At 40.3% G+C, this 72,089-nt stretch overlaps 1 protein-coding gene across 1 annotated transcript; it reads left to right on the forward strand.

Annotated features, from left to right (window-relative positions):
• The first annotated feature begins 46,680 nt into the window (after positions 1 to 46,680).
• LOC111895182 (beta-D-xylosidase 1) lies at positions 46,681 to 52,851 on the forward strand. The gene is made up of 7 exons (XM_023891282.3): positions 46,681 to 47,180; positions 48,969 to 49,247; positions 50,592 to 50,761; positions 50,837 to 50,934; positions 51,016 to 51,360; positions 51,448 to 51,861; positions 51,987 to 52,851. Exons 1-7 carry the CDS (start codon positions 46,752 to 46,754, stop codon positions 52,586 to 52,588), a joined length of 2,337 nt encoding a protein of 778 aa, XP_023747050.1. The 5' UTR covers positions 46,681 to 46,751; the 3' UTR covers positions 52,589 to 52,851.
• The last annotated feature ends 19,238 nt before the right edge of the window (positions 52,852 to 72,089 follow it).

Consider the following 72,089-nt stretch of genomic DNA (forward strand, 5'->3'; position numbering starts at 1 on the left):
TCGGACACCCCAGATATGTCTGACAGCATGATTATGATATACATTATTATGTGATAGTAGTAGGGGTGAAATAGTCCTCGTGACAAGGTGAGATAGACCATAGGGTAGGCAGGCACCCCAGGATGGCGTGACACGGGTAGGTCTGCACCCCAGAATGGCTTGACATGGGTAGGTCAGCACCCCATAATGGCTTGACATGGATAGGTCGGGCACCCTAGAACTGCCCGACAGTATGTATGGTTCTATGGTATGCGGTATGATGGGGGAACTCACTAAGCTTCGTGTTTACCGTTTTTAGTTTTGTTTTCAGATACCTCTTCATCTAAGAGGAAGGAGCCAACAATGTAGCAGCGCATCGCACACATATGATTTCCTCTTTAAGAACCCTGGGATTGTACTCTGACATTTTACTACTTGATGTATACTTTTTGAGAATTTTGATTTGTGACTTGATGTTTTTAAATGATAGCAATGATGTTTTCCGTAAACTATTTTTATAAGTGATGTAATTAAACAAAAAAAATTGGGTCTTAATTTTGGGATGTTACATTTGAGCCTTGATGCAAGAGATGATTCGAAGGTTTGTGCCAGGTTTGTCACCATAGATAACAAGGGTTTCATTATTCGGTTAGTTAAGTCAGACTACCCTTTCATAAGACATGATATCAACATGGTGAGGGCTTAACCAATCCATGTCAATGATCATATCAAAGCTTCCTATTGTAACAGGCATTAGGTTGATTTAGAAGGAGTGATTGTTTAGGTTTAGGGTGCATCTTATGTATATGTCTTTGGTGCTTTGAGTTTTTCCAATTGCCATTTCTACTATGAATATTTCATTGAGTGATTGAGGTTTTTGTTTGAGTGTGTATCTAAACTTGTGGCTCATAAAACTCCACTTCGCACCGCTATCGAAAAGTATGCATGCATATGAGTTATTAAGGAGAAACGTACCGGTAATCATAGTGAGGTCCTTCATCACTTCCTCATGCCCCATTTTCAAAACCTTTCCCACGGCTCCGACATTCTTGCTCTTTACTTTTGGGCACTCCGTTTTGAATTGCCCCATCTCCTCACAACCGTAGCACACCTAACTTGCTCCAGTATTAGTGGCTTGGGTGCTCTGTTGAGCCGGCACTTTACAGAAACGAGCGGTATGCCCCTTCCTGTTACAGTTGTTACAGTGCATCTCCCAGAAATCTCCATTGTGATGGAAGTTGCAATTGTTTCATTTAGGAAGGTTCCCAACATATTGTTTAATCGGTGCTAACGCAGTAGGGACAGTGGTAGCATGGACTGCCACATTTTGTTGTCTTTTGACAGGCTCTTGAGTCGGTTGGCCCTTTTTCTTGTTATCTCCCCTTTTTGGTTGATCAGGTGTGGGTGTCATAATGCCTTGGCGGACTCTATGGTCGACAAGACTTTGTGCCAAACGTTTGGCACTGGCGTAGGTGATTGGGTTATCAGATACAACTATTCCTTGAATCTGGGGGGAAAGTCCCCCATTAGTAACGTCTGCCTTTTTCAATTCTGAGGTGACCATCTCGGGGCACAAAACTGCCAAGTCATTAAATCTGGTAGTATAGGCAGTCACATCAGAGCCAATCATTGTATGGTTCCACAGCTCTTGCTCAAATTTTTGAATTTCACCTCTCGGTCAGTATTCCTCCAGCATCATGACCTTCAGATGTTCCCAACTCATAGAGTTAGCCACGGCGAGAGTCAAGGTTTTAACATGGCTATTCCACCAGGATAAGGCTGAGTCTGCAAAAGTACAAGCTGCGTACATGACTTTACATTCATCTAGGCATGAACAAACATCAAACACATATTCAGTTTTCTTAAACCATCTCGTTAAGGTGATGACACCGTCGTCTCCATGAAAAGTCTTGGGCTTGCAGTTCATAAAATCCTTGCAGGAGCATACTCGTTGGTGTCCTTGGCTTTCGCCATGATTGGAACTATTTGCACCATTCCTATTTCCGTTTTCATTTCCACTTCTGTTTTCGTTTATGCCATTAGCGCTAATTTGTGCCATGGCGGTTGCCACCGTGGTTGCCACAACGGCTTGGAACATAGTGGGGTCCACCTGTGAAGTTGGTGTTGGTGGAGCTGTTGGTGTTCCGCTGACATGTCAGTTACTTCTGCATGGTGGCATTCTTCTACCATAGGTATTAGAGATAGAATGATGGTAAGCCGTCGCTAATAGTTATAAATTAGGTATTTATCGAAAAAAAGTAATTACTATAATAAGTAAACAATTTCATAACAAATTGAACTTAATAGTAATATCCAATGAAATAAAATTCAAACAATTGCATTGATAATGTTTCATAGTAGTGTTGGATTAGGTGTCTAAGTCCATAACTATTTTGGTATGTACTTGACCTGATTGTGAGCATAGTCCTTTTGAGTTGCCTTCACCATAGCAACTGATATGATAAATTGAGGAGAAAGAGGATTAATTATGATTTATTAATATATTATATGGATAATATATTAAAAGAGAAATCATATTGTTTAATTAATAGTAGTCAATAATTAATAAGAATTAATTTTGTGGCAAAAAGAGATTAATTAAATTAAGGGGAATGATATTGCAATGATATGATAGTTGCAATTGGGCTATGGATTCCTAATGGAAAGGGGATTGGACGAAATCTATGGGAAGCCCATATGGATTTCGTCCAAGGGCTATCTAGAGGGCCTCCATGGGTTGCTTAAGGCCTAAGCAAAGAATTAGGGTTTCACCTGAAACCTTAGCAGCCCAGACAAGTATATAAACACCCCTAAGGCTCCCAAAAACGTGGCTAACACTTCTAAGAGAACCCTAGACGTTTTTGGAGCCTCCTCCTCCTTCTCCTAAGTCATCTTGTTGCTCATGGTGTTTGTGACTCCATTAGAGGTGCAACATTTGAGGCACTAAGCTTCAAAGGTCAAGATCAAGAGGAATTGAGATTGTTATTACTACATAACAATCAAGGTAATTTCTATACCCTTTTATTATGATAATATCGAATATTATATACTAGATCTAGGGTTTATGAGCTTTGGATGATTATTGCATGTTCATTAGACAAACTAGATCCAAAACTTTAGGGTTTACGTGTACACCATAGGATTGATGTAGTGCTCATAACCCATCAGTAGTATTAGAGCCTAGGTTGTTTGTTTGATGTATTTGATGCTCATATAATCATTCTTGGCCTAAAAGTCGAATTTTTTGTCCTCTGCCTCACTGACTCGGCGAGTTAGTGGATGAACTCGGCAAGTCTAGGGGTCAGACATAGGAAATTTCAGGATGTTTACTGATTTGGCTGTGGGATAATTACCATAAACATTTTTTATTGATAAAATCTGATTTTTATTGTTTTGGTATGATTATCCTAACCCAAATAGAAGATAAGTGTCATTTAATAAGATATTTATTGTCTTATATGATAAACTTTAATTATTTGTGTTGTTTGATGTGCATTATCTTGCCTTGAAATATAATTATGGCAAATTTAGATAATCAGTAATTATTTGTAATTTGATCTATATGGTTTTGAAAAGTTTCAAAATTTGTCCTCAAGTTTTGGAATTTAACATTTAATTAAAAGGTATTAATTTTGAATATATTAAATTCTAAACCCTAGTTTTTTTTTTTTTGAAAAGTTCAATTTACACCCTCATGGTTATATTAAACTAATTAAGTGTATAATTAAAAGAGAGTTAATAAATCCATAATGATATGGTTTATATTTAATTAAATTAAAACACCTAGCATTTTGAAGTGTAAAATACACCCTTAAACTATATAAAATTAAAAGTCTAATATTATATATGTATAAGTAAAGAGTCAGTCTTACCGTTAGTAGGCCTGTAATGCGTGTTTAAGGAAGCGGCCTATAAAATGACCGTCATTGGGTATCCACTCTTACCCACCGCACTCTTGACTAGTGGAGGGTCGTTAGCCGAACGGGTAGGATAGGACGCAACCTTCAATTATAAGTATAATGAAGTACGAAGTAACTAAACACTTTTTTTAATTCCCAAATCTTAGTTTCTTTAGGAAAAAATGTGGAGTTGGAGCTATTCCATGAAATTACACTTTGTACCCTTGCTAAGACGTTAGTAGAGCGTGTGTGGTTAACCGACACACTAATTGGGCTCTAAGAAAAGGTGGCAAAGGGTGACTCGATGTTTGTCACAAATCGATGGAGCGTGTGTGGTTAACCAGCACGTTGATTAGGTGACTGTAACATTAGGGGCACCATGTATATTTGCATGGTTATCCACAACTTTTTTGTGATCCTCGGCATCCCAGTCACAAACTCGAAGGACACACTCGATATTTAAACATGCCATTGAAAAGTTCAATGAATCTCAAAAGATCTAGGAGTTTCAATTCATTTAAACCTACCTTCAAATGTTCTGCAATTTGGATTACAACATCCCTCTTCTAAATTGTAGAATATTGTGTTGTGTCCTAGCCTTGATATTTCATTTGGGTGTTATATCAAGGATTCCAAATCAACTAACTTGAATTTACTCCCGTTTTGTAGATGTCAAAATCTATCAACTATGGTCTTCCTGAATCCGTTGGAAAAAGTTTTCTACTTGAAGATGGTGTTCAACGATTTGATATTGGAAATGAAAATCATACTTCACTTCCTCCACCTCCTCCAATAATTCTCCCTGACCCACGTGCTCAAAGACTTGAAAAGTTCAAGGTCACTCAAGCCCTGTTGGCAAACAAACACGAACATGGAAAGTTTGTATGTGCTCATGTCTTGGATATGAAGTTGCATATTGATAGATTAGGAATGTTGAGTGTCAATGTCTCATGGAAGTTGGTTGTTGACTTGGTTCTTCAGCCATTTCCCGAATCATGTAGTAAGTTCATTGGAGAATACTATATGATGGACGACGACATGACCCTTAGTGATTTTACTTATTTGCTTATTGATGCTGAATCAGCGATGATTTGGCACACTGGTCAAGCAAATTTGTCTGGAAAATCAATGTCCCATCCTTCTATGGGAAATGGCAACATTGGAAGTCCAGAAAAGTTTTCTCTATGCAAGAGACAGGTTGAGTCTAAGATAGTCCCGTGTACCATTCCAGAAGAATCCATATGTTTATACTGCCAAAAGAGGGGGAATTGGTTACGAAGCTTCCCTAACTACCTGAGAGATCTAAGAGATGGGAGACTCAAGATGTATGACTCTGCTTCAGGTAAAATCCACTATCTAACTCTAGTAAGTTTTCTGTTTTTTGATGCTTAATACATGATGTGATAAGATTACATTTTGATGTTTTGTAGGATCGAATAAAAGAGAGGAAGCTTAAAGGAAGAAGTGAGTTGAGTCTAATCGCGAAGAAATGGATTTCAATCGCATGATTCGATGAATGGATTTTAAGCCACTGCTTAGAGTTATGATAGATTGCTTAGGAATATGTAATAGCGTAGTTTTCATTTGAATTTGCATTGTAAGGACAAGTTTTTCCGCACCTTTTTATAAATAAAATAAATTTTGAGTTTTTTCTTAATTATATATCTTTGCAATGTTATTTATGAAAATTGATGCTTGTGTGTTTCTATTGTAAGCAATATTAAGTGGATGTGATTCTTAGTTATGTTATTTATGGTAGTGTCATAATTTTTCTAAGTAAGGAAAGATTCCCATCACCTAAGTCTCAATCGGACAGAAGCATGGAATTCATATGATTTGAATCATGTGATGTATGGAAATCTTGGTACTTAGGGCATCTCCAACCCACCCTCAAACTCCATTTCTTCCCCCATTTCTTTCCTCATTCTTCTCCAAAAATGGGGTGAAGTTTGGTTGTCATTTTTAGTCCCTCTCATTTTTATTTTATACATTTCTAGTTTATTTTATCTACTAGTTATAATTTAAATGCAATATTTAATATTTATAATATCATGTAATATACTAATTATATTAATTAATCATAAATATAGAGTTTAATTAGTAGAGGGGTGTATTTGACAACATATATAAGTTATAAAAATGGAATATTCTAGGAATATACTTCTTGGGGTAAAAAATGGGGTAGAAAATGGAGTATGGTTGGAGTCTTGGAGATGGAACACTATTTACTCCATTTATAGGGGAAATGGAGATAGGTTGGAGATGGTCTTAGGAAATTATGACTAATTCCTTGATCACACAAGTATGTGAGTCAAGTGAATGACAAAAGGACTAGAACAGAATGTTGTGCACTGGTCAAGTCCACCACAAACAACAATAAGACTATTCGTCATGATTTACTAAAAGTCTAGTAAATATGGTTATGCTTACAAGATTAACTATAATTCTGAATTATTGAAAAGTTTCAATAATAGCAGAACGAATAAGATGAATCAATTAGGCAGAAAGATAAAAGTTTCTCCAATCTGAAAAGATGGGAGAGTACTTTAGTATCATGTTTTATGATCGTCTTATTGATTGTGAAACCATATCACAATTGATCCTCTAGGTAAACCTTAGTGCACTGGTATGGCTAAGAAGAGGAATCGGAAATTTTTGAAATGGTTAAATCAATAGGTGAATCATACTTCGTTCCAAAATCAAGTCTTAGAGTCATACTCTAGGATTGTGACTTGAGTGACACATCTTAAGAAGTTCTAACACACTTACAAAATTTAAAGCAAAAAAATTGTTTTTCTTACTCTTGCATGTTTGAAATTGGTAAGTTGTGATGTCTTGGATAAGACAAAGACCAACTAAGACCAATTGTGTGTAGTGGTTTGTCTTGATAAGAATCTGCACTAACTCTTGAATATTTGTTTGTCAAGAAATGTTTCTTGACAAGAGAATCTTATATGTCAAGAGGCCAGTGGGAGTCTAAATGATCTTGAAAAAGGTACATGAACTAATCAAGAGCAAACCTATTAGACACTAACGCACGACTTGAGGTTTGTAACCTATCGTGTTGACAAAATTTTATTTATATGCCATTCCAATAAAGTTACTTATACATATGAGTTCTACGAGTTCTCAATTGACTGCATAAGGGCAAGCACCTTGTTCAATGAAAGTACGGTGACTATTATAGGTGAGCTGCTAAATAACATGAAAGCAATGGTGGGACCCTTGATGGCAAGAAATTAAGAATGAAAAAGTTTTGTCCATAAGAGTTTGGATTTGACACAAACATTATCTATGATTATGGTTATGACAAGTTCACATGGATAAGAGCACATACACCTTAAAATCTAAGTGTCATAAGGTTTCTCTCCTTCATGAAAATGATTAGGAGGAAACTCTTTCACTAGGAAGATTTTAAGGAGTTAGTTGTTGTGTAAATTGCATTCTCAAATTCGATTATGATAACGACATCCCTCTTCATATTTCGAATTGTGAGATTTGGCAATTAGTTTAAACATTTAAGACATATTGCTATAAGTGTTGAAATAGTTTAGACACACATATGAGCTATCTAAGGAAAGGTGTATGAGGTTGAGAAGCTTAGATAAAGGATTATCGAAGCATATCGTATTAGCAATATGAACTTTGGAAGTCAATAAGTATTGATTTCTAAAAGTCCAAATGTTTTTTGAATACGTGTCAAAGCTAGTGGGAGCATAAATGTTATATTGGTATGGATGTAATTATCATGTTAGTGGGAGCATGATTAAGTGTTTCTTGTTAGCAATATTAATTATAGAAAACAAAAGTTTCACTTTGCAAAGCTGCAGGGGTTGAAAAGTTGTTTTGCTATAATTAAGGGAGAGAATATTATACTTCGTTTCCAAATATAAAAGCTTGGATCGAGAAATTTTAATTAAATTTAGTCAAAAGACATATATGAATGTTATGTTGAAAAGGTTTAACATAAAGATATTCTATATATGGCAGTATTATAGCAAGAAACTGGTAAAGTATCACGTTTTTTCACTGTGAATCGTGTCCCATACGCTTTGGGTATAGGATTGACTAAAATATTCGACCATTTTAAAATTTTCCAAATGCCTAGGGCATTAAGAGGGAAAAGGGACTAGAACTAGATTGACTAAAATAATTAAACAACTGTCAAGTACAATCTAAGGTTCGCCAAGGATTGGTCACTTGTAGGCAGTTGGAAGTATAGTAATGAATGGACCATATCAACATTATTATGAATAGATAAGACTCTATTCACAATAAGTTGTCATATGGAAAATATGGAAATGTTTCCATATTGGGAGTTGGACGTTAAGAATTTATGTCTAGATTAGAAACTTTTATGCAAGAAGGATGTTCAAAGGAATGTACTTTGAATGTGGTACTTCACATCTATGGAATTGTCTTGTAACAATCCCCAATAGAGCACTTAGTAATTTCATTAGGAAAGTCTTGGTGACTTTTGTGCAATAAGATTACAAAGGATAATTGCATAAAATGTTAAAATCTAACATATTCTAGTAGTGGCGAGAATTTTGTGTTCTTACACTAATGGTAAAAGTTAGGGATTGTGAGATGAGCACCATTGGAAATGTTTTCAATTGATCTATTTCACAAAGTATGGACCATGGGTAAACAGAGTGTGCATGTTTGGTGCATGGGACAACTGCTGTTATGATTCAAGTAATAAGTTGATTATCCGAAACATTATACAATGAATAATGTGTAATCAATATTGTGACTAAATAAAATGAGTTTTATTTATACTCATAAGTTTGGAGCCATATTGGATTCGATTATTATTGTGTTTCACTTTGCATGTTTTGACTTCCCAAATAATAAGATTATTCAAACCATCTACAGTCACTCATACTTTGGGAGTAGGTATGAAAGAATATTGTCATGAATTGGCTTGTAGATTGTCTAAAGTGTATTAGACATAGCAAAGGTTTGTTGCAACATTCATGAGTGCTTATGAATATCATTTGAGTATTGGATTAAACCCATGCTCACTTGGATCGCTTCATAGATTTTATCACGAGTGATTGGTGAGATGATAACAACTTATATTCTTGAAACTGAGACGTGTGAGTTGTATTCTGCAAGTCGGTTGCACATTGATAATATGTAAACGCACCAGTAACTTGGTGTTATAAACCATATTGTTGTGTGTGATTTGATGAGTAAGTACAAGCGAGCATTTGAGTCGAAGTTTATCCGTTCCTTTTACCCAAAGAGGGATAAAATCGATATATGTGGGCCCCTAGATGATTTAGTGATGACACCCTAAGCGCTTGGCCAGGCCGAGACTAAGTTGACATGTTCAATTGTAGTCGGTTGTCAGTCGTCATAAATCGGAAATCAGGAAACAACACATGAATAGAGAATATGATTAAAATCCATGTCTCAGTTCATACGATAGCTAGAATAGAGGAATATATGATCCTTTATCTAAGTGTGTTCAAGTCTTTACTTGACACCGAGCACCCAACCGGGACCTTCGTCGGATCCACTTACATCAGGTGAGTTCATACCCCTAAATGAACCTTTTAAATGTTTTTACATGTTTTATAGGGGGAATACAAGTTAAACATGCCAGTTATCATATCAATGACATGTGTTTGATAACCCGTATGCATAAGGATTTACCACATTGTTAACTGTTTTTACCGAGTTTGATACTGTAAATGGTTTTCTAAAATGTTTTTACTTGTTCAAATATTTACTTATATTGTTTTTATCAAGTCTCATTTAAAGCTTGTTTATGAAAGGTTTCCAAATGATTTCTAAAGGTTTTCAAACTTATTTTACAAAAGAATACCCAGTTGTGATTTCAAATATTTACTTATATTGTTTTGGCACTTTGGACCTCTTAAGGTCCAAATCTATGAACCATTTCGCCTTGGGACATCACATACTCCAGATTCAAACTAAAAGAGGCATAAAGAAAACCCTAGATTCCATTAGAATCATTATAAACACGAGAATGGCACAGATTGTTACCTCCAACAACTTCCTCTGATCAAATCGAAGTGGATCCAAGCTCCTCAACCCGCTTAACTTATTCTACCTCCTTCCTTCTTGCTAAACACACAAGAAATGGTGAATTATCCTTCCACTTGCACCACAAACGATCTCTCTGCTCTCAAGAGTTTCTCAGGGGTGTAGTGGCCGCAAATGGAGAACATAAAGGCCTTTAAATAGGGCACAGACCCTGAGAATTTAGGTTTCAATCTACAGCGCGGACTCGTTGAATCCACCCTTTCCGACTCGTCAAGTCCGTTTATTAATCCAGTTAGCACACGAGATCCTACTCGACGAGTCTAAGTTGCAACTCGTGGAGTCCCTCTCTCTTTTACTCAAAAAAAAATGATCTAACATAATACCTGGAAATCTGGATGTTACAATTCTCTACCATTAGAATCAGACTTCTCCCTCAAAGTCTTGCTTCGCAAAAAACTCTGGATGCTGCTCCCGCATCTCCAACTCCGGCTCCCAATTCAGCTCGGACCCTCTACGATGTTGCCACTGGACCTGAACCAGGGACACCTCCTTGTTCCACAGAACCTTGATCTTCCGATCCCGGATCGCGATTGGTCTCTCAGCATAATTCAGGGTCGCATCCACCTGAATATCCTCCAGCGCCAACACCGCTGACTCGTCGGCTATACACTTCCTCAACTGAGACACGTGGAAGGTATCATGAATCTGGCTCAACTCCGCAGGTAGCTCCAATCGATATGCTACCCTGCCTACCCTCGCGGTCACCCTGAACGGCCCAATGTATCGGGGCCCCAGCTTGCCTCTCTTCCTGAATCGAATCACTCCCTTCCAAGGAGATACCTTCAGGAGTATGAAGTCTCCCACCTGGAACTCAAGCTCGGATCATCGCCTATCCGCATAACTCTTCCGGCGACTCTAAGCTGTCAACTACCTCTGGCTGACCTATTGTATCTGCTCTATCGTCTGTAGCACTAACTCTGTGCTACCCAACACTCGCTGCCCGACTTCTCCCCATCAGATGGGAGTCCGACACCTCCTCCCATACAACAACTCAAAGGGGGGGGGGGCATACTGATGCTCGAATGGTGACTGTTGTTATAAGAAAACTCAGCCAATGGCAGATACATGTCCCAACTTCCTCCGAAGTCCAACACACATGCCCTAAGCATGTCCTCGAGCGTCTGAATCGTTCGTTCGCTCTGGCCGTCCGTCTGTGGGTGATATGCAATACTAAAATGCAGCCTCATTCCCAACTCCTCATGGAATTTCTTCTAGAACCTGGAAGTGAAACGCACATCTCGATCTGATACAATTGAGATCGGTACTCCATGCCGCGATACCACCTCTCTCACATACAACTCTGCCAGCCCCTCAGCAGAAGAGCTCTCAATGATAGCAAGGAAATGAGCGCTCTTCGTCAGCCGGTTAACTATCACCCAAATTGCATCGACACCCCTCATAGTCCTTGGAAATTTGGAGATAAAATCCATGGAAATCTATTCCCACTTCCACTAGGGAACCTCAAGTGGCTGCAACTTGCCATGCGGACGCTGGTGCTCAACCTTAACCCCGCGACAGGTCAAGCACCTTTCAACCAACCATTCAACATTCCTCTTCATACAGGGCCACCAATAATCTTTCTTCGTATCCAAATACATCTTAGTGGCCTCGGGATGGATCAAGAACCTCGATCGGTGCTCCTCCTCCATCAAGGTGGTACGTGCCCCGCCTGCATACGACACCCAAATCCAACCCTGAAAGGTCATAAGCCCGCGGCTATCGGTAACGAACTCAGGTACCTGTCCAATCACCCGCTCTCTCTTGCGGTTCTCTAGTCTCACAGCCTCTGCCTGGGCCTCCCGAATGTTGTCCAACACCGGAGTCATCACTGTCAACCGCATACAAATGTATCGAATCAGGAGACCTCCGTCCTACGGCTCAGGGCATCAGCTACAACATTAGTTTTTTCTTGGTGGTACAGGATCTCACAATCATAATCCTTTACCATGTCCAACCATCTCCTATGGCGCATATCCAGGTTGGGCTGATCCATCAAATACTTCAAGCTCTTATGGTCTGTGTATATGGTACACCAAACCTCATACAAATAGTGACGCCAGATCTTGAGGGCGAACACCACTTCCCACAACTCCAGATCGTGGGTGGGATACCTCGTCTCATGAGGCTTTAGCTGCCTCGATACATACGCTATCATATGCCCCCTCTTCATAAGTACTGCACCCAACCCTAATATTGATGCGTTACAATACACCACAAAATCCTCCATCCCTTCCGGGAGGGCTAACACCGGAGCCTCGCATAGTCTCTGGCGAAGTGTCTCAAACGAGGACTGCTGCTTCGGACCCCACGAAAAAGCAATACCCTTCCGGGTCAACCTGGTGAGAGGCACATCGATCTCTGAGAAATCCTTGATAAATCTCCGATAGTAGCCGTCCAATCCTAGAAAACTCCTGATCTCGGTGGGAGATCTCGGCACCTGCCACCTCATAACCGCCTCAATCTTGGCCGGATCGACCAAAATTCCATTTGGATGACGAGATGCCCCAAGAACTAGACCTCCCGTAACCAGAACTCGCGCTTCGAGAATTTGGCATAAAGCCTCTCCGACCTCAATACTCCGAGAATCTCTCTCGGATGCTCCTCATGCTGCTCTCTAGATCTCGAATACACTAAAATATCATCAATGAACACGATCACCGAACGATCCAACATCGGCCTTCACACCCTGTTCATGAGATCTATGAGCGTCGCTGGTGCATTGATGAGCCCGAAAGGCATCACCACGAACTCGTAATGCCTATAACGAGTTCTGAATGCCTTCTTCTGGATATCTTTGTCCCGCACTCTCATATGATGATACCCACACCTCAAGTCTATCTTGGAGAACCAAGATGCTCCCTGCAATTGATTGAACAAATCGCTGATCCTCGGTTGTGGGTAACGGTTCTTGACCGTCAACTTGTTCAGCTCCTGGTAATCAATGCACATCTGGTGTGAACCATCCTTTTTCTTGACAAAAAGGATCGGCGCTCCCCAAGGGGAACTACTCGGTCTAATAAACCCATTCCCCAGCAGCACCTGAAGCTGCGAGGATAACTCCTGCATCTCTGGCGGTGCAAGGCGATAGGCGCTGCCCCCGGAACCAAATCGATGCAGAACTCTACCTGCCTCTCGGGAGGCACAACCGGAAACTACTTAGCAAAAACATCCACGAACTCGCGCACTATCGGAACATCATCAATCGAACGTGGCCTCCCAGCGGCCACTCGTGTGTCCATCACATAGGCTACAAACCCGCTGCAGCCCTGCTGTAAACTTTGTCTCGCTCTGGAAACCAAACAAAACGTTGACCCACATCAGGTACCCTTGCCGTACACCATAAGTACTCCCCCACTAGGGTCTCGTACTGTCACCAACTGTAACTCATAGTCTATAACAACCCCAAATCGGCTCAACCAATCCATGCCTACTATGACACACACGTCCCCCATTGCAATCGGGCACAGATCTATCGGGATCTCAACATCGAAGATCTCGATTACACATCCTTGAATCACATCCCTAGCATAAACCGCTCGCTCGTTAGCTATAGAAACTCGCAGAGGTCGACTCAACACCTCTCGTCGGATACTGATGTGCTGACTAAACGCTAAGGAAACAAATGACCGACTCGCACCCGTGTCAAATAACACCAAAGCAGGTACAAAATTCATAAGAAAAGTACCTACGCATATCGTAATATAAGCACAACACCTCAAACTCAGCATAATTAAGTGAAAGAATACATACCAGCCACAACATCGGGCGCTGCGCGGACCTCCTCCGCTGTCAACTGGAAGGCTCTCCTGTGAGCCTTTGGTGCCTCGGCCTTCACCAGCCGAACCTCAGTAGCTCGCACGGCGGCAGGGGCAGATCCCAGCGGCGCTCCCTGTACTGTCCCCCGCAGCTGAGGACACTCAGCCTTCCGATGACCCGTTTGGTTGCAATGAAAGTAAACCATGAATCCCTTAGGGAAATCCTTGGCTATATGCCCCTCCTTGCCACATTTGTAGCAAGCACCCAATCGACAAGCCTCGTCGTGTCCCTTGCCGCACTTCCCGCAAGTGCGGCCCTTCTGGCCTCCAGATCTCGAATCGATGGGCTTTGCCCGCTTGGCGGCCGGCTGAGACTGTGCCAGCCACCGAACTATCCCCTGAGACTTGGCCTCCTCCCTGGCCTAAGTCTCCAACTCAATCTCCCTCTACCGGGCATTTTCCTGGAGCTCAACAAATGTCCGGTAAGTCGAGTTCGACATGAACTCCCGAATATCCATCCTCAAAATGCCCAAACATCGGCTCATGCATGCCTGCTCGGTAGACACCTATTCAGGGCAGAACATCGCCCTCTCATGAAACTTCCTGGTAACCACAGTAACAGAATCAGTGCCTTTCTTGAAGGACAAGAACTCCTGAGCCAGGCATTCCCTCTCCACCGGGGGAACATACTCGTCTCTGAACATGGTGGTGAACCTCTCCCAGGTCACCTCTGAAATCTCTGCAAGAGTGAAGCTCGTCGTCACGAACTTCCACCAGTCCTTCGCTTCCAAGCGACGCTGGTTCAGCGCGAACCGTACCCTCAGATGTTCCGGACATGAACACATGTAGAAGAATCTCTCAATATCAGAAATCCATATCATCACAGCGATCGGATCGTGCGTCCCATCAAACTCTGGTGGCTTCGTGTTTCTGAACTCTCGAAACAACAACGAGTCACCTCCCTGAGGCCTGGCAGCAGCCACAGCTGCAGTAGCTGCAGCAGCTGCAGCCTTAGTCACCGCTGCGTATCGCTCATCAAAAGTCTCGATCAATATGGTCTTGATAGACCCAAACATCTCCAGAATCTCGGCTCGAATCGCCGCTGCCACCTCATTGTGGATCATCTGACGGAACTCCTCGTCATTCATGCCGCTCGTCTCAGGTCTGTGGCGTGTCCCAACCATGATGTCTCTAAAATACAACATAATAATATCAGAGACTCACTCGAGCATACTCGCACTCGATAAGTCAACCCTACTTGTTCCCTATTACCCTAAGGATTCTTACTTGGAGTGCGCACTGCTCTGGTGTCTTCAGTAGTACAGGCCCTATACTACCGTCCACACCGCATTAGTATTCACCCTAATTCCTCCTCCTTGGATCCCAGATCGCAAGTGCTCTGCATCTCGCTAGCATAGGCTACCCCTCGGTAAACCTCTCATAGCTCCTCACTGCTACCTACTCGCTCTGAAGCTATAACAACTCAAATTTTTCAAACGAATTTTTCATTTTTAAAACATAAATAATTCCATTTAAAACAAGGCATAAGTAGTTAAGTATTCTATCAAATACATATATATTCAAAATCCCAAGATCCTAAAAACCATCTTCAGTGTGTATCGATCACGCCGGCGCCTTCCCACGGTCCTCACTAGTACCTGAAATACATGCACAACAACTATAAGCATAAATGCTTAGTGAGTTCCCCAATATAGAACTTACGCACATACGCCTTTCCAGGCCCGACCTTCCGGTCCATGTGTCTCAGGGGACTTCCGTCCCTGCTGGGTAAACCTTCCGGCCTTACCCACGCCGACCTTCCGGTCCATCACACATCATATCGCCTTCCGGCCCATAACATAATGCCTTCCGGCCCATAACATGCATAGCACATATAACAAATAACTTACCACATATAGCATACATATCACATATCATATCCGACCTTCCGGTCACACAGTCAAACCCTTCCGGGTACAGTATAGTGAGAAGACTCACCTCGTAAATGCTGAAAGCTAGCAACTCCTGAAATCACTCGTGCACAAACCAACGAGCTACAACCCTCCTATAACATTACATAACTCATTAGCACTCATATCATCTAAGTGTGACTATCCCTAAGAAGTCAGACTTAGGTCAACTCTGGTCAACGGTCAACTGTCAACTCGACCGGACTCGGCGAGTACCATGGCGACTCGGCGAGTCTAGTTGCCTTCACCAATTCCTGCATGATCCCTCTCTACTCGTCGAGTATCCCTCTTGACTCGACGAGGTCCTCGTGGAAGAATCGCGGGGCCACCCCGACTCTACTCGTCGAGCCTGAAGAACAAACTCGGCGAGTCCCAGTGAATCTTCAAGCTACTCGCCGAGTCTGATCATCCGACTCGGCGAGTCTACGCCATGCAGTCGAGTAACTGCTTCCTGAGATAGGTCTCGTCCCGAAATACACATGCATGGGACCTTCTGGACCTCTAAAGGTCCTACTACAAGATTATAGTCGGGGGTAACAAGGCACTACTTCATCAAATCACTAAATGGGTTCTATAAACCCTAATTTCATAAATACATCAATATAGCAGAGCATACACGAATTCTTACCTGGATGATGTATTCTCTGTATTCCCAATCCTCAGAATGTGACCCCTTGCTGCTCTTTTGGCCAATCCTTCCTCTTCCTTGCACCACCACTCTTCTATAACCAACAATGGCCTAAGATCCTTGCTCCAGCTGCACTAAATCGATTTAGGGTTCTTCTCAGAAGGCTAAAACGAACAATGACGGCCAATGGGTCCCTTTTATACGTCCCAAACCTGAACGGTTAGGGTTTCCGCTAAACAGCGTCGACTCGCCGAGTCCATACCTGGACTCGTCGAGTCCAGTCGCGATCCCGCGACCAAGTCTGCGATCCTACTCGGCGAGTCTAGGCTCCAACTCGCCGAGTCCCCTCTTAAACCACCCAAAAACATAATTTAATAATACCTGAGATTTCGGGCTGTTACAACTCTCCCCCACTTGGATTAGACTTCGCCCTCGAAGTCTCATCCTGAAAATAGTTCCGGATGTTGCTCCCGCATCTCACGTTCCGGCTCCCAAGTCATTTCCGATCCCTTACGGTGTTGCCATTGAACCAACACCAGAGGTAACTCCTTGTTCCTCAGAACCTTGATCTTCCGATCCCTGATAGCCACTGGTCTCTCCGCGTAATTCAGGCTCGCATCCACCTGAATATCCTCCAATGGAACCACTGCCGACTCATCGGCTATGCACTTCCTCAGCTGCGACACATGAAAAGTGTCATGGATCTGACCCAACTCTGCTGGCAATTCCAACCGATAGGCTACCCGGCCTATCCTTGCAATCACACGAAATGGTCCAATATACCGGGGCCCCAATTTGCCCCTCTTCCTGAATCAAATCACTCCTTTCCAAGGAGAGACCTTCAAGAGAACGAAGTCGCCGACTTGAAATTCAAGCTCGGATCGGCGCCTGTCTGCATAACTCTTCTGTCGGCTCTGGGCAGCCAATAACCTTTGTCTCACTTGCTGAATCTGCTCTGTCGTCTGGAGTATGACCTCCGTGCTGCCCATCACTCTCTGTCCTACCTCTCCCCAGCAAATGGGGGTTCGACACCTCCTACCGTACAACAGCTCAAAAGGTGGCATACCAATGCTCGAATGATGGCTGTTGTTGTAGGAAAACTCTGCCAATGGTAAATACGCATCCCAACTACCCCCGAAGTCTAACACACACGCTCGGAGCATGTCCTCCAGCGTCTGAATTGTCCGCTCGCTCTGACCGTCTGTCTGGGGATGGTATGCGGTACTAAAATGCAATTTAGTACCCAGCTCCTCATGGAATTTCTTCCAGAATCTGGAAGTAAAGCGCACATCACGGTCTGACACAATCGAGATCGGCACCCCGTGCCGAGATACCACCTCTCTCACGTATATCTCCGCCAATTTCTCCGCCGAAGAACTCTCACTGATGGCAAGGAAGTGTGCACTCTTTGTCAACCTATCCACGATCACCCAAATTGCGTCAACTCCCCTAGCAGTCCTCGGCAATTTGGTGATAAAATCCATAGTAATCTGTTCCCACTTCCACTCGGGGACCTCCAATGGCTGTAACTTGCCATGCGGTCTCTGGTGCTCAGCCTTAACCCTACGGCAGGTCAAGCACCTCTCAACGAACCATGCCACGTCCCTCTTCATACAGGGCCACCAATATTCCTTCCTTAAATCCAAATACATCTTTGTAGCACCGGGATGGATCGAGAATTTCGATCTATGAGCCTCTTCCATCAACGTAATACGCGTACCGCCCACGAACGGTACCCAAATCCGACCCTAAAACGTCATAAGGCCTCGACTATCCTTGACAAACTCTGAGATTAACCCCACAACCCGCTCTTTCTTCTGCATTTCTGGTCGCACAGCCTCTGCCTGGGCCCCACGAATAGCGCCCAATACTGGAGTCATCACAGTCAGTCTCAAGCATACATCTCGCAATGGAGTGCTCTCCGCCCTGCGGCTCAATGCATCGGCTACCACATTAGCCTTGCCTGGGTGGTACAGGATCTCACAATCATAATCCTTGACCACATCCAACCACCTCCTCTGACGCATATTTAGGTTGGGTTGATCCATCAAATACTTCAAACTTTTATGGTCCGTGTATATCGTACATCGAACCCCATACAAGTAGTGACGCCAAATTTTGAGAGCGAACACTACTGCCCCCAACTCTAAATCATGCGTGGGATATCTCGTCTCATGAGGCTTCAGCTGCCTTGACGCATAAGCTATCACATGACCCCTCTGCATCAACACTGCACCCAATCCCGAAATTGATGCGTCGCAATATACCACGAAATCTTCCATCCCTTCTGGGAGAGCTAATACCGGGGCTTCGCACAATCTCTGGCGAAGTGTCTCAAAGGAGGTCTGCTGCTCGGGCCCCCATGAGAATGTAACACCCTTCCGGGTCAATCTGGTGAGTGGTACTGCGATCTTGGAGAAATCCTTGATAAATCTCCGATAATACCCTGCCAACCCAAGGAAACTTCTGATCTCAAAGGGTGACTTCGGCACCTCCCAACTCATCACCGCCTCAACCTTGGCCGGATCGACCAATATCCCTTTCTGATTAACCACATGTCCTAGAAACTGGACCTCCCGCAACCAGAAGTCACATTTGGAGAACTTTGCATAAAGCTTCTCCGACCTCAATACCTCCAGGACCTCCCTCAAATGCTCCTCATGCTGCTCTCTAGATTTCGAATACACCAGAATGTCGTCGATAAATACGATCACTGACCGATCCAACATCGGCCTGCATACCCTGTTCATGAGATCCATGAACACAGCCGGGGCATTGGTGAGTCCAAAAGGCATCACCACAAACTCATAATGCCCATAACGCGTCCTAAACGCTGTCTTCTGGACGTCTTCATCCCGTACTCTCACCTGATGGTATCCTGACCTCAGATCGATCTTGGAAAACCAAGATGCTCCCTGCAACTGATCGAATAAATCATCGATCCTCGGCAACGGGTAACGGTTCTTGACCGTTAGCTTGTTCAACTCCCGGTAATCAATGCACATCCGGTGTGAACCATCCTTCTTTTTGACGAACAGAATAGGTGCTCCCCATGGCGAGCTGCTCGGCCGAATGAATCCCTTCCCCAGCAACTCTTGGAGTTGCGAGGACAACTCTTGCATCTCTAGAGGTGCAAGACGATAGGGCACTTTGGCAATAGGCGCTGCCCCCGGAACCAGATCGATACTAAACTCTACTTGCCTCACAGGCGGTACTCCCGGCAACTCCTCGGGAAAGACATCTGAAAACTCGCGCACCACCGGAACTTCCTCAACTAACTTCGGTTTCTCGGAAACCTCCCGCGTATCCATCACATACGCCACGAAACCCTTACAGCCCTGCCGTAGACACTGCCTCGCCCTAGCGGCCGAACAAAAGCTGATCCCGAACGGGTACCCTCGCCGTATACCGAAAGAACTCCCCCTCTAGGGTCTCGTATAGTCACCAACTGACGCTCACAGTCGATGACAGCGCCGAACCGGCTCAGCCAGTCCATGCCCACGATGACACAGACATCCCCCATCGCGATAGGAATCAGATCAATCAGGAATCCAACCCCGAAAATCTCTATTACACATCCCTGAAGAACCTCCGTAGCACAAATCACCTTCTCGTCAGCTATAGAGACTCTCAAAGGTCGACTCAACGACTCACGACTAACGCCAATATGCTGACTAAAGGCCAAGGACACAAAGGACCTACTCGCACCCGAGTCAAATAACACTAAGGCAGGCACAGAGTTCACAAGGAAAGTACCTACGCGCATAATAACATAAGCATAACATATCGACATTAAAATAATTACATGAATTACAACATACCTGCCACAACATCGGGCGCAGCGCGGACCTCTTCCGCAGTCAGCTGAAAGGCTCTTCCCCGAGCCCTCGGGGCCTCGGCCTTCACCGGTCGAGTCGCAGTAACTCCGGCAGCAGGGGCAGATCCCTGAAGAAGCTGAGGGCACTCGGCCTTCCTATGGCCAGTCTGGTTGCAATGAAAGCAAACCGTAAATCCCTTGGGGCACTCCCTAGCAATGTGCCCCTCCTTGCCACACTTGTAGCAAGCACCAGATCGACATACTCCATCATGACTCTTGCCGCACTTCCCGCAAGTGCGACCCTTCGAACCTCCTGTCCTCGAATCAGCGGACTTGGTCCGCTTGGCTGCCGGCTGGAACTGAGCTGGTCGCCGATCCACCCGCTGAGACTCGGCCTCCTCCCTAGCCTGGGTCTCCAACTCGATCTCGCGCTTCCTGGCATTCGCCTGAAGCTCAGCAAAAGTATGGTAAGTGGAGTTTGACACAAACTCCCGAATATCCCTCCTCAAGACACCCAAGTATCGGCTCATCCGAGCCTGCTCTGAGGACACCAGCTCAGGGCAAAACATCGCCCTCTCATGAAACTTCCGTGTAATCACCGCAACAGAATCGGTACCCTGCTTGAGGGTTAAGAACTCCTGCACCAATCGTTCCCTCTCCACCGGGGGAACGTACTCATCCCTGAACATGGCAGTAAACCCCTCCCATGTCACCGCTGTAGTCTCTGCCAAAGTGAAATTCGCTGTCACGAACTTCCACCAGTCCTTCGCTCCCAGACGGAGCTGGTTCAAAGCGAACCGTACCCTCAGGTGCTCCGGGCATGAACAAGTATAGAAGCACCCCTCTATATCCGCGATCCACCTCATCGCAGCAATCGGATCCTGCGTCCCATCGAACTCTGGTGGCTTCGTGTTGCTGAACTCTCGGAACAGCAATGAGTCGCCCCCCTGTGGCCTAGCAGCGGCCACAGCTGCGGTAGCTGCAGCGGTTGCAGCCTCAGTCAATGCGGCGTACCGCTCGTCGAACGTCTCCATCAGGGTGGTCTTGATAGACCCAAACATCTTCGGGATCTCGGCCCGGATCGCCGCCGCCACCTCCTCATGAATCATTTGACGAATATCCTCGTCACTCACACCGCTCGTACTCGCTCCGTGGCGTGGTCTAACCATGATGTCTCTGAAATACAACATAAAACTATCAGAGACTCCATCAAGTGTAATTGCACTTGATAACGCAACCCTACCCCGTCCCCGATATCCAGGGGTTCTTACTTGGGTCTCCCACTGACCCGGTGTCCTCGGTAGTACGGGCCCAATACTACCAAGCACACCACATCAATGTTCATCCCAAGTCCTCCTCCCCAAACTCCGGATAGTGAGTACTCTACTTTCGATATGCACTATCTACCCGCATACTAGCAAAGCATCTCATATAAGCAAACTTCCCTAGACTAAGGCATCACAAATCAGGCCACTCTAGTCCTATCATGAATACCTAGTCTTCTAGCATGCATAACAATTCACATCATATAATATTGTAAGGTATTTTGGGGATCTTTACCGTTCGGGCGCTGACTGATCGTACACACTGCTTCTTTCTTGCTTACCACAAAACCATTTACAAAAGTTTATGCCTTTATTTGAAAAGTTTCCTCAAATCCTCGGTTTGAGTTCAGTTACCCCCGAAGGTGCACCCGAATCCCTCAAACCAAGGCTCTGATACCAATTATAACAACTCAAATTTTTCAAACGAATTTTTCATTTTTAAAACATAAATAATTCCATTTAAAACAAGGCATAAGTAGTTAAGTATTCTATCAAATACATATATATTCAAAATCCCAAGATCCTAAAAACCATCTTCAGTGTGTATCGATCACGCCGGCGCCTTCCCACGGTCCTCACTAGTACCTGAAATACATGCACAACAACTGTAAGCATGAATGCTTAGTGAGTTCCCCAATATACAACTTACGCACATACGCCTTTCCAGGCCCGACCTTCCGGTCCATGTGTCTCAGGGGACTTCCGTCCCTGCTGGGTAAACCTTCCGGCCTTACCCACGCCGACCTTCCGGTCCATCACACATCATATCGCCTTCCGGCCCATAACATAATGCCTTCCGGCCCATAATATAATCGCCTTCCGGCCCATAACATGCATAGCACATATAACAAATAACTTACCACATATAGCATACATATCACATATCATATCCGACCTTCCGGTCACACAGTCAAACCCTTCCGGGTACAGTATAGTGAGAAGACTCACCTCGTAAATGCTGAAAGCTAGCAACTCCTGAAATCACTCGTGCACAAACCAACGAGCTACAACCCTCCTATAACATTACATAACTCATTAGCACTCATATCATCTAAGTGTGACTATCCCTAAGAAGTCAGACTTAGGTCAACTCTGGTCAACGGTCAACTGTCAACTCGACCGGACTCGGCGAGTACCATGGCGACTCGGCGAGTCTAGTTGCCTTCACCAATTCCTGCATGATCCCTCTCTACTCGTCGAGTATCCCTCTTGACTCGACGAGGTCCTCGTGGAAGAATCGCGGGGCCACCCCGACTCTACTCGTCGAGCCTGAAGAACAAACTCGGCGAGTCCCAGTGAATCTTCAAGCTACTCGCCGAGTCTGATCATCCGACTCGGCGAGTCTACGCCATGCAGTCGAGTAACTGCTTCCTGAGATAGGTCTCGTCCCGAAATACACATGCATGGGACCTTCTGGACCTCTAAAGGTCCTACTACAAGATTATAGTCGGGGGTAACAAGGCACTACTTCATCAAATCACTAAATGGGTTCTATAAACCCTAATTTCATAAATACATCAATATAGCAGAGCATACACGAATTCTTACCTGGATGATGTATTCTCTGTATTCCCAATCCTCAGAATGTGACCCCTTGCTGCTCTTTTGGCCAATCCTTCCTCTTCCTTGCACCACCACTCTTCTATAACCAACAATGGCCTAAGATCCTTGCTCCAGCTGCACTAAATCGATTTAGGGTTCTTCTCAGAAGGCTAAAACGAACAATGACGGCCAATGGGTCCCTTTTATACGTCCCAAACCTGAACGGTTAGGGTTTCCGCTAAACAGCGTCGACTCGCCGAGTCCATACCTGGACTCGTCGAGTCCAGTCGCGATCCCGCGACCAAGTCTGCGATCCTACTCGGCGAGTCTAGGCTCCAACTCGCCGAGTCCCCTCTTAAACCACCCAAAAACATAATTTAATAATACCTGAGATTTCGGGCTGTTACAGAAGCATCTCATAGCAATATAAATCCTAGGCTAAGGCATCATAAATCAGGCCACTCTAGTCCTAATATGATTACCTAGCCTACTCTATCATACATAGCATATCAATTAATATCTCAAAACACATAATGTAAGGGTATTTTAGGAAATCACCGTTCGGGCGTTGGCTGATCGTACACACTGCTCCATTCTGCCTTTCTCAAAATCTTTTACTCTCTTAGAAAAATTGTTTATTTTATGAAAAACTTTCTCAAATCCTTAGTTTGAGTTCAGATACACCCGAAGATGCAATCGAATCCCTCAAACCAAGGCTTTGATACCAACTTGTAACGACGTGAATTTTCAAAACAATTTTTCGTTTTTAAATTATATTTTTAATCATCGAAACAATATCAAACAAACTGTATCCAATGTCATCATAACAAACAAATCCCAGAATCTCAAAACATAATCTCTATGAGTGTGTACGGATCATGTCGGCGCCTTCCCGTGATCCTCGCTAGTACCTGAAACACATAACACAGCAACTGTAAGCATAAATGCTTAGTGAGTTCCCCAAAATACCACATACAGCACATACACCTTTCTAGGCCATAACCCTGTAGGATCTTCTGTTCTAAGTGTCTCAGGGGACTTTTGTCCCGAATCCCGGTAGACCTTCCGGTCCTACCCTTATCGACCTTCCGGTCCATACTATCTTGACCTTTCGGTCCTTATCATACATAACATACATAACACATACATATCACATAACAAGATATAGCACATACATCTCATAGCATACAAGACCTTCCGGTCACACATAGGTACCCTTCCAGGTACAGTATAGTGAGAAGACTTACCTCAATGAAGTCGGAAAAACTCTCGTGCTCAACGTCCCGACCTAGCCTCCTCCTATCATTTAAATAACATTCCCGGTCAATATTCTCTCATAGTCTCATCTCTAAAGATTGGGTAGAAGGCCATTCTACCCCTTCCTGAACTTTCTTGAATCACTCTTGACCAGAACCCTAAGGTCAACAAAAGTCAACGGTCAAACTTTAACCCGACTCGTCGAGTGCACATGGGCGACTCAACGAGTCCATGAGGGTCCTCTGAATCCTTCTATCCTCTCATGGCACGTCGTGTTGGGTTTTGAGCATTCTAACACTTCCTAAGTGTACATGCAACGCTAATAACCTTGGATCTAGTTTGTCTAATTATCATGCAAAGATGATTTCCAAGGCTATGATCCCATCTAGCATACACGGGGAACAATTTTAACTTGAATAATAGATAGAACTACATACTTTGTTGTTGTAAGTGTTCCTTGAAACCTTGTGAGCCTAGCACCTCAAGTGTGATGCCTCAAATGCTTCACACAACACCAAATGCAAAGAATAAACTTGAGAGAATACTCTAACACATGCAAAATCGGCCAAGCCCTCTTGTTTCTTAGTGTAGCCGATTTTGGGGAGAGTTACATTGCTTATATAGTGTGTTACATTAGGTAAACCCTAATGTTCCATGACTCTTCATTTCTTGATCCATGGGTTAACTCCATGGAGCATCCATGGAGCATCCTATGGGTGGAACCCAACTTGACAATCCATGGAGCCTCTTAGCCCACTATATAAGATATGGAATATTTACATAATCTACCCATATATCTAATTAGTTATCTTTTGATCACTTAATTAATTCTAAATTAATTCTTGATCAAAACTAATTAAATAATATTAGTAATATATTAGAACTTATAATATATTAATAAACCATATGTGTTATTTCTCTCATTTAGTTTATTCAATTGCATGGTGCCATGCAACCCAAATGGACCATGCCGGGTCGGGTCAAGTATTTACCAGAAATAGTTATGGACTTAGACACCTTATCCAATAGTCTCTCACTTGGATAAGTCTAATAACTATAACTGCAATACTTCAGGAACCGATCGGCAATCGTAGCTCTTTCAAGATGTCTCAGAACTCAGAAGATGTTGATACGCCATTTAAGATAAGTGATCATATAATCCTCTGTTCTAGATATCAGCCGGACAATTACATAGAACAATGTCTTACTCATTGTCCAGCAGTTTGTTACCCGATTTCCGATTTGTTTGACAAAGAACTTAATTGAACAAATCATCTTAGTTATGACCGGGCCCGGTACATAGGTCAAAACAAAATCATCGAGGGGCCCAGATATCAGCTTCTAATTCAAGAAGGAACAGATAAACTTCGACTCATATGTTTGTTCTACTACTAGTTGAATTTTACACAAAAGCACGTTTTATAACATCGAGTTACCAATGTGTTTTCGTACAATCAATGCATAATCAATTCATAGGCAACAAATCATATCTCTAGGTTTGTAGACTTATATCATATTACCGTCTCACGATCACTCGAGATAAAATTCCATGAAGTGATTCCAGTGAGCGTGGGTTGATTTTAATACTCAGAACTTATGAGCACTCATGAAGTGTTGTCTTATATCCTGAAACCTACAACCAACTTCATGACAGTCTTACTTCATATCTACTTCCAACATATGACTGACTATGGAAAGTTTGAATAATATGTTAAACCACAACATACTATTCTGGAAGTCAAAACATGCAAAAGAAGTTATAATAAACGATTGACAAAAGATAGTAACAATTTACTCATAAATAAACACAACTTTTATTCATCATCAAATGTCAATTACACTTTACAAATTTCATAATTTATCTAAATACTAAAACTTATATCATCCTTCAGCCCTATGCTCCGAGCATGCTGGAGATGCTTAACCCTACTCAGTCCCTTCGTGAGGGGATCTGTTGGGTTCTCATCCGATGATACCCTCTTTGCCACGAGGATTCCTTCTTCTATGCGATGTCTGATAAAATGATATTTTCTGTCGATGTGTCTGGATCTCCCGTGATCCCTTGGTTCCTTGGCTAAGGCAACAACACTTTCACTATCACAGAAAGTTTCCATGGGCTCCTTTATAGCTTGTACAACTCCAAGGTCTCCAATGAAGTTCTTTAGCCATATTGCCTCCTTTGCTGCCTCGCTCACTGCTATATACTCTGATTCACAAGTGGAATCAGCCACTGTCTCTTGCTTGGAACTCTTCCAAGTGATTGCTCCTCCGTTTAAGGTAAAGACCCAGCCCGACTGAGAGCGGAAATTATCCCTATCAGTCTGGAAGGTTGCATCACTATACCCTACAACTCTCAAGTCATCACTCCCGCCGAGGGTAAGGACCCAGTCCTTAGTCCTCCGTAGGTACTTGAGGATATTCTTTACCGCAGTCCAGTGTGCCTTGCCAAGATTCCCCTGATACCTGCTAACCATGCTCAAGGCAAAGGCTACATCAGGTCGAGTACACGTCATAGCATACATGATCGAGCCTACTGCTGAAGCATAAGGTACTTGACTCATTTCTGCTATCTCAGCCTCGGTATTTGGTCTTTGTGTCTTACTCAATCTGGCATTACTCTGGATGGGTAACTCTCCTTTCTTGGAGTTCTGCATGTTGAATCTCTTCAACACCTTGTCCAAGTAGGTGCTTTGACTAAGTCCAATTAGTCTTTTACTCCGGTTTCTAAAAATCCTTATCCCTAGAATATAGGCAGTTTCTCCTAGGTCCTTCATAGAGAAACACTTCCTAATCCAGGACTTAACTTCCTGCAGAGTTGGGATGTCATTTCCTATGAGTAGTATGTCATCCACATACAATACCAAAAAGCTAACGATACTCCCACTAGCCTTGTCATACACACAAGATTCATCTTCACTCCTAGAAAAACCAAATTCCTTGACTTTCTCATCAAAGCAAAGATTCCATCTGCGAGGTGCTTGCTTTAATCCATAAATGGATTTCTCAAGCTTACACACTCTATTAGGGTATTCGTTGCTGACAAAACCTTCTGGCTGACTCATGTAAACATCTTCAATCAACTTTCCATTAAGGAAAGCGGTTTTGAAATCCATTTGCCAAATTTCATAGTCATGAAACACAGCTATGGCTAACATAACCCTAATAGACTTAATCTTGGCTACTGGAGAAGAGGTATCATCATAATCCACTCCAAGAGTTTGAGAGAAGCCCTTTGCAACCATTCGAGACTTATAAGTGTGTATATTACCATCCATGTCGGTCTTCTTCTTGAAGATCCATTTGCACCCTACACTCTTACGACCTGGTACATTCTCAACCAAGTTCCAAACTTGATTGTCATACATGGATTGTATCTCGCTATCCATAGCCTCTTTCCATTTAGCAGACTCAGGGCATGCTATGGCTTCCGTGTAGCTGTTCGGTTCATCCAGACCTAGTAGTGTCTCATCACTAATAAGTGTCTCACCTTCCGCAGTAATATGGAAACCATAGTAATGCTCAGGTGCATTCCTAACTCTCGTGGAACGCCTCAGAGGTACAGACTCGTCAATTGGCTCAACAGGAGTTTCCTCCTCAAGTTAAGGGCTAGGGTTTGAAGTTCCTTCTCCACTTGACTCTTGAAGTTCTTCAAGGTCAATTTGCCTCCCACTATATCCTTGGCTTATAAATTCTCTCTCTCGAAAGACTCCTCTTCTTGCTACAAAGACCACATTATCACTAGGTCTGTAGAAGAGGTAACCAAAGGATCTTTGTGGGTAGCCGATGAAAATACACCTCTCGCTTCGGGGTTCTAGCTTATCATGAGACTCACACCTCACAAAAGCCTTGCAACCCCAAATCTTGATATGGTCTAGTTTAGGTACTTTACCAGTCCACATCTCGTGAGGAGTTTTGGCAAGTTTCTTTGTAGGGACTAGATTAAGAATATGGGCGACAGTCTCTAAGGCATACCCCTAGAATGAGATTGGTAGCGAAGCTCGACTCATCATGGAATGAACCATATCCAACAAGGTTCGATTACGCCTCTCAGCCACACCATTCAACTGCGGTGTCCTGGGAGGTGTCAATTGTGAGACAATCCCAAATTCCCTAAGATAGTCGAGGAACTCTAAACTAAGATACTCACCACCTTGATCGGATCGAAGCATCTTAATGATCCTGCCCAATTGATTCTCGACTTCCTGTTTAAATTCCTTAAACCCTTCGAAAGTCTCTGACTTATGCTTGATTAAGTAGACATATCCATATCTACTATAATCATCAGTAAAAGTCAAATAATAATGATTAGCATCCCTTGTGGCATGTTTGAATGGTCCACACACATTCGTGTGCATAAGATCGAACAAGCCTTCACCCCTCTCACAAGAACCTGTGAAGGGTGACTTTGTCATTTTTCCAAGTAACCATGATTCGCAACTATCATCAGACTTTAGGTCAAATGACTCCAAGACTCCATGCTTTTGGAGTTGACCTATGTGTTTCTTGCTTATATGTCCAAGATGACAATGCCAGAGTGATGTTTTATCCAAGTTATTATTATTAACAAAATCAAAACACAATACATTATTTCCTAAGTTATCAACCACAGATACAGTTTCATACACGCCATCACAAGGTATTGATTTAAAATAAAGAATATTATTAAAGAAAGGATTAATCGAACCAACTTCATTATCAAATGAAAAGGTGAAACCTTGTTTATACAATGCATGAAATGAAATAATATTTCTTGCCATTTCTAGCGAATAACAACATTTATTCAAATCTAAACTAAAGCCACTACTTAGCGATAAAGTATAAACTCCAATCTTGGTGACAGGTGAAGCTTTCCTGTTTCCCTTGATCAAGTTTATTCTTCCTTGCTCCACATTCTCACTTCTTCTTAGTCCCTGCAAATCAGAATAGATATGAATACCACAACCAGTATCAAGGACCCATGAGTTAGAATGGGGTGAGTTATTAGATAAGATAGTATAAATACCTGCATGGTTGGGTTTAACTTTCCCATCCTTCACATCTTGCTGGTACTTTGGGTAGTTCCGCTTCCAATGTGCCTTTTCATGGCAATAGAAGCATTCAGCCTCTTTTGGGTCAGAAGAAAGAGTGATGAAACCTTTCTTGGTTCCACTTGAAGAAGAGCCATCAAGGGTCCTAACCTTGGTACCCTTCGAAGAACTCTTTCTCTTCTTTCCTCGTCCTTTCCCGATTGCCAAGACAGGGGCAGAGTTGGTAGGAGTAGGAGTAGTAACAACCGCCTTACCCTTAAGACCACTTTCTGCGGTCTTTAAGAGTCCTTGAAGTTTGCTGAGAGTGACCTCTTCCTTGTTCATGTGATATTTCATGCGGAATGGATCATAACATGAAGGTAAGGAGTGCAAAATAATATCTATTGCTAGCTCCTCGGGGAAGTTCACATTAAGCTTCAGCAAGCGGTCCACAAATCTTTGCATTTTCTGCATGTGGCCCATGATGGGTTCTCCATCCTTCATTCAGGTTGTTATCATGGAGGAGATGATTTCATACCTCTCTTGTCGTGCACTTTGATGGTATCTTTCCATCAAATCTTGGTGCATTTCAAAAGGGTAATAGTCCTCGTAGGACTTTTGGAGGTCGGATGTCATAGTGGCCATCATGATGCATGCCACCTTGGTGGCATCCCTTTCATGTGCCCTAAAGTCAGCGATCTCTTGAGAAGTAGCAACTGTCTCATCAATCTCCTTAAGCTCCTTATCGAGGACATATTCTTTTTCCTCGTAGCGGGTAATCATTCGGATGTTTCTGATCCATTCATTAAAGTTGGATCCATCAAAAGTGACTTTCCCACACAAGTTCATAAGAGAAAAGGAGCCATTAGGATTAGAGCCAGAAGCAGCAGTGTTTGCAGACATCTAAAAAGAAGAAAAGTTTAGTTTAGAAATAGAGATAGTCCTTAATAAAACACCCAAATGTAGTATTAAAGCTAGGACCTAATCACAATATATTATACTTAGAAGAGGTATGCCATAATCTAAGTAATAACATATTTGAAAGGTAGGTGAATGACCATTCACCAATTTCCACCAAAGTCGAAATATTAAAAATATTTAATTTGGTTCTTAGAAATTCCTAGATTCGTTTGAGATTCAATGAACCTTTCAAATGCATGTTTCAGTCTCGAGTGTGCCCTCCAAGTTTTGTGACTGGGATGCCGAGGATCACAAAACGAGGTGTGAAGTAACCATGCAAATTACTTGGTACCCTTAATGTATTACCCCTCAATCGATGTGCCGGTTAACCACACACGCTCCATCGATACTATGATAAATATTAAGTCACTCTTTACCTACCTTGTTAAGTCCAAGTTAGTGTGCCGGTTAACCACACACGCTCCGCTAACGACTTAGACAAAGTGTAAAGTGTAATTTCATGGATTAGCACCTTATTCACATTTTTCCTAAAGTAACTAAGATTGGGAATTTAATAAAACATTTAGTTACTTTATAATATTCATCATACTTTTAATTAGAATTTATAAGTCCTTGTCTTACCCGTTCGGATAACGACCCTCCACCAGTCAAGCAAGCGGTGGGTGAGAGTGGACACCCATTAAGTTGTCATTTTATAGGCAACAACCTTATACCCACCTTATAGACCGGCTTCGTGAATGAGGCGTACTAGCGGTAAGACGACTTTGATCTTATACATATATATATTATTTTTAACTTATAATATTATAACTATAAGGGTTGAATTTTAACTTTTAAAATTCTAAGGGTTGGAACTAAAGTTTTAATCAAGACTTTACTTGTTCCAAAACTTGAGGGCAAGTTTTGTAAACTTTCAAAACTTTTCATTTCTTGTAACTTATGAGTTTATTAGGGTATTAAAAATGTAGACTCTTCATTTTTATAACCCATGTGTTCTTTTAATGGTTTTAAAGCAAAGTGACTTTTGGTTTTCCATAACTTGAGGACAAGTTATGGACTCCATTAAAACACATAATGATCAAGAATTAATCTACCACATAGGTTACAAACAATTCCTATGATCATCTAAACATCATAAGATCAAGAACATGAACATGAACACTATCATGAATCAAAACTTACACTTAAAACTTTGTAATTTTGATAACTTGTTGTTGTAAATGGATTAGCAAAGACATTACACCATCTAAAACAAGTTTTCAAGTACCAAAACAGTTTAGGGTAATGTTTCTAGTCCATTTCCAGCAACTAAAGTCGAAAATCTGCATTCTGAGGCTCCTACTTGCCGAGTGCATGAACCTACTCGGTGAGTAGGTTGAAGATTCACATGAACTCGGCGAGTCCCCCCATGGAGTCGGCGAGTTCATTAGACAGATTGCACAAAATCGACTTTTTTCAACTATTTAGCACAAATAACAAACAAACAAGCCTAGGCTCTGATACCACTGTTGGGTTTTGAGCATTCTAACACTTCCTAAGTGTACATGCAACCCTAATAACCTTGGATCTATGTTTGTCTAATTATCATGCAAAATGATTTCCAAGGCTATGATCCTATCTAGCATACATGGGGAACAATTTTAACTTGAATAATAGATAGAACTACATACCTTGTTGTTGTAAGTGTTCCTTGAAACCTTGTGAGCCTAGAACCTCAAGTGTGATGCCTCAAATGCTTCACACAACACCAAATGCAAAGAATAAACTTGAGAGAATACTCTAACACATGCAAAATCGGCCAAGCCCTCTTGTTTCTTAGTGTAGCCGATATTGGGGAGAGTTACATTGCTTATATAGTGTGTTACATTAGGTAAACCCTAATGTTCCATGACTCTTCATTTCTTGATCCATGGGTTAACTCCATGGAGCATCTATGGAGCATCCATGGAGCATCCTATGGGTGGAACCCAACTTGACAATCCATGGAGCCTCTTAGCCCACTATATAAGATATGGAAGATTTACATAATCTACCCATATATCTAATTAGTTATCTTTTGATCACTTAATTAATTATAAATTAATTCTTGATCAAAACTAATTAAATAATATTATTAATATATTAGAACTTATAATATATTAATAAACCATATGTGTTATTTCTCTCATTTAGTTTATTCAATTGCATGGTGCCATGCAACCCAAACGGACCATGTCGGGTCGGGTCAAGTATTTACCAGAAATAGTTATGGACTTAGACACCTTATCCAACACGTCGAGTCATCCCTCCACTCGACGGGTCCTCCTGTCACGAATCGCGGGGCAGCCCCGACTCGACTCGTCAAGTCCACTTATGAACTCGGCGAGTTGCTTCCATGTTCATACTCAAATGACCTTCTAAGTTCAGATCTGCTTCTCTAATTTATAGATCTGACCTTCCCAAGCATGATAATCACGTAAAGGTCTAATCTTGGTACGCATGCAACACACCCAAAGCTTCTTTTGGTGAAATAACCTCTAAAATGGCCTCCTAGGCTCATAACTCAAAAGATATGACATAAAGCAAAGTGGTAAAGACTCTCTGGACCTCTTAAAGTCCAGATCTATGAACCATTTCGCCTTGGGACCTCACATACTCCAGATTCAAACTAAAAGAGGCATAAAGAAAACCCTAGATTCCACTAGAATCATTATAAACACGAGAATGGCACAGATTGTTACCTCCAACAGCTTCCTCTGATCAAATCGAAGTGGATCCAAGCTCCTCAACCCGCTTAGCTTGTTCTACCTCCTTCCTTCTTGCTAAAACACACAAGAAATGGTGAATTAGCCTTCCTCTTGCACCACAAACGATCTCTCTGCTCTCTAGGGTTTCTCAGGGGTGTAGTGGCCGCAAATGGAGGACATAAAGGCCTTTAAATAGGGCACAGACCCCGAGAATTTGGGTTTCAATCCACAGCGCGGACTCGTCGAGTCCACCCTTTCCGACTCGTCGAGTCCGTTTATTAATCCAGTCAGAACACGCGATCCTACTCGACGAGTCTATGCCTCAACTCGTCGAGTCCCTCTCTTTTACTCAAAAAAATGATCAAACATAATACCTGGAAATTCGGAAGTTATAATGAGCCAACCCGATGAGTCGGTTAGGGTTTTCCCCGATAGTCTGGACGCGCTACAACTCGGCGAGTTTATGAAACAACTCGACGAGTTGAGTTGGAGTTTTCCCGATTTTATGAGAAAAGGAGGAACTCGATGAGTCGCATAGGTGCACTCGACGAGTTGGGTCAACATGGACTGTTGACTTGAGCATTAACTTTCGTTGACTTTTAGGGTTTGGTCAAGACATGAGTTAAAAAGATCATGGAGCGGTAAAATAGTCTTTCACCCTTTCCAAGAGTGAGAAAAGGGGTTAGACTAACTTTTTAGAGGTTTGATTATTAAGTGTTAATTAGAAATGATTATATTATGTAAGCGGAATCTAGATTGTTCGTTGGGTACTAGATCTATTTGCTTACTTATGAGGTGAGTCTTCTCACTATACTAACCTGAGTGGTAATAGTGTGTGACCGCAGGGTCTTATTTGAGTAATCGACCAGAGGGTGCTATGTGCTTATATTGAGTTATGTGATATTATGCATTTTGTCTTTGTGATATATGCAATATTATTTTGTGCCTTACTCAGTTAGCACCGGAGGGTCCAAATCGAGTTGTGAGACCAGAGGGTCTTCATTGAGATACAAGACTGGAGGGTCCAACCTGAGTTGTGAGACTGGAGGGTCTTCACTGAGACACATGACCGAAGGGTCCACACCGAGCCGTGAGACCACAGGGTCCTCACCGAGATACATGACGGAGGGTCCATGTCGAGCTATAGCCATGAGAGGCTTATTATTTGTGTATGTGGTATTTTGGGGAACTTGTTAAGCTTCGTGCTTACCGTGTTGTGTGATATGTGTTTCAGGTACTTCTCAGGATTGTGGGAGGGTGCTGGCTTGATTGTACACACCTATTCGAGATTATGTTTGAGGATTCCGGGATATTATCAGTCATTTTGTTGAATGGTGTTTTGATAACTGATACATTGTGGTTTTGAGAAATGTGATATTGAGTCTTATGCGATTTAAAAATGAAATTTTTTTTTTGAAAATTTAGAGTGTTATAGGAAAGGCCTTCTCGGTCGTAAGTTATATAGAGGAGGGAGGAGAGTGGGGTGGGGTGCATGGGGAAGCGAAGAAGCATGTTTATGTGATTATTTAATTAGAAGTAAGCTTTGTAGCTTATTATAATCAAGTAAAGCCTTAGGAATAAAATATTCAAGGCATGGATTCTAGTATTATTCTAATATGGTAGAGATCATGAGTGTGTTGGGTGGAGAGGGAAATGTTGGGAGAGAGGTGACACATTTTGTCTCTTATGGTTTTTATAAAAAATTATAGCCATTGTTATAAAAGTCTTGTATTTTTATAAAAGTATTGTGTAATAAGAGAAATTTCTAAGGTTTAATATATTATAAGAATAATATATTAAAGGAGAAATCATATTGTTTAATTAATATTAGTCAAGAATTAATTGATAATTAATTTTGTGGCTAAAAGACATTAATTAAATTTAGGGGACTGGACTGCAATTATTGGATAATTGAGTTATTGGGCTAAGGAATGCTAAAGGAACAAGGGGTGAACGAAATTATGATGGAAGCCCATCATATTTTCGTCCATGGCCTTATCCAGAAGGTTCCATGGGCTGCTTAGAGCTTAAGTTGTCCACTAGGGTTTTGACTGAAACCCTAGCAGCCCACACAAGTATATAAAGGACCCCTTAGGCTCCAAAAACGTGTACAACTGATTCTCTAGGGTTTCCAGCCGTTTTTGGTGCCTCCCCTCTCTTCTCCTCTTCATCCAAGTTGCATAAGGTGTTTGTGACTCCATTAGAGGTGCAGTACTTGAGGCACTAAGCTTTCTAAGGCCAATCCAAGCAAGGAATTGATTGTTATTGCTATATAACAATCAAAGGTAATTCTCTAAACCTTAATTCAGTTTATAATATGTTAGATCTAAGTTTGTTAGTCTTGGATCCAAAGCATGTACAATAGAGAAACCTAGATCCAAGCATTAGGGTTTGTATGAGCACATAGGATTGTTCTTATGCCTAAAACCCATCTGTGGTATCAAAGCCTTGGTTGGTTTCAGTTGTATGTGATGCTTAACTGCTTTATTTGATGAAAATCGAGTTTTTTTTGGCCTCTGCCCGACCTGACTCGGCGAGTCAGTGGATGAACTCGGCGAGTCTGTCTGACTCGGCGAGTCCAGTCCCTAACTTGGCGAGTCTAGGGGTCAGACAGAGGGATTTTCGGGTTTTGGCTGCTGTTTTGACTTGGATTTGATGCCTAATTCGTTTTTTGAAGTTAAAATCCGATTTTTATCTTAAATTAATGATTATCCTTGTCAAAACAATAGATAATTTCAAATCTTTTAAATATTGGTTGTTTATATGATAAATATGGATTATTTCAAATTATTTGGTAATTATCTAGTGACTAAAATAAGATTAGGTCAAATATAGATAATTATGAAATTAATTGTTTAGTTTGAATTATTTGTTATTTGATCCCTAATGTTTTGAAATGTTTCAAAACTTTCCCTCAAGTTTGGAATTTAAAAGTTGATTAAAAGTTTAATTTTGAAATGTTGAATTCTAAATCCCTAGTAATTTGAAAAAGTTCAAATCACACCCTTATGGTTTTATTAATAAATTAAAGTGAATAATTAAAAGTGATTTAATAAACCCATAAAGTCTTGGTTTACATTTAATTAAATTAAAAGTATAATTTTACTAAATTAAGCCACCTAGTATTTTAAAAGTGTAAAATACACCCTATACTATATATAACATTAAAAGTCTAATATTATATATGTATGAGTAAACAGTCAGTCTTACCGTTAGTAGGCCTCATTCACGAAGCTGGTCTATAAGGGGTGTTTAAGGAAATTGCCTATAAAATGGCGATTGAATGGGTATCCACTCTTACCCACCGCACTCTTGACTAGTGGAGGGTCGTTAGCCGAACGGGTAGGATAGGACATAAACCTTCCATTATAAGTATAATAAAGTACAAAGTAACTAAATGCTTTTTCAAATTCCCAAATCATAGTTACTTTAGGAAAAATGTGAAATTGTATGCTAATCCATAGAATTACACTTCGTACCCTTGTCAAACGTTAGTGGAGCGTGTGTGATTAACCGGCACACTAATTTGGGGATGACATTGGTAGCGAAGGGTGACTTGATGTTTGTCATAAATCAATGGAGCGTGTGTGGCTAACCGGCACATTGATTAGGTGATTGTAGCATTGGGTGCACCACGTGATTCGTATGGTTATTCACACCTTGTTTGTGATCCTCAGCATCCCAGTCACAAATAGAAGGGCATAATCGAGATTAAACATGACATTGAAATGTTCAATGAATCTCAAAAGATCTAGGAATTTCAATTCATTTAAAACTTAATCTTCCTTTTCGTTTTTCATGGTGGAAATTGGTAAATCGTCATTTGCCTACCTTCAAATATTTTGCAACTAGATTACAACATCGCTTTTCTAGGTTGTAGAATATTGTGTTGGATCCTAGCCTTAATAACTCATTTGGGTGTTTTATTAAGGACTCAATCAACTTAACTTGAATTTTCTCCCGTTTTGTAGATGTCTGACTCTAACCGTGGTATTCCCGAATCCCAAGGAAAAAGTGTTCCTAATGAAGGTGAAAGCTTGATTCAAAGTGAGAGATCAATGTTGACTAGCTTGATTTCACTTCCTCCTCTTCCTCCCGTTGTTCTCCCTAACCCAGATGATCGAAGATTTGAAAAGTTCAAGATCACCGAATCCCTATTGGCAATGGAACATCAAGATGGTAAACCCGTGTGTGCTCACATCCTAGGGATGAAATCACACATTGATAGGTTGATTATGTTGGGTGTGTCTATCTCCAATAAGTTGGCTGTGGACTGGGTTCTTCAGTCACTCCCTGAATCATATGATGAGTTCATAAGAGAGTATTATATGATGAAGCTTGATGCAACCCTCATTGACTTGAATTACATGCTTGTTGCTGCTGAATCAGAAATGATTTGGCGAAGTAATGGAGCATATTTGTCTGATAATTCAACCAACCATGCTTCCATGGACACCACCTGTTCCTGCTGCCAAGGAAAGGGGCAATGGATACGAAGCTGCCCGAAGGACCTGAAGAATCTAAGAGATGGGAGAGTCGATAAGTATGGCTCTACTTCAGGTATAAAATCCACTATCTAACTCCATTTGAATTCCTATTCTTTATTCATAATGTGATAAGATTACATTTGCATGTTTTGCAGGATTAGAGAAAAGAGAGGAAGTTTAATGGAAGAGCAAGATGAGTCTGATCACGAAGAAATGGATTTCGATCGCATGGATTCGAAGATCAGATTTTGAGCTTAGGAAGTTATGTTAGATTTGTTAGGAGTATATGATTACATAGTTTTTCATTTGAATTTTGCATTGTAAGGACATATTTTCCGCTGTTTTATGAATAAATTTTGTTTTTTTATCTTGTTTGTTTATCCTTGCAATGAAATATATGAAAAATTGATGTTTGTGTACTTCTATCATTAGCAAAATGGATTTGATTCTTAATTATGTTATTTGTGGAAATGTCAAAAGTTTACCAAATAAGGAGAGTTTCTCATCGCCTAAGTTTCAAGTGGACAGAAACTTGGAATCATGCAATGTGTATTGCATGATGAATGAAAAACTTTCACATTTGGGAAACTTAGACTAATTCTTTGGCAAAGTGTCTATTGAAGAACAAGGAGATCAAGTACACAAGGTTGTGCGTTGATCAAGTCCACCACAAGAGTGACAAAGACATTCATCATGATTTACTAAAGTTTAGTAAATATGATTATACTTACAAGATTGAGTGTAATTCTGAGTTAATTGGAAAAGTTTCAATGAATAGTAGAACGAATAAAGAAGAATCAAGTAGGCAGAAAGATAAAAGTTTCTCTTTTCTAAGAAGAAGGGAGAGTACCTTTTATTGTGTTTTATGATAAGTCTTAAAGATTAAGAACCATGTCTCAATAGATCCTCTAAGTGAGTCTTAGTGCAATTGCATGTCTAAGAAGAGGAATCAAGTATTGTAGAAATGGTTAAATCAATAAGTCAATCATACTTCGTTCCAATATCAAGTCTTAGAGTCAAGATTGTGACATTGAGTGAAAGGTTTTAACTAGGTTTATAACACTCATCGAATGTGGAACTTGGAAAAGTTTTCTTACTCTTACACATTTGAAATTGGTAAGTTGTGCTGTCTTGGGTAAGACAAAGACCAACTAGGACCAATTATATGAAGTGTTTTGTCTTGATAAGAACTACACTAACTCTTGAGTATTTGCTTTGTCAAAGAATGTTTCTTGACAAGAGAATATTATATGTCAAGGAGTCAGTGGGAGTCTAAACGGTCTTGAAAAGTTTCAAGAACAAATCAAGAATAAACCTTATCGATCATCACTAGCGCACGACTTGAGGTTTACAACCTATCGTGCTGACATTATTTTGTTTCTGTGCCATTCCAATTGAATTAGTTGTGTATGTGAGTTCTGTGAGTTCTCATTTGAATGCATACTAAAGCCTTAGTCGATGGAAAGTACATTGATATGTAAGGACAAGTTACTAAACTACTTGGAAGACATGGTGGGCACTCGTGTTACCATAAGGCAAGAAATCAAGATTAAGAAAGTTCAGTCCATATGAGTTTGGATTTGTCGCAAACTTTGGTTTTGGCAAATTCACATGGATAGGAATGCATACACCATAAAATCTAAGTGTCATAAGATTCCCTTCTTCATGAAAATGGTTGTGAGGAAATGTTTTCACTAAGAGAGGTTTTAAGAAGATAGCGATTGTGAAAATTGTATTCTCAAATTCAATTATGGTTACGGCATCCCTTTCCATAGTTCGAATTGTGAGATTTGGCAATTAGTTTGAATATTTGGAACTTAGTAACATAAGTTCTAGATTGTTAAAACACACATATGAGCTATCTAAGGCAAAGGTGTATAAGTTTAAGAAGCTTAGATAAAGGCTTATCGAAGCATCTGGTATTAGAAATATGAATTTCAGAAATTCAATAGACATTGTTTTCTGGAAGGTCATTTGTTTTCTGAATACATGTCAAAGCTAGTGGGAGCATAAGTGTTATGCTTATATGATAATAATCATCATGATAGTGGGAGCATAAGTGTTATGATTATTATGGCGAGTATTGCAAGTTAGCAATATTAATTATAGAAAAACAAAGATTCAATTTGCAAAGTTGCATGGGTTGAAAAAATTGCTTTTTGCTATAATTAAGGGAGAGAATATTATACTTCGTTTCAAAATCTAACGCTTAGAATGAGAAATTTTAATATTTTCAGTCAAAGGATACATTGTGTGTTCTTAAAATTCGATTATGATTACGGCATCCCTCTTCATATTTCGAATTGTGAGAACATGACACATAAAATATTATGGCAAAAGATTGGTAAAGTATCATATCATTATGTAAGACATTATGCATCGTGCCCCATATGCTTCGGGTATAGGATCGATTGCAAATGCTATAATATTTACCATTCTAAAATTTTTCCAAATGTCTAGCGCATTAAGAGGGAAAAAAGACTAGAATTGGTTTTGACTAAAATAATTAAACAACTATCAAAGGACGATCCAAATTTTGCTGAGGATTGGTTGCTTGTGAGTAGTTGGGAGTATGGTATTGGATGGACCATATCGACATTATTATGAATATATAAGATTCTATTAAGAATGAGTTGTCATATGGCAAATGTGGAAATGTTTCCATATTGGGAGTTGGATATTGAGAGTCTATGCCTAGATAGAAACTTTTATGCAAGAAGGATGTTCAAATGAATGTACTTTGAATGTGAGACTTCACGTCTATGGAATTGTCTTGTAACAATTTCCGATAGAGTACTTTGTAATTTCATTGGTCAAGTCTTGGTGACTTTTGTGCTATGACTTTACGAAAGGATCGTTGCGTAAAATGTTAGAATCTAGCATATTCTAGTAGTGGAAGAACCTTGTGTTCTTACACTAATAATGGGGATTAAGGAATTGTGAAATGAGAATCATTGGAAAAGTTTTCAATTGTTCTATTTCACAAAGCATGGACCATAGGAAACAAAGTGTGCATGCTTAGAGCATGGGACAATTGTTGTTGTAATTCAAGTAATGAGTTGATTATCCGAAACATTAAATGATAAATAATGAGTGATCAATATGGTGGATAAATAGAAGTGTTTTATTTACTCTCACAAGTTTGGGGCCATATAGGATTAAGTATTATTGTCATGTTTCAATTTGCATGTTTTGACTTCCAGAATAACTAGGTTGTTCAAACATCCACAATCGGTCATACATTGGGAGTAAGTATGAAGGAAGACTGTCATGAATCTATCTGTAGATTGTCCGAAGTGTTTAGACATAGCACAAGTTTGATGCAGAGTTCATGAGTGCTTTGATAAGATTAAAGTATTGGATTAAACCCACGCTCACTTGGATCACTTCATGGTTTTATCACGAGTGATTAGTGAGACGATAATATTGTATATTCTTGAAACCGAGACATGTGAGTTGTTATTTGTTGGTCGGTTGCACATTGATAATAAGTAAACGCACCAGTAACTTGGTGTTATAAAACTTATTGTTGTGTGTGATTCAATCAATAAATGCAAGCGAGCATTTGAGTCGAAGTTTATCCATTCCTTTTACCCAAAGTGGGATAAAAGCGATATATGTGGGCCTCTCGATGATTTAGTGATGACACCTAAGTGCTTGGCCAAGCCGGGACTAAGTTGATGTGTTCAATTATAGTCTGTTGTCAGTCGTCATAAATCGAAAGTCGGGAAATAGTATAGAGAGAATAATTGAAATTCATGTCTTTTGTCTATACGATATCTTGAGAATGGAGGAATATATAATCCCTTATCTAGAGGACACGCTATCTGATAAGATCAGAGTTGACAGCGGCTTGTGAAAGCTACGATTGCTGATCAGGTTCGGAAGTCATATGGAAAATAGTTATTAGACTTATCCAAGTGGGATACTGTTGGATTAGTGTCTAAGTCCACAACTATTTTGGTATGTACTTGACCCGATTATGAGCATGGTCCTTTTGGGTTGCCTTCACCATAGCAATATGTAGGATGATTTAAGGAGAAAAAAGGTTTAAATATGATTTATTAATATATTACGAGAATAATATATTAAAGGAGAAATCATATTGTTTAATTAATATTAGTCAAGAATTAATTGATAATTAATTTTGTGGCTAAAAGAGATTAATTAAATTTTGGGGACTGGACTGCAATTATTGGATAATTGAGTTATTGGGCTAAGGAATGCTAAAGGAACAATGGGTGAACGAAATTATGATGGAAGCCCATCATATTTTCGTCCATGGCCTTATCCAGAAGGTTCCATGGGCTGCTTAGAGCTTAAGCTGTCCATTAGGGTTTTGACTGAAACCCTAGCAGCCCACACAAGTATATAAAGGACCCCTTAGGCTCCAAAAACGTGTACAACTGATTCTCTAGGGTTTCCATCCGTTTTTGGTGCCTCCCATCTCTTCTCCTCTTCATCCAAGTTGCATAAGGTGTTTGTGACTCCATTAGAGGTGCAGCACTTGATGCGCTAAGCTTTCTAAGGCCAATCCAAGCAAGGAATTGATTGTTATTGCTATATAACAATCAAAGGTAATTCTCTAAACCCTAATTCAGTTTATAATATGTTAGATCTAAGTTTGTTAGTCTTGGATCCAAAGCATGTATAATAGAGAAACCTAGATCCAAACATTAGGGTTTGTATGAGCACATAGGATTGTTCTTATGCCTAAAACCCATCAGTAATATCAATCAAGAATTTTTTTCATTTAAGAGAGCATTAGTTTAACCAACTTTGCTAGGTTTAATTTTATGAACTTTATGATTAAACTCATGACTGATTCATAAGTAATTTTAATAATTAAATGGTTTATAGGTTTCTAGTCTCATGAACATTGAAGTTAGTCACTTGTTAATCACAAGTATTAGTAATTAGATCATACTTGCTAGTCAACTCAATAATCTCTTTATACTTTATTACACTATCATATATTCACCATAGGAAATAGGGATTCGAAATTTAAGTGGAAGTGCTTCAAAAATCATTGTCTTTAATTTTAGTGATTTACTATGTTTGTTAGTTTGAATTGTCTGTTTAAGATTTCAATTAAACAAAATCTCATATTTCATTTTTTTGTTTCAATTTAAATTAATCTGTTATTAATCATACATATTCCCCGAGAGTTCGACACCCTTATTTACCACAAGTATACTATACTCGACCATATTCACTACATATGTAAGTGTTAGTTAAGACGTGTTAGATAAAAATTTGATAAATTTAAAACTAAAACATTTTTAGTATAAAAATGTCACACCGGCCACCTTGGTACAAAGGTATGATAATCTAATGTGCCTTGGTGTACTGCGTAGTATTGATGGACTCATGATGTGTTTTTGAAGCATGGATACACTATTGATGATCATGATACACCATTAATGTATCATGGTGGATTGATGTGGCACACTAGGATGATCAAGATTGTCCAAGGATGCTCATTGGTTGAAGATGCTCAAGGTGTATGCCCTAAATGGCATGTTGCACCACTTTGGTGCATGTTGAAGGATGCTCCATCATGATGTGCCATGGTCATTCATGAAAAATCATTTTGGCTGATGAGACTCTTTCATGTATGTGGCTGATAATCATGTAATGTATCTCAAGTACGAAGGTTCTAGATGAGGTTGCAAGGCGGATTGTGATTGGTTAGCACCTTTCATAGGCCTATAGATTGATGGGTTTGACCCATTGGGGGTTTAGATCTAATCCATAGTCTATAACTAGGAATGTCTGCTAGTTATTTGTTAGAGGTCTTTTATGTCTTTATTATCTTTAGTAAGTAGGTCAAATTTATGATGGTTGTATTTGTAAAATCTTCATGAATAAGAATTCTCCCCTCCTACCTGTGGACGTAGGTCATCTTGACTGAACCACGTTAGTATTATGTCTTTATGTGCTTTTGGGTTCGTGTGTTATCCACATTACTTCCTAACAAGGGTCATCAAAGCTTAACAAAGTGACATAAGATCTTTTCTGAATCTTGACAAGTGTCGACTGATTTCCGAATAATCCTCCTTTTATATATATATATATATATATATATATATATATATATATATATATATATATATATATATATAGGATCAGATAGGAACTGAAAAGATGGTTGCAACTGCGAGGACAAATTTAGACCCTTTATTTGTATAATTGGTTGGTTAGGATATAATGTGAAAAAATAATAATTAGTTTTTAAAAGTACGGGGCACTTTGTCTAAAAATTTGAAAGACAAAGTGTATTAAGGAAAATCTGGAATAGTAACATGGTAAGTTCAACATTCAGATGGCTACTACTCATAGATTTTATAATAAAAATAATAAAAAATCAAAATTGTCATTCTATAAATATAAAATCCTATTAGAGTTTATATATATATATATATATATATATATATATATATATATATATATATATAGTTAGGTTTAAATGTTTTCACTATCTATTGTGTGCCCGTATGATTGATTCTGGACCAATCATTTTAGTTATTTTAAGAAAGCAATTAATGCATATTAAATGCTGAAGATGGAATTAATACCTATTATCTTCAACATGTAATATACATTAATTACTTTTTTAAAATAACTAAAATGATTGGTCTAGAATCAGTCATACGGGCACACAATAGATAGTAAAAATAAAATAACCTAACCCTATATATATATATATATATATATATATATATATATATATATATATATATATATATATATATATAATATGACTTAAAAAAATACATGATTCATTATTTTATGGTCCTTAATTTTTTATAATCCAAAAATATTTTGATACAAATATGTTATGATCTTTACTCGTATCTTTTATGATTCTTAGTCCAATTATCCAGAAAATATAATGATTCAAAATTTGCTATGATTAGAAACTTGATTTAGTTGAATATTTTATGATCCAAAAGGATATTATCCAAAAATATTGTAATGTTTAATATCTTATGATTTAAAACTTTAGTAATTGTTAAAAATGGGAATGTCAAACCTACCTACATTTTGTTTAAAGGAATCCAAGATTTTTTGAAATATATGAAGTGAAAATTTCTTTAAGTAAAAAATCCTACTAAAGTTTCTTAAATATAATATAATATGAATTTTTTGAAATGAAATTTTCAAAAGTAAGGTTGTTTAAATATCACATTTTATTTTTAAAGATTACAGGTTTTTAAAAAAACTAATGCTTAAATAAAATGATCCAAAATGAGATAATTCAAAAAATATATGAGTCGATATTTTGTTATCTTTAATTTTTTATAACCAAAAACTATTTTGATCGAAATATGTTATATTCATTAGTCGTATTTTTATGATTCAAAATTAATTAATTCATAAAATATAAATATCCAAAAAATGTTATCACCCATAATTTGATTTAATTCGATATATTATGATCCAAAATGATATTACCCGAAAAATATTATGATAATATCTTATGATTCAAAACTTTTATAATTGTTAAACATCAAAATATCAAACCAATATTAATTATTAAAGGTACCTAAGTTTTGTTTAAAGAAATGTATGATTTTACAAAAAAAATAAGAAGTAAATGTTGTTATTCTACAAATCAAAAATCCTACTAAATTTTATTATATATAATATATTATGAACTATTTGAAATGAAATTTTCAAAAATTAAGTTCTTTAGATATAACATTTATTTTAAAAGTTTATAAATTCTTAAAAAACTAAGGTTAAAAATAATGTGATCCAAAATGAGATAATTAAATATTTTATGATCGTTAACTTGTTATAATCCAAAATATTTTAATTCGAATATGTTATGATCTTTAGTTATTCGAAATTAAATGATTCAGAAAATATAATGATCCAAATTTTGTAATGACCAAAAACTTGATTAAATTAAATATATTACGATAAAAAAAATTATGATACAAAATGATATTATCCTTAAATATTGTGGCCAAAAAATATTATAATTTTTAATAATATATGGTTCGAAACTCTTATAATTATTAAATAACAAATTGTCAAACCAATATTTAGCTCAAATTTTTTTTTTTTAAAAAATAACGATTAACTTCATAGATTTACTAAAAACAAAAAAAAATGAAATGAAAAAAAAAACTAAAAAACTGAATTTATCTTTATTAAAAAAAAGTAAAAATTGAAAAAAAATACAAAAAACAAAGAGAAAAACTCATTTAAATTACATTAATTAGACATTCGTCACATATTATTACATATATCCGAGTCTGTATTACATTAACATGCATAATGCATGATTGTGTATTACATTGACATGCATAATGCATGATTGTGTTACGTCCACAGACAACGTTGGACGTTCTTACCCTTAAGAAAATATGTGGTTGAGAATTATCATCTAGGTCGTATTATTTTTTGGGTTCGTACCCCCATTTTAATAAAATACCTAGGATTAATAACATATAAATAACTAATTTTATTATAATGTATTTTATAAAGTTTATATATAAAAAAGATGTAAGCAAATAAGTGAAAAGCTAATAACTTGAGAGATGCTTTTAACAATCTTTATAAATTTAAAATGAAAATATATTTTGATGGAATATATATATATATATATATATATATATATATATATATATATATATATATATATATATATATATATATATATATATATATATATATATATATTGTTATTCTATAAAAAAAAAAAATGTTGACACTGTTTTTATAGCATTTTAATATAAAAAAAAAAAAAAAATGATATTAAATGGTCCAAGATAAAATGCCTTAAATTTATAGTGCGCGCCATGTACCAATTTATTAGTTGGTTATTTCAATCCTCATTTAAATAGTAAAATCTTATACTATACAGTGGTCTTTCTAAGAACTGTCCGTAACTCTCTTTAAATATATGAAGTAAAATTATATTCATTAACTTCCTAAAAGTAAATAAGTATCTTTTGTACATAGTATATAGTTTTGCCCATTTTATTGCACTTGTCATCCATAATTGACGTTTTAATCAAATGCGTGCTCTACTCATCATCTTTCTCTCTTTCAATTTGCACCTTAAATTAATACACTTTTTCAAACACACATTTGTATGTATGTATGTATGTATGTATGTATGTATGGGCTGGGTTTGTATTGTCTTTTGATTGAAAAGAAAACAGAATATGTAGAGTGTTAAGAGGTAAGGCAGCTAGTGGCAAACATCGTTATAAAGGGACGTGTAAATCCAATCCTAAACACAAAAACTAACCCACCATCTATACGCCACCTTCAAATATCACCCTATAAATACCCTTTCACTCTTCATTTTCTTTCTTCAAACCAAACCAAAACTCACACAAAGATGGTCCAAATAACTCACACCAAATTCATTCTTTCACCCTCCACCTTCTTCTTCTTCTTCTTCCTCCTCATCGGATTCCTTCTCCTCTCCACTGGAGAATCAAGAACTCCGTTTGCATGTGATCCCAGTAATCGGGGAACTAAAGACTTCCCGTTTTGTCGGATAAACTTACCCATTGGAGTTAGGGTTAAAGATTTGTTAGGACGTTTGACTTTACAAGAGAAGGTAAGATTATTGGTAAATAATGCCGCCGGTATTCCTCGGTTGGGGATTCAGGGATATGAATGGTGGTCGGAGGCGTTGCATGGTGTCTCCGACGTCGGTCCTGGGACTAAGTTCCTTCCCGAGTTTCATGGCGCCACGCAGTTTCCTCAAGTTATCACGACTGCATCCACGTTTAACGACACTTTGTGGGAGGAAATCGGAACGGTAATTAGACTTTTTCTTGTTTTTTTTTTCTTTCAGTATAATAATATAAAGCTAGAGAAATAAGGAGATAATGATAATTATCTTCAAGTAATTATATATGAGGTGATCGATTTTTCGAATTATAATCAAACTAAATACCTTATTTTACACATATATATTTTTTATTAAAATATATATTGTATGCATGAGATACGAATAACCTATAATTCTATAAAACGAACAAAAAAGACATAGGTAAAACGGTAGGACCAATACGTATACACCAGACCCATGTCTCAATAAAAATGTGAAAAGGACCCACACAACCATATTTTGTATACTTGTTTATATAATTATATATCGTTTTTTCATATTGTATTTTATAAAGAATATTCATTTATTTGGTACTACTTATAAATTTATAAGAATTATTAATACTTTGAATACAAGCATATTAAATAATTATTACTTTTACTTGATTTTGGTGCTCGTGCTAATGTGGTTCACTGTTCACTCACAAGATAACCAAATTCTACTGCCAAGAAAACAGTGCCTGTTTTGACAGAAAAAGAAAATCTTTTTTATTTGCATGTGACTTCAAAGCAATAATTGAGGGGCTTTTATCACATATCTAGTAACCATAGAGGGGTGAAGTGTTATATATTATTTGACTGTATATATAAATGCGACAAACATTTCCTTTTTTTCATTTTTACTTAGGCCAAAAGATTTTCGTGGGTGCATATAACCAAAATTAGAATAACATGCATGCATTTTCCTTAACAAAACAAACAATAATCAATAAAGTGTACATTTTTCTAACCTATATATATGTAACAATGGTAGGCTAATAATATGTTTTCGTGTTTTATCATAAGGGTATTATTGTCTTTTCATATGATATCGGCTTTAACTTTGCTAAACTCCCTAGCCTAATGATTCATAAGTAGTTTAGTTTAGACATGAGACATCTAACAAGAAAAATTGCTTTCAATGAGGCATTGATAAGAAAAGCATCTTATTTTATTAGCATAATTAGTTTAATTGCGTAATGAACAACTATCAAATGATATTTCAAAACCATGACCAATGAAAAAGAGTTGTTTTACATAGGTATAGCACCACAAATGACCTTTTTGTAAGAAGTAAACCAAGGAAACACGAAGTTATATTTGATGTTTTGAGAATACAACTTGTGATACATAATATACAAGTATTTTATGTATGGGAATATAACAAAAACAAAGATGGATAACCCAAGACAGTAGCTTGTGGATGTTGGTGGTACAAGCTGTCATGTCCCTTTTCAGAACAAGTGGATTTTTTTGGCATGTTTGTAAGTTATAGCCCATACTTTTCATATACATGACCAATTGGACCATTTATTTTGGCCCCTAACCTAATTGTGGGGTCTCTTTCTACTATAATAAGTTATTACCCATCCTCCAAAAAGACCCCTATTCTTTTTATTATTATTATTATATATTTTTCACTTATTCATAATGACAAACTTTGACATAACAACCGACTAATTATACTTTCTCTACTAATAAAGTATAAGTTGTTGCCTATTTCAGATTTGGAAGATAGAAATAACAACAATAACAATAACAAATTCAAAAATCTCACTAAAATATATGAAATTGTAAATTGCCAATGTTGGTATGCAACTAAACACGCAATCTCATAAATATATGTTGTAATAAATCGTTTTCTATGAATTTAAATAAATATACTATATTATATCGTTTGAAAGATATAGTATTGTAGTCTTAGAGATTAATATTTCGGTAAAAAAAATATATTCAGGTTGTATCAAATGAAGCACGTGCAATGTACAATGGAGGAAAAGCAGGGCTAACATTTTGGAGTCCAAATGTGAATATATTTCGAGATCCGAGGTGGGGTCGAGGTCAAGAAACACCAGGAGAGGATCCAGTATTGTCTGCTCGATATGCTGTTAGATATGTGAAAGGACTTCAAGGCAATGTGGGTAACAGATTGAAAGTTGCGGCATGTTGTAAGCACTACACTGCTTATGATCTTGATAATTGGAATGGAGTTGATCGTTTTCACTTCAATGCAAAGGTACTAAAAGTGTCATATTGTTACTAAAAATGACTAGATTTTAACATATTAAAACGAAATATAAGGATTTTTTTTTCGGAGTTTGGGTACAAAGAATGTTATATGGTAGCAAAAAAAAGTATTGGAATTAATTAATGAACTCATTTTCTCCAAATCTAGCTACCAAACGAGAAGGTGCTATTTTTAAATCGCCAGAAAAACTGAGAAATTGTTACCATAAATATACCATTTAAGAAAATCACATCATTTAGCAAAAATGAGAAATTACTAAAGTACTTACATTTGTAATAGAAAAGAGAAACCGTAGGAAAAAGATATATCATTTGGCTTCTAAAATCAAGAAAAATGGTGTTTTTTTTAAAAGGGAAACATGAAAGAGAGTATCAGATTGTTAAATATGCACCATGAACATGCCAAGGCAAAATTTTGGAACGTAGTTGAACAAGTGGCATATATAGTTTATTTGGTTAAACATGCATATGTGTAACAGCCTTTTATTTTATTTTTATAATTTATGCAACAGTATAGTTCTTTGTGAAAAATATATAATTATATTTCATTTTGGCATAAAATTTGCAATGTTTAACCACTAACTAGTTTAACAGGTGGAAATGCAGTTTTTGCATAATTCGTGTCAGTTACATAAAATAGTAGAAAACTGAAAAAAAAAAAATTATATAAATTAGTAAACATGAATAATATTGTTTTAGTCGACAAAATTACATATTTTGGTCATAAAAGGAAACATAATTACTTATTTTATTTTAAAAATCACTTTATTGTAAACCCAGAATAATTTTACTTAAATAATTTCAAATGTTTGAGTAAAAACTTGCGTCCGATACCAAAATTGACAAATCTGATAAAATGTTGGTAAAAGAAATCAACCATATAATAAGTTTATACTATCACGCAACTTTTTTACACTCCATCACATAAAGAAGCATATATCCTAAGAAATATTGTATCCGTTGAAACCTTACCTTTATTTTATACAAAAAGTGGCTCACGATTGTTGAAACATATGCACCTTTTATCATCTAACCAAAAACGTAGCTTTCTTTCATACCCCATAGAAAAAGTGGAGTACAAAACATCATTTTTCATGTTGCATCCAAAAAATGCAACTTTATGTAAACATTTATATTGAAAGTTACATATAGTTTATTAGTTGTTAACATATCAATTATTTAAGAACCATGAAAATACAATATTTTCTATGTAAATCTTTAAAATTTATGCATAATTAACTATGCGACTAAATTTCAACCTCTTTTACGCCTTTTTTTTTTGGGTCTTTTCAAGAAGTAAAAGATTAAATGGTAGAAATTATTTCTTACGCAGGTGAGTAAACAAGATTTGGAGGATACATATAATGTGCCCTTCAAGGCTTGTGTTTTAGAAGGTAAAGTTGCTAGCGTAATGTGTTCGTACAATCAAGTTAATGGGAAGCCTACATGTGCGGATGAGAATCTCCTCAAGAACACAATTCGTGGGACTTGGCGCCTCAATGGGTACTAATTTGTGCAACAATGATTCATTATTTTCGGTTTCAAAATTGAGTTTTAATAGTTTTCTTAAATTAACAGATACATCGTTTCGGACTGTGATTCGGTTGGAGTTATGTATACCAGTCAACACTATACCGCAACACCAGAAGATGCAGCTGCTGATAGCATCAAAGCAGGTTTGTACAAAATTGAGTCAAATTATATAGCATGTTATATATTACTTTGTGGGTCATTTTATTTGAGTTTATTTATTGTAGGTCTTGATTTGGATTGTGGCCCGTTTTTGGCCGTGTATACGGAAGGAGCGATAAAACAAGGGAAATTGAAAGAGGCTGATGTTGATGGGGCCTTGTACAATACAATGGTGGTTCAAATGCGTTTGGGCATGTTTGATGGGCCTAGGCAACCTTACGCAAACTTAGGGATACCGGACGTGTGCTTAAGGTCTAGTGACCATCTTGCGCTAGAAGCGGCCCGTCAAGGGATTGTCCTTCTAGACAACCGTGGAAAAGGCCCACCATTGTCAACAACGCTACATCGTACCGTTGCAGTTGTTGGTCCAAATTCAGATGTCACTGTCACCATGATAGGCAACTATGCAGGTATGTATTTTAAAAATAAAATTAAGTTCCTATTAAATTTTTAAAAACAAATCTAACAAGCATATTGTTTATTTTGGATATTTTTAGGAATTGCTTGCGGATATACTACGCCCTTACAAGGTATAGCTAGATATGTGAAGACAATTCACCAAGCAGGGTGCGCTGACGTGAGTTGCAAAGGAAACCACCTTATTGGAGCTGCAGAAGGAGCTGCTCGACGAGCTGATGCAACGGTATTGGTCATGGGCCTTGATCAATCTATTGAAGCCGAACAAAGAGATCGGGTCGATGTACTCTTGCCTGGACATCAACAAGAGCTAATATCTAGAGTTGCCAAAGCTTCAAGAGGCCCGGTCGTGCTTGTCCTTATGTCTGGTGGCCCTCTAGACATCACTTTCGCTAAAAATGACCCTCGGATTTCGGCTATAATTTGGGCCGGATATCCGGGTCAATCAGGAGGAACTGCAATCGCCGATGTTTTATTTGGAACAACAAATCCAGGTTAATAAAAATAAGAATATATAAATTTTCTTAAAAGCCAATGAGTTTAGACAGGTCATTGGGCCTATGTAAATTTTCACTGGGCCTAAATAGGCTACTAATCTTTTTTTGTGGATTGTTTGTAGGAGGAAAGTTGCCTATGACATGGTACCCACAAGAGTATTTGGCCAAGGTGCCGATGACAAATATGGCAATGAGGGCTGACCCGGCCCATAACTACCCAGGCCGGACCTACCGTTTTTACAAAGGGCCTGTGGTCTATCCATTCGGGCACGGTCTAAGTTACACAACTTTCCAACATTCCATAGCTCAAGCCCCAACATCGATTTCAGTCTCTATGGTACCAATCCACCTTGAAAACAGCAATACAACAACCCTAGCCAACGGAGTTCGTGTATCCCACACAAAATGTTCGAACCTCCTAATGGGACTACACGTCGACGTTAAGAATACAGGAACTATAGATGGGGCCCATACTGTGATGGTGTTCTCGAGCCCACCACAAGGGAAATGGGCCACAGACAAGCAATTAGTGGGCTTCCAAAAGGTCCATGTGGTGGCTGGTGGGCTACAAAGGGTCAAACTTGACCTTCATGTGTGCAAACACATGAGTGTGGTGGACCAATTTGGGATCCGAAGGGTTCCAATGGGTGAACACACCCTACACATTGGTGATCTTAAGCATTCTTTAACTATCAGCCCAACTATAGAAGAAATTAAGTATTGATGATGTTCTTTTTTTTTCATATTAGACCTTTAACTATCAAAAGTTCCATTTTTTACTGTCCTACTTTTGCCCCTCGGTTAAACAGAAACTGTAAATGGGGTGTTTAGTAGCATATTTTAGTTTTCTTTTTTAATTCAAAAGAAAATTATTAAGGGACTAAAACCCTATAGGTGTGAGGTGCTTAATTTGTTTGGTTTGTATATGTAACTTTCAATTAAAGAAATTTAAAGAAAGGATGTGAATAAACATATTTCTTTCATCAATTCTTGCTTTGCTATTTTGTCTCATAGTTTGTTTATACATCCTTCGTTAAAATATAGAACAATATATATTGTTTTTGTTTCAGAATTTGGTCATAAATAAGATGCTAAACTTTTCTTTATTGAATATTATTTTGACCCAAACATGTTTGTTGTAATTCATTAACCATTCTTCCATCGAGAAATTGTAGATTATCTTTTATTCACTAATTGATTATTTTTTCCCTCATCGGCATCCATTAAAATAAATAAATAAAGTTACGAAATGATTCGCACCTTTGTCAGCATCTGTGTTGAATCTTAATTTGGACTTTCTTGTGACAATTACAAGCTTACTTGTTGGCATATTAGCAATATTCCCTTGATGCAAATTCAAATATTCATCAATAGCGTGTTATTCAAATATCTCTAATGTGTACATTTTTGTTGGAATTACTTTTCAAAAGATGTTAAAATTTAATTTTTAGTTTTTTGGTTCCGTATTTATGTGTCCCTTTTCAGTTGCATCATTTTTTTTTTTTTGGGAAAATGACTATGAAGGGTAAATAAATTAAGTTTGTTTTCATTTAGTTATTTTTTTTTTTAATTCAATATACCATCGAATTTGTTGTTTGTGTTCACTATAACCCTTTTGACTGACTTTTGACCTGTGATAGCTAGTATCGGTTATGGTGAACACAAACAACAAGTTCGATGGTATATAAGGTACAAAAAAAAGGATCAAATGAGAACAAACTCAATAGTTGTTTACCCTCTTGATTCATTTTCCCTTTACTTATTTACAGTAAATTCTACGCCATCACCTGCTCATATTAATGACTTTATGAGATTCATTTTTGCTTCTCTTTAAAACATAACACACGAAATAACATTATTCATACATGTACAACTTTGTAATGCACTTGAATATTTATTAGGGGATCTTGATTAAGCATGTGCATTTCATGACTAAATTTACATTTCCAATCAAATGATTTATCGTATCATGAATTCTAGACAAGTCTATAAACAAGTGGAATCACAGGTGCTGTGATTTTTGAGTTTACTTGACTTTAAGATCCAATTTAGGGGGATAATATACAACATCAATATGTATAAGATCATGCAGGTTTTGCAGACACATCACCATAATATACCTTGAGGTAAACGCTTATTGAAACGACCCAAAAATACGACCCAAAAATTTCAATTTTTATTATAACAAAACCATGGAACTAAGTATCACATAATAAAAACCATGCATTGCATGTTTCAAAAACCATGATAAAATACTATGAGAAAAACTGTGTCACAACTGTATCCAAACATAACAAGAAACTGAATCAACTCCTAGGACAAAAACTGAAGTTGTGGTGTGTACGATGCCATCATCCCAAGCTCTTCCCTTTGCTTGCGGAAGTACCTGAAACCAAAACTGAAACTGTAAGCACGAAGCTTAGTGTGCTCCCCCAAACTACCACATACCATACAATACATATAAAGCACATATTGGGCCTTGCCCACTGACTGGGACCCCGTCCCCTGCATCGGACCGAAGTCCGGACTAACTAACTGGGATCCCGTCCCCTGCATCGGACCGAAGTCCGAAACTGACTGGGACCCCATCCCCTACATCGGGCCGAAGTCCGAAACTGACTGGGACCCCGTCCCCTACATCGGACCGAAGTCCGAAACTGACTGGGACCCCGTCCCCTGCATCGGACCGAAGTCCGGACTAACTGAACACAACATAGCATAACATATCAACTAGCATAAACACATAAATCCTGTCTGAGCCACGGAGGCGTCAAACATACTAACTACTGCATTGGACCGAAATCCGGAAACTACTGCTAACTGAACGGGCCAACATTGTGGCCTTAGACCCGTTCCTACTGGTAGGAAACTCACCTCGTGAACTGGCTGCTGAGTGTATGGCTCTGGAAACTAACTGCTGCAGCTCCAGTATCTCCCGGGCTACAAATCCATAAACACACTCAATCAGATGCTAATCACTGCATTGGGAAAATGGACTCTTTACCCCTGGTCAAAGTCAACTCTACCAGTCAAAGTCAACCTACAGTTCACCTGACTCGCCGAGTTGGGTCGCCAACTCGCCGAGTCCCTAATCTCACTTTTCAACCCTACTCGTGGCTACTCGTCGAGTATGGCATCGACTTGACGAGTACCCTCTTGATTCAAAAGCTCAGGCAATCTGCATCCGACTCACCGAGTCATATGAACAACTCGACGAGTTGTTCTTCGATCTAAGAAGATTGTCTTGGACTCGCCGAGTTGTATGAACAACTCGTCGAGTCTCTCCACTACTGAGTCTAACCTCCGACTCACTGAGTCCACCCTACTGCTCACTGGCCTCCATTCGGAATCACTCAAAGGGGTAAAGATCGGGGACCTGCGACCTGACTCGCCGAGTCCGAAGAACGACTCGCTGAGTCACATGCATGCAGATTCTAAAAACTCGATTCTGCTCAAAACCACCGCATACAATTTATAGATCTGAGTTTCTAAGGATGATTTACCACGTAAAGTTTCCAAATTTACGTGTACATACTCGTGAAAAGGGGTATAAAGGCTAAAAAGGCACTTGGAAGAGTAGATCTAGGGCTATCATGCAAAATGGCTCTATAAAGGTGATAGATCTACGATTTTGGAACTGAAACATGGCTAGATCCGAAGGCTAATCAATCTAATGTGATCTCTCTACTAAGAACAAGCTAAGAAATGGCTAAAAGAGGCTAAATATGCTTGTTAAAGAGAAATCAATCATAGAAACAAAAGGGATTCGGTTAATACCTCAATAAACTCTGAAATGGGTGCAAGACTTCGGATCTTCTTCTCCTCCTTTGGATCTAGCCTCCTTATTCTCTTCAAAACTTCAAGATTCACACAAGAAAAGCTCAATAACTCAAAGAAATGATTAGGGTTTGCTAAATGGTGCTCTGAGGGTGAAGGGGACGAGTTTGGGGCTCATAAGGTGGTTTAAATAGGGTGCAAACCCGGGGATTTAGGGTTTCTACCTGGCAGGCAGACTCGCCGAGTCCCGAATATGGACTCGCCGAGTCACCGACTAACACGTGCACGAAATCTCATCCCTACTCGGCGAGTTGGGCCATAGACTCGCCGAATCCCTCTCGAAAACTTCTAAATAAATGCCACGGAACCAACATACCAGAAATGGGGCGTTACAATTCTCCCCCACTTGTCTCAGACTTCGTCCTCGAAGTCTGCTACGGCTGAATCTGCAAATAACTTCGGGTATTGCTCTCTCATTTCGTCCTCAGCCTCCCATGTCCACTCAGACCCCTTCCAGTGGTGCCACTGCACCTTCACTAACTGAATTGCCTTGTTCCTCAAGGTCTTTGTCTTCCGGTCCAGAATCGCGACCGGCTTCTCAATATAATTCAGGCTGCTATCAACCTGAATATCTTCTAGGGGAACAACTGCTGGCTCATCCACCAAACACTTCCTCAACTGAGACACATGGAAAGTGTTGTGGATCTGGCTAAGCTCTACTGGAAGATCCAACCGATAAGCAACACGACCCACTCGGGCCAAAACCCTTAAAGGACCAATGAACCTGGGGCCCAGCTTGCCCCTCTTACGAAACCTGATGACACCCTTCCAGGGTGAGACTTTCAGAAGGACCATATCGCCCACCCGAAACTCCAAGTCTGAACGCCTCCTGTCGGCGTAGCTCTTCTGCCGACTCTGTGCAGTCTGTAGTCTACTACGGACCTGCTGAATCAACTCGGTTGTCTTGAGCACCACCTCAGTGCTCCCAACGACCCGCTGACCGACCTCGCCCCAACAAATCGGGGTCCTACACTTCCTCCCATAAAGCATCTCAAAGGGACGTCGTTCAATGCTCGCATGATAACTGTTGTTATACGAAAATTCCGCTAACGGAAGATACTTATCCCAACTGCCACCAAAGTCTAGAACACATGCCCTGAGCATGTCCTCGAGAGTCTGAATCATCCTCTCGCTCTGCCTGTCCGTCTGAGGGTGGAAAGCGGTGCTGAAATGGAGACGAGTACCCATCTCGTCATGAAACCGCTTCCAGAATCTGGATGTGAAACAGATGTCTCGGTCTGACACCACCGACACCGGCACTCCATGACATGCCACTATCTCACGCACATAGATATCGGCTAACTTTTCTGCCGATATGCTCTCCTGGATCGGGATAAAATGAGCACTCTTAGTCAACCGATCCACTACCACCCATATCGAATCTACCCCTTGTGCGGTCCTGGGAAGCTTGGTGATAAAATCCATGGTGATGTCCTCCCATTTCCACACGAGAATGTCTAACGGTTGCATCTTGCCGTGAGGCCTCTGGTGCTCCGCCTTGACCTTCCTGCAGGTCAGGCACCTCTCAACATACCAGGCGACATCCCGCTTCATGCAGGGCCACCAATAATCGGGTCGAAGATCTCTATACATCTTCGTCGCCCCTGGGTGGATAGAAAATCGAGACTTATGAGCCTCGTCCATCAACACCTACCGTACCCCACCCCAGTACGGTACCCACACTCTCCCATGAAGTGTTAGTAATCCCCGACTGTCATAATCAAACGAAGCTACTCGGCCCACTATCCTTTCACACTTTTGCCTCTCCTCCTTGAGGCCCTCAACCTGAGCCTCCCTGATCCGTTCCAACAACGGAGTGATCACTGTCATCCTCAAACATAAATCTCTGATAGGGGCTGCCGACACCTTGCGGCTTAGGGCGTCGGCCACCATGTTGGCCTTCCCTGGATGGTAAAGGATCTCACAATCATAATCCTTCAGCACATCCAACCACCTCCTCTGCCTCATGTTCAGACTCGGCTGATCCATAAGGTACCTCAAACTCTTGTGATCCGTGTAGATAGTACAACGGACCCCACAAAGATAATGTCTCCAAATCTTGAGGGCAAACACAACCGCCCCCAGCTCTAAATCATGGGTAGGATAGTTAGCCTCGTGAGGCTTCAACTGCCTCGAGGCGTAAGCTATCACATGGCCTCGCTGCATCAACACTGCTCCCATACCTGTGATCGAGGCATCACAGTAGACTACAAAGTCCTCTACTCCCTCTGGAAAGGTAAGGATCGAGGCCTCGCACAATCTCTGTCTGAGGGTCTCGAACGCTGCCTGCTGCTCAGGCCCCCAACGAAATACCACCGACTTCTTGGTCAGTCGGGTAAGCGGCACTGCTATCTTGGAGAAATCCTGAATGAACCTCCGGTAATACCCTGCCAACCCTAGGAAGCTCCGAATCTCGGATGGAGACTTCAGGACCTCCCACTGCATCACGGCCTCTATCTTGGCTGGATCTACCAAAATACCCTTCTGGTTGACGAGATGACCAAGGAACTGCACCTCGCGCAACCAGAACTCGCACTTGGAGAACTTTGCGAAAAGCCTCTCCCTCCTCAAAACTTCTAGCACCTCCCTCAGGTGCTCCTCGTGCTGCTCCTGCGTCTTGGAATATACCAAGATATCATCTATGAATACTATCACTGACCGATCCAGCATCGGCCTGCACACGCGATTCATGAGATCCATGAATGCGGCTGGAGCATTGGTGAGCCCAAATGGCATCACCACAAACTCATAATGACCATACCTGGTCCTGAAAGCAGTCTTCTGCACATCCTCATCCCTAACCCGCATCTGATGATACCCGGAGCGTAGATCGATCTTGGAGAACCAAGACGCTCCCTGAAGCTGGTCAAACAAATCATCTATCCTCGGAAGTGGGTAACGGTTCTTCACCGTTACCTTATTCAACTCCCGGTAATCTATACGCATACGGTGCGACCCATCCTTCTTCCTCACAAACAGGATCGGCGCTCCCCAAGGCGAACTGCTCGGCCGAATGAAACCCTTGTCCAGCAGCTCCTGCAGCTGCGTAGACAACTCCTGCATCTCAAGGGGAGCTAGACGGTACGGTGCCTTGGCTATCGGAGTCACACCAGGAATCAGGTCGATCCTAAACTCAACCTGCTTCTCAGGAGGTATTCCCGGTAAATCCTCGAGAAAAACATCCGGGAAGTCTCGCACTACCGGAACATCATCAACTGTCGACTTGCCCTTCTCCCGGGCATCCAAGACATAAGCTACATAACCAGCGCAACCCTGCTGAAAATAGCGCCTCGCTCTCGCGGCGGAACAAAAGGTTGGTCCGCGTTGTGGCCTCTCGCCCTGAATCACTAACTCTCCCCCACTGGGAGTGCGAACCCTCACTAGCTGCAACTCACAATCAATCACCGCCCCATTGGGACTCAGTTAATCCATGTCTACTATAACCTTATTCCCTCGCAGGGGAATAGGAACCAGGTCCACCGAAAACTGCTCGTCGAACAACTGAAGAGAACACCCTCTATGCACTCTGGCGACCCTCACGGTCCTGTCATCTGCTATCTCAACCTCCAGTGGGAAATCCAGCTCCCCTGGAGCTCTATTAAATCTCTTGCTAAGCGCAACCGATACAAATGATCGGGTAGCCCCCGAATCGAATAACACCATAGCAGAAATGCCGTTCACAGAGAACGACCCTATATAAGACATACAATCATAAGCAATAATCAATCAATAATAATATAAAGATGAAGGGAAGATACATACCCGTCACCACATCAGGAGTTGCTCGTACCTCCTCTGCTGTCATCTGAAAAGCCCTACTCTTCGCCACTGGCGCCTTGGCTCGGCCCTGCCGGCCATCTGTAATCCTCAAAGTAGTAGGGGCAGGTGCAACCACCTTCCCTACTGCAGCTAAACTCGGACACTGGGACTTTTTATGTCCCCTCTGATTGCACTGAAAGCAAATCAGATCTGATGCTGCAATGGCAGTAGCAGGGGTCGTACAATCCCTGCTCAGATGCCCAGTCCGACCGCACTTGAAGCAGCCGGAACTCCCTGCCTTGCACACCCCATCGTGCATCCTCCCACACTTGCCACATCGACCGTGGCTCGGCTGAATCCTGGATCTGTGATCTGAAACCTTGGGCTTTTTGCCCGAACCTCCTGTACCCGAAACCGCCTCCGGTTTCCTCTTCTTCTCCATCTCGAGATCAATCTCCCTCTCTCGAGCCCTAGCAATCATGTCATCCAGCGTTTTACAGCTGGACCGGCTCACAAACTGGCGAATATCGCTCCGCAACATCTCATGATAACGGGCCTTCTTCATCTCCTCATCGGCTGCATACTGAGGAACAAGAAGAGTCCTCTCCCTGAACTTGGCGGTGATCTCCGCCACGGTCTCTACAGTCTGGGTGAGGTCCTGAAACTCTCTGGCTAACTGCAGCACCTCAATAACTGGTGCAAACTCCGCCCTGAACCTGGTAGAGAAATCAGCCCAGGTCATGGCATCTAACGCTGCATCATCTCCAATGGTATGTCCGACCTCTTCCCACCAATCCCGTGCCCTGTCCTTCAGGAGATAGGACGCCAATCTAACCTTGTCCCCCTCGGGACACCTACTCGTGTGGAAAGCGTTGGCTACATCCGCCAACCATCTAGTACTCGCTATGGGGTCCCGCGCCCCGTGGTAATCTGGAGCTCCACAAGCCCTGAACTCCTTGAACGTAAGTGTGCGCGACCCCATCATGGCCGCTACCTCGGCACGGAAGGTGCCCAACCTCTCATCCATCAGCTCTAGGATACCCTCCTTGATCGAACCGAAGATCACAGGAGTCTGCTCCAAAATGATACGAGTAATCTCTGAAGAAAGAAACTCTCTGGTATGCTCATCCATGCGCTCGTCCCCCGAGCCTGATCCTGATCCCTCCCCCGCACCTCCACTGCCGGCTGCTGGCCTCGAACGCAAAACCACCATTCTGAAACACATCATAGCAACATCAGAAACTGAAATATCTCAAGGGATCATTGATACTACTACTAGCTTCCTGGTCTTATCTCGGCCTTCCTTGATTCGAGTACGGATCCTCTGCTTTAAGTAGTACGGGCCCATACTACCTTCCACATCTATCCGTACTTTCCTCAAGAACTGCCTTGACTTCACCAAGTCACTTCTACTACTACTGATCTCTGCTACTCTTATCCTAGGCTTGCCCTAGGAAAATCTCTGACTCTACTCAAACCAATCCTCAGCTGTTGAAGGCCTCCTTGAAATGCTAATCAGCTATCACCTGAATACCATCACATGTGATGAGGCTTGGATAATCCTTCGAGTAAAAGGCTCGTCCCTACAACGGTTAGACTCAAACAAGAGCTGTGCCATAGGGCCAAATCCAACACTCTGAGATTATTCAACTCTGATCACATGTGACGTGACGTATTCACCTAACGGCTAACTCTCATCACCAAGAGTTCTACAAAGCACGAAGCAAGCAACATTCGGACATCAGAAACTACTCAAGCAAATCTACTCTCATAACGAGAAACTGTACTAGCATACAATGCTAAGCTCGCGCTACCAGGCATAACCTAAATAGGCTATCCTACTGTTGTCTACTCAATACTAGCACGCAATTCTCATAAAGCTGAAACACATATAGCAGGCACATAAGGCATCCTCCTAGATCCTTAGTCCTATACTAGCATGTTGTTCTACTGAAACTGGAACAATTAATCATAATAATAAACTTGTATGGGTAATTTGGGAGTACTTACTTGAGCTCGGCTGATCGCATGCACCACACCCTTATCTTGTTTTAAAATTCTTTTCTTTATAAGTTCTTTTCAAGATTTTATTCGAAAATTTTTTTCCTTTTTGAAAATATTTTTATCTTTCCCTTAGTTTGACTTCAGATACGCCCGCAGGTGTATCCGAATCCCTCAAACCAACGCTTTGATACCAACTTGAAACGACCCAAAAATACGACCCAAAAAATTCAATTTTTATTATAACAAAACCATGGAACTAAGTATCACATAATAAAAACCATGCGTTGCATGTTTCAAAAACCATAATAAAATAATATGAGAAAAACTGTGTCACAACTGTATCCAAACATAACAAGAAACTGAATCAACTCCCAGGACAAAAACTGAAGCTGTGGTGTGTGCGATGCCATCATCCCAAGCTCTTCCCTTTGCTTGCGGAAGTACCTGAAATCAAAACTGAAACTGTAAGCACGAAGCTTAGTGAGCTCACGCAAACTACCACATACCATACAATACATATAAAGCACATACTGGGCCTTGCCCACTGACTGGGACCCCGTCCCCTGCATCGGACCGAAGTCCGGACTAACTAACTGGGACCCCGTCCCCTGCATCGGACCGAAGTCCGAAACTGAGTGGGACCCCGTCCCCTACATCAGACCGAAGTCCGAAACTGACTGGGACCCCGTCCCCTACATCGGACCGAAGTTCGAAACTGACTGGGACCCCGTCCCCTGCATCGGACCGAAGTCTGGACTAACTGAACACAGCATAGCATAACATATCAACTAGCATAAACACATAAATCCTGTCTAAGCCACGGAGGCGTCAAACATACTAACTACTGCATTGGACCGAAATCCAGAAACTACTGCTAACTGAACGGGCCAGCATTGTGGCCTTAGACCCGTTCCTATTGGTAGGAAACTCACCTCGTGAACTGGCTGCTGAGTGTATGGCTCTGGAAACTAACTGCTGCAGCTCCAGTATCTCCCGGGCTACAAATCCATAAACACACTCAATCAGATGCTAATCACTGCATTGGGAAAATGGACTCTTTACCCTAGGTCAAAGTCAACTCTCCCATTCAAAGTCAACCTACAGTTGACCTGACTCGCCGAGTTAGGTCGCCAACTCGCCGAGTCCCTAATCTCACTTTTCAACCCTACTCGTGGCTACTCGTCGAGTATGGCATCGACTCGACGAGTACCCTCTTGATTCAAAAGCTCAGGCAATCTGCATCCGACTCACCGAGTCATATGAACAACTCGATGAGTTCTTCTTCGATCTAAGAAGATTGTCTTGGACTCGCCGAGTTGTATGAACAACTCGTCGAGTCTCTCCACTACTGAGTCTAACCTCCGACTCACTGAGTCCACCCTATTGCTCACTGGCCTCCACTCGGAATCACTCAAAGGGGTAAAGATCGGGGACCTGCGACCTGACTCGCCGAGTCCGAAGAACGACTCGCTGAGTCACATGCATGCAAATTCTAAAAACTCGATTCTTCTCAAAACCACCGCATACAATTTATAGATCTGAGTTTCTAAGGCTGATTTACCACGTAAAGTTTCCAACTTTACGTGTACATACTCGTGAAAAGGGATATAAAGGCTAAAAAGGCACTTGGAAGAGTAGATCTAGGGCTATCATGCAAAATGGCTCTATAAAGGTGATAGATCTACGATTTTGGAACTGAAACATGGCTAGATCCGAAGGCTAATCAATCTAATGTGATCTCTCTACTAAGAACAAGCTAAGAAATGGCTAAAAGAGGCTAAATATGCTTGTTAAAGAGAAATCAATCATAGAAACAGAAGGGATTCGGTTAATACCTCAATAAACTCTGAAATGGGTGCAAGACTTCGGATCTTCTTCTCCTCCTTTGGATCTAGCCTCCTTCTTCTCTTCAAAACTTCAAGATTCACACAAGAAAAGCTCAATAACTCAAAGAAATGATTAGGGTTTGCTAAATGGTGCTCTGAGGGTGAAGGGAACGAGTTTGGGGCTCATAAGGTGGTTTAAATAGGGTGCAAACCCGGGGATTTAGGGTTTCTACCTGGCAGGTAGACTCGTCGAGTCCCGAATATGGACTCGCCGAGTCACCGACTAACACGTGCACGAAATCTCGTCCCTACTCGACGAGTCGGGCCATAGACTCGCCGAGTCCCTCTCGAAAACTTCTAAATAAATGCCACGGAAGCAACATACTAGAAATGGGGCGTTACACTTATGTTGATAAAGATATCTCTTATACCCAGTCATATCCTTTTGCAGAGAGTTATTAACAACTAACCATAGTAAGCATAACATAGAAAATGTTTTAACGAAGCTACCCCTCTTAAACGTTCTTCATGTACGTTATGGCCTAAGAAGGGTACAGTCTTTAATACTTTTGTAGCTTTAATCTCATTTAACTTTTTGAGGAAAATGACTCTGGAGGGTAACTAAATTTTGAGTCTGTTCTCATTTGGTCTCTTTCCTCTTTTATTTTGTATTCAATATATCATCGAACTTGTCGTTTGTGCTCACCATAACCTGTTAACCGGCTATCACAGGTCAAAAGCCGATCAAAAGGGTTATGGTGAACACAAACAACAAGTTTGATGATATATTTAGTATAAAAAAAGAAAAAGACCAAATGATAACAAACTCAACAGTCAATTACCCTTAAGAGTTATTTTTCCCATTTTTTTAGGCAGACTATTTAAACATAGCCTATGAGTTTGCTAAATTTCATTACAAACAAGTAAGATAAGATTTAACCGCTCTTCTCAAACCCTTTTTTACTTTGAACCGGCAGAATTTTATATAGGTCAAGCCTATAAAGAACAGGGCATGCCAAAAGCAAACTAAAAACAACAAAAACAACTAAGATATGTTAAAAGGGGGACATGTATACTAATCAGCCCAATTACAAATATCAAAACTAATTATATAGGTTGAGAAAAATGATTTGATCAGTTTTTCTTTCTTACTAGAAACCACAAAAAAAAGTACATAGTAGCTAGAAGAGGGCAAGGAATTAAAAGGTTTAGGCGTTAATGCATAGAAATGGTGAATGACTACGATTAATCCAACCAATATCTTCCTTCTTGCCCCTAGATTTAAACCATAAAAACACCATGGAAAATTTTATTTTTAAACAACCTATAGTTTTTCTCCTTTCATAGACCCCATAATAAGCCTGAACAAATTACCAATACTAGCTTTTTCTATTTAGACAATTATCCCAAACGCCGCAAAATTTATGAACTCACCTATACAAGAAAAGTGTTGATGGGGAGTGACACACAATTTGAAAATCCATTTTCTCGTTTTACTCACAAAGTGGCACCACAATAATATGTGATCTACAGTTGCAATCTCATCATGGCATAGTCTACACGTAACCGATGAAATGTTCACCCTTCTATTACCAAGGGCGACTTCATAATCCATTTTCTCATTTTATGAACTCTCCTTGCCACATAAGCACAAACACTGCTCCCTGGGTGCGGCTGAGACTGCAATGCGGCTTTCGGAGGGAGCGATCGATGCATGATTTTGATTAGGCAGCACATTTGACTGTTGCAAACGGTCAAAAATTGGGTTTTTTTTATTTTTTTTCTTTTAACCTTTAACATCTATTTAAACCTTTCAACCCTTCATATTTTTTTTATCTTTCTACTACACGAGCTCTCAAAAAAATAAAAATAAATATCTTCATCCAATTCTTCTGAAGAATTTGATGTTATGTTCGATGTTTTTGTCGCTGCTACTAAATTTGCGGAACAAACGTATGAAGCGCCATGCAGTAGGGCATCCGCCAGTGCTAAACAGAGAACCGAAGATTTATTTGTAGAAATCGTGAAGATGCAAACCAACGTCTGATACAAGACTACTTTAAAAAAAATGTCACTTTTCAAGAATACTATTTTAGAAGGTGCTTTAGAATGTTCAAACCCATGTACGAACGTATAGTCGAAGATGTAACAAGGGAGTGTGATCTTTTCGAGCAACGCCTGATGCTAGAGGTACACCCGGTTTCACCCCTTTACAAAAATGTACAACTGCACTTCATCAATTAGCATATGACATCCCTCCTGATACGTTGGACGAGAGTTATAAGATGTCAACTATGACCGCACGAGATAGTCTACACTATTTTTACAAAACTATTATTCAGTTTTATGGTCCAAAATATATATGTAAGCCTACACGTAATGACATCATGAAATTGTAATCTCATCATGCTAGCATACATGGCTTTCCTGGAATGTTAGGAAGTTTAGATTGTCTGCATTGGGCATGTGAAAATTGTCCTGCCTAACACCATGGTCAATTTACCCGAGGTGATCATGGTCATCTAACAGTCATACTTGAAGCGGTGGCATCATAAGATCAGTGGATTTGACATGCTTTTTTTTTGTTCTCCTAGATCCCTCAACGACATTAACGTTCTTAATCGTTCACCTACATTTAACAACATATACGACATATCTACACCGGATTCTTCTTTCCAATTGCGTGGAACACCATATAAATATGGTTATTATCTAGTTTATGGGATCTATCCTGAGTATGCAGTTTTTGTTAAATCATTTACGTGTTCGATTGATACTCGTCGGAAAAAATTCAAGAAAGCTCAAGAAAGAGATAGGAAGGATGTCGATCGGGCTTTTGGAGCTCTCAAGAAACGTTGGCTTATATTGAAAAACTAGCAATTTTTTTAAGCGAGGAAAAAATGCATGAAGTCATGTATGCATGTATAATACTGCATAATATGATTATCGAAAATGAAGGAAGAGTGATATGTGAGTATGATGAAGAGGAAACCATTCCCACGACACAAGCAATAGAAATTGGGGGCGACTAGTACATTGCAAAGAGAGTAGAGGTTCGTTGCAATGAAACATTTCACAATTTTCGTATGGATTTGGTGGAACACATTTACGGGATTCGACACATTAACCTCAATTTGGATCCGGAGGATGACCTGAAAGACGAGTTCTTGGAGGAAGACTTCATGTAGTGTGTTTATTTTTAATCGTTTAATGTATGCTTTTTTAAGTTTTTAGGTTTAAAATTTCTAGTGTTTTTTTTTAAGTTTGTAGGATTTTTATTTAGGGAATGGAATGTAATGTTATTTTTATTTTGAAGTAATGAAATGAATGGTTTTTATTAAAAATACAGTTTTTATTTAATTGAAAAAAAAGAAACCAAAGTGTGGCACCACTCATTGTGTGTGTATGAAACCACACTTTTGTGGTAATGGATGAGGTGGCGCCTACGTGTCACTGCGGTTTCATGAGGGAGTACGGCACCACTCCCTCCAGCCTAAGGTGTCCTGTTGAGACCCGCCCTCCAAATAAAACATGTAACCTTCAATGGGACGGAGCTAATCCACATGATTGAATCTCCACTCAATGAGGTTACCTTTGTGTCAATATTATGTGCAAAACATCCATTGTGTATTCTGCATCTGGAGCAAGGTTACAACGACACAAGTCGCTAGCTTTCAGGGTGAAAGGCATAGCCATATAAACAAGATCGTTTAGTTTATGGGCTTCTGAAAAGTTGTTGGGAGAGTTTTCTAGTCCAGCGAAGTACATCCGGAGGATATACATCAATAACTAGACATTTTATTACCTTCTCGACTGAGTAGAGGCTAGGAAAACGACTTTTAGAATGCCTGCCCCATCTAGTCATCATTCCAGAAAAGTGTATCACTACAATTTCCTACTACATACAAGAGAATATAATTACGATTAATATCATTATTATTAAGATTTCCCTTTGACTTTACAATATTATTCCATGCCCAAGGATTTGATTTTTTTCAGCATACTTTCAGGTTATGAATTCCCCGAATGATAGGACACCAAATGGATTTCTTTCTTTGTCTTTAGCTTCCACCACCACTAGACAAGCCATGTGAGGTTTAATGCTCGTATTCTCCCAAGGTTGAGATCTACTTCTTCTTATGGTACAAGAATTGTTTTCCCAAGTCACCCAATTATTTTCTTGTTCTTTTTCACCACTTTCACCCTATATGAATCTTCTACGAATTTTCTCGACGGCTTTAATAATGCATCAAGGGGTTTTGAATAGAGAAAAGTAACATATAGGAATGCTACCAAGTATCGCGATAATGATAGTAAGTTGAACCCTAAAAATAGTAATCAGTTGTCCACCAATATTGAACTGAGGATCGTTAATCTTGCAACTACAAGCAATATAAATAAATCATAAAAGGAAAAAAAAATTAAACTTTGAAGCCTAAGAGACAAATTAGGACCCAAAATAGGTGTCTTTATCGTCGTCGCACCCTAAATCTTTATTCAAAATTCATGGATGTTTAGTCCACGTGATCACTAAGCCAAAACACAAAACGATTTTCTTCTTCTTCCATCTATTGGCCATAGTAAAAACAAGATAACAATATAAATTAGACAAAGTTTCACAATTTGTCCCTGTGGTTTACAAAATACCGCACTTTGAGGACTTCCTAGCAACAAGTCACGCGAATGGTCCTTAAGGTTTCAGTTCATTGCGTGATTGGTCCTTGACCCTAACCCTGTCACTTTTGTACCGTTAGTGCATGGGTAATTTTGTATTTTCACTTCGTTGTGCATCAGAGTATATAATGTAAGACCCACCTTTGTATCTTTCTACTTCTCGTTCCTTACCTCTATTATTCCCTCCCACTCGCATTCTATTCCAAAAAAGAAGAAGATGGTGATATGCCACTGTGGAAGGTCGACGATTTTGGTGACATCGTGGACTGATTTGAACCTAGGTCATCGATTCTAGTCATGCTCAAGTAGGCCTGACAATCGTGTCGTGTTCGGGTTGGCGGGTCAAAATATACCAACTCGAACACGACCCATTTAACTATACAGGTCACGGGTTGGCGGGTTTGGAACATAAATCCATATATGACTTGTCAACCCACTTTTTATACGAGTTCATAGATTAGCGGGTTCATGGGTCAGATTTCGGTTCATGTGTTTCTGGGTTGGATCACAGCAAATCGATTGTCTACTGCATTGTGCGCTCGTTGTTCATGTTCAGGTGTAAAATCCTAAAATACGACCCAAATCTTTTTTTGTTTTAATAATAATAAAAATCATATACTGATCGTCATATCATAAAAAACATACATCAAATATCTCAACTCATAATAAAATGTCGTGAAACATCTGTATCAAATCAAACTATGAATCAAAACAAACTCCCAGGATAAAGACTGAAGCTGTGGTGTGTGCGATGCCATCATCTCAAGCTCTTCCCCTTACTAGCGGAAGTACCTGAAACTAAAACTGAAACTGTAAGAACGAAGCTTAGTGAGCTCCCCCAAACTACCTCATACCATACAATAACATATAAGCACAAACTGGGCCTTGCCCACTGCATTGGACCGGAGCTCGAAAACTGCATCGGACCGTAATCCGGAACTGACTGGGACCTTGTCCCCTGCATCGGACCGGTGTCCGGAACTAGCTGCATCGGAACGAAGTCCGGAACTGACTGCATCGGACTGAAGTCCGGAACTAACTGATCATAGCATAGCATAAACACATATCAATTAGCATACACACATCATCATAAACACATGTACTGCATTCTGCATCGGACCGTAGTCCGGGACACATAACACATAATCCTGTCTGAGTCACGAAGATATCAAACATACTAACTACTGCATCAGACCAAAGTCCGGAAACTACTGTTAACTAAACGGGCCGGCATTGTGGCCTTAGACCCATTCCTACTGGAAGGAAACTCACCTCGTAGCCTAGCTGCTGAAAGGACTGCTCCGGAATCTGTCAGCTGCGGCTCCGGTTTCACCCTGGCTACAATATCGATGAGCACCATCAATCAAATACTAATAATAATATTGAGGGTAAAATGACTCTCTTACCCCTGGTCCAAGTCAACCTAACTGTCAAAGTCAACATTCAGTTGACCTGACTCGTCATGTTGGGTCGCCAACTCGTCGAGTCCTCACTCTTACTTTCTTGATTCTACTCGCTACTACTCATCGAGTTTTGGTGCAAAATCGACGAGTTCCCCTTTGCTACTAACACTCCGACAATCTGCATCCAACTCACCGAGTTGTATGAACAACTCGTCGAGTTCTCCTTCATCAAATGAACATTCTAGCTGTGCTCGCCGAGTTATATGAACAACTCGTCGAGTCTGCTCTTGAAGCATGAAGATTGCCTTGGACTTGCCGAGTCAGGGCATTGACTCGCCGAGTCAGGGCATTGAATCACCGAGTTCTTCCACGAATGAGTCTAACCCTCTAGCTCACTGATTCCAACTCTCACTCACTGGTTCCACTCGGCATAACTCGAAAAAGGAAAAATAGGGGACTTGCGACTCGACTCGTCGAGTCGTATGCATGCAAACACTATATACTCGATTCTGCTTGAAACCAGTCCATAACATTAATAGATTTGGGTTCCTGGGACTTGATTAACACGTAAAGTTTCCAACTTTACGTGTAAATAACATCAAATGAAGGTTTTAAGGTTCAAAGCACACTATAATAGTAGATCTAGAGCTTCCTTGCAAAATGGATCCATAAAGGTGCTAGATCTAAGCTTTTTGAATACAAACCTAGCTAGATCCGAAGGCTAATCAACTCCATGAGTCCTCTATGCTACTACTAAGCCAAGAAATGGTTCAAGTATAGCTTTAATGGCTTCAAAAAGGGGATTTAAGCATAGAAACAGAAAAGGGCCAAGATATACCTTACTATCTTCTGAAATTCCTCAAGGATCTAGGATCTCCTTCTTCTCCTCTTGATCTACCTTCCTTTTTCTCTCAAGATCTTCAAAGAACACACCAAATCACACAAAATGCAAAGAGGGCTCTAGGGTTTCGAGAATGATGCTCTGAGGGGTGATGGGGGCTGACTTGTGGTCTCAAAAGTTGTTTAAATAGGGTGCAAACCCTTGAAATTAGGGTTTCATCCAGACTGGCGGACTCGCCGAGTCCGGAATATAGACTCGCCGAGTCGCCAACTTAAACGTGCTTGAATTCCTGACTCTACTCGACGAGTCCAGCTACCGACTCGTCGAGTTCCCTTTAAAACTTGAAGGAAATAATAATAAAGGAAATATAAATATCATACCAGAATTGGGGTGTTACAACCCTCCCCCACTCGTCTCAAACTTCATCCTCGAAGTCTGCTGCCGCTAAATCTAGGAACAACTCGGGGTAATGCCCCCGCATCTCCTCCTCGGACTCCCACATCCACTCAGAACCCTTCCGGTGCTGCCACTGTACCTTTACCAACTGAATCACCTTGTTCCTCAAGGTCTTCACCTTCCGATCAAAGATCGCAACTGGCTTCTCGACATAATTCAGGCTGCTATCAACCTGAATATCCTCAATGTGCACTACTACCGACTCGTCCACCAAACACTTCCTCAACTGAGAAACATGGAATGTTTTGTGGATCTAGCTAAGCTCTGACGGAAGACCCAACCGATAAGCAACGCGACCCACCCGGGCCAAAACCCTAAAAGGACCAATGAACCTGGGGCCCAACTTGCCCCTCTTCCGAAACCTGATAACACCCTTCCAGGGAGATACCTTCAGGAGGACCATATCGCCCACCTGGAACTCCAAATCTGAACGCCTCCTATCGGCGTAACTTTTCTGCCGAGTCTGCGTAGTCTGCAGTCTACCACGAACCTGCTGGATCAATTCTGTTGTTTTGAGCACCACCTTGGTGCTTCCAATGACTCGTTGACCGACCTCGCCCCAACAAATCGGGGTCCTGCACTTCCTCCCATAGAGCATTTCGAAAGGAGGTCGATCGATACTCGCGTGGTAACTGTTGTTATACGAAAATTCTGCTAACAGAAGATATGTATCCCAACTGCCACCGAAGTCTAGAACACATGCCCGCAGCATGTCATCGAGATTCTGAATCGTTCTCTCGCTCTGTCCGTCCGTCTGCGGATGGAAAGCGGTGCTAAAATGGAGACGAGTACCCATCTCGTCGTGAAACCGCTTCCAGAATCTGGAAGTAAAACGGACATCTTGGTTTGACACCACTGAAACAGGCACTCCATGACGTGCCACTACCTCCCTCACATAAATATCAGCTAACTTTTCTGCTGATATGCTCTCCTGGATCGGTATAAAATGAGCATTCTTCGTCAACCGATCCACAATAACCCATATAGAATCCACTCCATGTGCAGTCCTGGGAAGCTTCGTGATGAAATCCATGGTAATGTCTTCCCATTTCCACACCGAAATGTCTAACGGCTGCATCTTGCCGTGAGGTCTCTGGTGCTCTGCGTTAACCTTCCTGCAGGTTAGGCACCTCTCCACATACCAGGCGACATCCCGCTTCATGCAGGGCCACCAATAATAGGGTCGAAGACCTCTATACATCTTCGTTGCCCCTGGATGGATGGAAAATCGAGACTTATGGGCCTCATCCATCAACACTTGCCGTACCCCGCCCCAGTATGGCACCCAAACTCTCCCGTGATGGGTCTGATGGGTTTTAGCCATATGAACATTCCTATGTGCACATGCAAACCCTAATTCTTGGATCTAGGTTTCTCTAATTGAACATACATTGAATCCAAGACTTCTAATGGCTAATAGAGTAT

Source organism: Lactuca sativa, chromosome 6, assembly GCF_002870075.4.
Source record: "Lactuca sativa cultivar Salinas chromosome 6, Lsat_Salinas_v11, whole genome shotgun sequence".
NCBI lineage: Eukaryota > Viridiplantae > Streptophyta > Magnoliopsida > Asterales > Asteraceae > Lactuca > Lactuca sativa.

Bases quoted from the DNA above. Each gene is read 5' to 3' on its own strand.
- LOC111895182 (XM_023891282.3), top strand. From the start codon at position 46,752: ATGGTCCAAATAACTCACACCAAATTCATTCTTTCACCCTCCACCTTC. The intron at 49,248-50,591 runs GTACTAAAAGTG...TTTCTTACGCAG, and splicing joins GTTTTCACTTCAATGCAAAG to GTGAGTAAACAAGATTTGGA. The intron at 50,762-50,836 runs GTACTAATTTGT...TTAAATTAACAG, and splicing joins GGGACTTGGCGCCTCAATGG to ATACATCGTTTCGGACTGTG.